Genomic DNA, 70,973 nt, shown 5'->3' with positions numbered 1-70,973 from the left:
AACAACAATCCGGCTCCTCATTTTACCCACCTCGGAAGGATGGAAGGCTGAGTCAACCCTGAGCCGGTGAGATTTGAACAGCCGAACTGCAGAACTGCAGTCAGCTGAAGTAGCCTACAGTGCTGCATTTAACCACTGTGCCAGCTCGGCTCTATGTAGGAGAGAAGGCTGACAAGACGCCTCGGATTAACAGAATTGGAAGGATCCTTGTAGGTCATCTAGTCCAATTCTAACTCTGAAACGTTGCTAAATGAATTAGCTGTAACTTGAGGACAATCAGCAGGTTGTTCCACTGATTCATTGTCCTCACTGTCAGGAAATTTCTCCTCAGTTCTAAGTTGCTTCTCTCCTTGATTAGTTTCCACCCATTGCTTCTTCTCCTGCCTGCCTTGGAGAATAGCTTGACTCCCTCTTCTTTCTGGCAGCCCCTGAGATATTGGAAGACTTCCATCATGTCTCCCCTAGTCCTTCTTTTCATTAAACTAGACATGCCCAGTTCCTGCAACCGTTCTTCATATGTTTTAGCTTCCAGTCCCCTAATCCTCTTTGTTGCTCTTCTCTGCACTCTTTCTAGAGCCTTCTGGTGGCAAGATGTTCCACTGGTTAATTGTTATAATTGTCAGTATGTTTTTCCAGCTTGCTTCTTTCCTTGATTAGTTTTCATCCATTGCTCCTTGTCCTGCCTTCAGGTGCTTTAGAGAATAGCTTGACTCCCTCTTCTTTGGGGCAAGCCCTGAGATATTGGAAGAGTATTCGGCGACTTCAGCTGGTCCAGAATGCAGCCGCGCGAGCGATCGTGGGTGCACCTCGATTCACCCACGTAACACCTATCCTCCGCGAGCTGCACTGGCTGCCTGTTGATCTCTGGGTGCGCTTCAAGGTGCTACTTGTCACCTACAAAGCCCTTCATGGTATTGGATCTGGGTACTTGAGAGACCGCCTACTGCCAATTACCTCCACTAGACCGATAAGATCGCATAGATTAGGCCTCCTCCGAATTCCATCAGCCAGCCAGTGTAGACTGGCAACTACTCGGAGGAGAGCCTTCTTGGTGGCTGCTCCGACCCTCTGGAACGAACTCCCCGTGGAGATCCGGACCCTCACCACCCTCCAGACCTTCCGCGCCGCACTTAAATTCTGGCTATCCCGGCTGGCCTGGGGTTAAAGACTCTAACCCCTACTCGAATTGTATGACTGTTGAGTTCTTAAATGATGTAGTGCTTTTATGTTGTAAATTGTTTGTCCTCCCCCCCCCCCCTTTGAACTGTGAGCCGCCCTGAGTCCCCCCAGGGAAAAGGGCGGCATACAAATAAAGTGAAACTAAACAAACTAAACTAAACAAGACTGCTATCATGTCTCCCCTAGTCCTTCTTTTCATCAAACTAGACCTACCCAGTTCCTGCAACCGTTCTTCATATGTTTTAGCTTCCAGTCCCCTAATCATCTTTGTTGCTCTTCTCTGCACTCTTTCTAGAGTCGCCACATCTTTTCTACATCGTGGCCACCAAAACTGAATGCAGGATCCCAAGTGCAGCCTTACCAAGGCATTATGAAGTGGTAACAGAATAACAGAGTTGGAAGGGACCCTGGAGGTCATCTGGTCCAGTTATAACTCCGAAACGTTGCTAAATGAATTAGCTGTAACTTGAGGACAATCTGCATTATGGTAAGTTTCAAAACTTTACGCTCTCCCTCCGTTCCATCCTGACGTTTACACATCTCCGCTTCGGAAAAGACCGTCCATTAAAAAGCAAACACTTTAAAACAACAATCACCACACAAATATTCTGCTTACATTTGCAAAAAAAAATAAATCAAATGGCAGAAAGTAATGTGTAAAATAGTGAAGGGAGAGAAGGCCGCATTTAAAAAAAAAATAATGAAAAGCTGATGTGGAAGGTGTGAAACTTGAGGCTGAAACTAGAATTTGGTTAAGATCAGAACTCCTCTAAGCAAACGTGGGAATTCACCCCTCGGGAAGGAAGGAGCATTTCTCACAGAGATTGCCCGGCTTATAACAAGGAAGTGAAAAATACCAATTGGGTTTTGAGTCATGTTCCAAATAATAAACTTGAGCTCTCAAGCACGGCACTGAAGTCACGTTGTGTCGTGGCCAGCCAATGGCCAGCAGAGCTGGTGGCATGCTCAGACCGTCAGGAGGTTGGGGAGGAACATGGGCCAGTCCTGGAGTCTGGGGAAGGCTCAGACGAGGGCTCTGTGTCGGAGGCAGAGAGGGGGCCAGAGCCGTATGCCAGTTATCAGCTGCCTTCAGAGTCAAACATCAGTGAGGCAGAAGAACAGCTGGAGCCTGTTCCCAGTGTGCGCACGCACAGATTTGCCGGAAGAAGGGAACAGCTAAAGAACAGGGGTGGACTTGGGAGTAAGGCCACAGCTGGACGATGAATGGCCCCTCCCAGAGGGAATAAAAGAGGAGCGAAAGGGGAGTGGAGTTTGCAGGAGACCATTAGTTTGCTTAACAAGGGGCCTTTGTCTCTTTTGCTACTTCATTGGTGGTGGGTTAATCCTATTGTGTCCTGCCTTTAGAACCCACAGGCTAGGCCTCCTCCGGGTGCCGTCAACCGGACAATGCCAGCTGGCAACCACTCGGGGGAGAGCCTTTTCTGTAGCTGCTCCGGCTCTGTGGAACGAGTTACCAGCAGAGATCCGGACCCTCCCCACTCTCATGGCCTTCCAAAAAGCCACCAAAACCTGGCTGTTCCAGGCCTGGGGTTGCTGATTTTAAATCAGGTCCAAACTCCCAGATAAGCGAAATGTATGTTGTGTTTTTTTAAAACTGTTTTTGTTCTTTCCCCCTATGTGTTATTTTATTTCATTTCATATTTGTAAGCCGCCCGGAGTCCTTCGGGATTGGGTGGCATATAAACTCATTAAATTGCGAAATTTGGGTGTGGGGGGGAGGTGTAAATTTTAATCCCATCAGTTCCAATCTTCTGGGTGTTTTTTTTATGAAAAGATTGGCCCAATCTTTCTTAATGGTCAGAAAATATCCATCTCTAAAAAAAACTTCAGGCATCTGCTGGAGGCTATTAAGAAAGACTCTGCTTTCTGCCTTTAAGAACATGTTTTCTCTACTTCTCCTTTGGGGAAACCTTCTATTCTGCTTCTTTTAATATTTGAGAATAAAGAAGATTTTAATCTGGGGAGGGCAGGGGGAGACTTCCTACATTCCCCCCCCCCCCCCCAAAAAGGCCCATGGCAGGGTTCCAAACCATGCACAGAGAAACAGCATGCAAAGCAGAACACCTTCAAATCGTTAAGGTGATTTTATTTAGAGCAAAAAGAGAGAAGACGGGGGGAAAAATGTTGGCTGGAAAACTATTGGATTCATGCTTTCGGTAATTTTGAGCTGATTGTCCAAATTCTACCATTTGGAAACCGGAAAGTGAACAAATCAAAAACCTAAAAATAATCCTAACTTAATTCACAGCAAAGCTTTCGGTGGAAACGAAAATAGGAAATCCCCATTCTTGCCTACGTACGGGATATAAATTTCAAAACTTTTTAACAGCCGGTTCCTTGACAAATAAAAGTTGCCGAATTCTGCCAAAGGGGCAGGAAGAATTTCAACAATGCTGGCTGGTCGTTAGCATTGCATTATATTAACCCCGGTCATTAAGGTCATAATATTGGCAATTCAGAGGCCCGGAGGAAGAGAGATGTCAGTTTCTGGTGATTTTAACACTGGGGAAAATGGCAGTTTTCCCATTTTAAGTTTTTAAAAGACTAAAGTAAGGTTCTACCTTTAGGCAAGGAAAAACAAATGCATAGGTACAGTATAGGTGGTACCTGGCTCAATAGAAGTAACTGTGAAAAGATCTTGGAGTCCTAGGGGACAGCCATTTAAATAGGAGCCAGCCGTGGGCAGCAGCTGCCAAAAAAGCCAACACAGTTCTAGACTGCATCAACAGAGGGAGAGAATCAAGATCACGTGAAGGGTTGATACCACTTTATAAGGCCTTGGTAAGGCCACACTTGGAATACTGCATTCAGTTTTGGTTGCCACGATGTAGAAAAGATGTGGAGACTCTAGAAAGAGTTCAGAGAAGAGCAACAAAGAGGATTAGGGGACTGGAGGCTAAAACATATGAAGAACGGTTGCAGGAACTGGGAATGGCTAGTTTAATGGAAAGAAGGACTAAGGGAGAGATGAGAGCAGTCTTCCAATATCTCAGGGGTTACCACAAAGAAGAGGGAGTCAAACTATTCTCCAAGGGACCTGAGGGCAGGACAAGAAGCAATGGGTGGAAACTAATCAAGGAGACAAGCAACTTAGAACGGAGGAGAAATTTCCTGACAGTTAGAACAATTAATCAGTGGAACAGAAGTTGCCTCCAGGAGTTGTGAATGCCCCAACACTGCAAGTCTTTAAGAAGATGTTGGATATTTGTCTGAAACAATATAGGGTTTCCTGCCTAGGCAGGGGGCTGGACTAGAAGACCTCCAAGGTCCCTTCCAACTCTGTTATTCTAGTGTATTCGATTGTATTCTCTTCTTCTCTTCTAAATTCTATTCCATTCTAAATCTCTTCTCTTCTCTTCTATTTTATTCTACAGGGCCGCTCTTACTGGAAAGCAATGCAAAACTTTTGCTTTGGCCAGCCCAGTGTTGAAACAATCTCTACAGGCTCAGAGATAAAAGATTTGTTCTTGCTGATTAGGAGAAATGCGGAGGAGGCAGAAGCCGCCCACTGAAACTGATCTTCAGATTAGCGGTCGGCAGTAAATTACCTGGGGATTTTATGAAAGAAAGCATAAATATCCCAATCAGAACAGCCAAATCAGAGAAACGCAGGCCGCCTCTTCAACCTCCCTTCTTCTTGCAGCTGAATTGGGAGCACAGGTGATTCCTCGACTTACGACCGCAACGGGCCCCCGACATTTCTCTCGCTAAGCGAGACGTTTGTTAAGCCAGCTTTTTTTTCTTTTTTTTTGGCGTGCTTTCGAACTGCTAGGTGGGCAGAAGCGGGGACAAGTTACGGGAGCTCGCTCCAGCACGCGGCGCGAGGGATTCGAACCGCCGAACTGCCGAGCTTTCTGATAGACAAGCTCGCCGTCTTAGCCACTGAGCCACAGCACCCCAGAAAGCCAAGAGCATCCCATCATAAACAAGTCCAGAAGAACGCATCTGATGCGTTTGCATTTGTTCATGCCCGCAGGATTGTCTGGAGCACAACCTTTGGCAAAGCAACAGGATTCTTTCTCTTTCTCTCCACACCTGCTCTCTTTCCTTCCCTATCCTGGCAGGGAGGACGTCCCTTGGCTTTTAAACGCTGCAGGGGAAGAGCCTGTCGAATAAAGGACCCCGGAGGGAGAGGCGGGGTCTCAGGGAATCTTCAAGCTGGAACCTGTCTGAGCTGCAGGATGCAACTTGCAAGCAGTTTGCCTAGTTGACATGGTGGGGGCGGGGAACCAACCTTCCGGCTAGCATTGCAATCATTTCTAGTGCCAACTATCTCCAGCCATCCGCCTCTGTCAGTCGAGGAAATAAGCGTGCATCTCACCAAGCTCAACCTCCCAATATATTGGGTTTTTCCAAGCCAAGATGGATCGCCCATTGAGTTGGCAATCATCGAAGAATTCATCCTTCAGAGACTGGACCACCATTTGTCTGAAATGGCACAGGGCAAGGGTCGGCAACCTTAAACACTCAAAGAGTCATTTGGACCCGTTTCCCACCACAAAAGAAATCACCGGGAGCCACAAAAACCTTCCCGTGCCTGGCTATTTCCTGAGGGGCCGCAAAACTAGTATATGTGGTCGAATTAAAACATTGTTTTCTTCTCAAACTTTTCTTGGATTTAACTGTGGTCGGCTTACCGGGATTTAAAAAGCTCAAGTGGGTGACCAACATTGGCGGTTGTGACGCATATTTTGAGCCACAGGGAGCCGCAGCAGAGGGATGAAAGAACCACATGCGGCTCCAGAGCTACACGTTGCTGTCCCCTGGTGTAGGGTGTCCTGCTTCAGAAGACTGGAAGACCTCCATGGTCCCTTTCAACTCTGTTATTCAATTATTCTGTTGCTGGAATTGGGTATGTCTAGGGTTAGGGATAGGATTAGGACTAGGGGGAACATGATAGCAGTGTCCAAATATCTCAGGGGTTGCCACAAAGAAGAGGGAGTCAAGCTATTCTCCAAAGCACCCGAAGGCAGGACAAGAAGCAATAGATTGGAATTAATCAGGGAGATAAGCAACCTAGAACTAAGGAGGAATTTCCTGACGTGAGATCAATTAACCAGTGGGATGACTTGCCTCCAAAATTTATAGGTGCTCCAACCTCAGAAGTCTTTAAGAAGAGACTGGATATCCATTGGTCTGCCTAAGCAGGGGGTTGGACTAGAAGACCCCCAAGGTCCCTTCCAACTCTCTTATGCTGTTATTTTGTTATTCTGTTATAAGTATCATCTTTATTGTCATTGTATTTAAATACAACGAAATTGGTTATTCCTGGGGAGGAGATCAAAGCGGAAGTCATTCAAGATTCCTTCCAAGACTCCTTATACTTGCTTTTCAATCAAAATCAAAAAAGAGGAAAAACTTAACTTCATCTGTTTATGCCCAGATGCTCCAAGACCATTTTTCTCAGCCTCAACAACTTCCAGCTGTGCTTCAACTCCTGGAATTCCCCAGCCAGCATGGGGCAAAATAAAGCAGGAGTTTAGACTTTTGATCACTTAAATTGGCAGTCAATTTTAAGAGCTGATATTCGAGGCAACTCGTGCGCTTTTTGCTCCTCGGTTTCAGAGGTCCTATCTTAGACCAGATTTCTCCAGAAATATGAAGCGATTTCAGATAAGTCAGAATGTGGGCTATGAATCACTGCTTGCTCAAAAGAGAAAAGAATCAGCAATCATCTGGTTAGCAGATAGGAGCTGTTGTGGTTTGAAACCAGGAGAAAATTCAGACATCGTTGGCCTTAGCAAATATTATGAGGAGGAAGAGCCGCTGCACCAGCTCATCCGAAGAATTTACCGTCACTTTAGAAAGAAAGGATTCCGGTTATATAACTCTCTGAGAAATATATATATATATTGTGATAGACTTCCACGGAAGAATAGAGAACTTCAGAGCCACAACAGGAAGTTAAAACAGAATGAATTTTTTTTTAAAAAAAAAACAGGGCCATCCAATAAGCAGAAAATCTTGAAGGTGTTTTAACCTTCCTCAACTTCCTGATTTCATCACAAGTGTAAAGTGTGTGTGATGAAAGAAATGTCCTTCTGGGTTCGGCTCCAAGTGGGGGAAAAGACACTGGAGACACGGAGGCTGCTTGGAAAGATGGTTTATTGGTGGACAGGACCACGTGGCTTGAGCCCTGAACAGAAAAGGGGATCACATGCTTCAATGTTGGTGGAGAAGAAGAGAAGGGCTGAGGGAGGGGCTCGCTGGGCTTTTTATACCCTGTTTCATCCCACTTCTCTGTTTCCTGTTCCTGTGTAAGAAATGTATTCTGATTGGTTGTCAGACTCCCATGGGGCCATGCAGGGGCAACTCTCTAGGCTGCGTTTTGAATCCAGGTTTGGTTGAGTTCTCAGATGCCATGTGGTCAGTTGAGTAAAGGGCCAATATTATCATGCGTTAATCCCATCCCCCTGGAGCTGAAGTGGAGAAGCCTTTATTATGTAAAGAGACTAGCTTGGCCTTCTTAATGGCCCGTTGATAAAGTGGGGATGGGCAGGAAGCTACAGGCAGCTATTCTGTCTTTTAAAACATGTTTTCTTTCTTTTCACATCCAGAGAAATATTCTGCCTTATCAATATTTCCTAGGATATTTCATTTTTCTGGGAAAGGGCTGGGTGATAACTTCCTATATGTCAGAGGTGGGTTCCTATTCGGTAGAACCAGTTCGTCAAATCTACCGAACCGATTAGAAGAGGTTCCACCAGTGGAGCCAGAAAGCAGGCCACACCTACAGAAGAGGTTCCAAAAAATTTTGAAACCCACCACTGCTACATGTGACCAAATCATCATAATACGATTGTTACAGTTATTATTGCATATTATACATATTGTCACCTCTGGTATTATTTCAGGAGATTTTTTAGACAAGGGGAAGGGAACCTCCAACAATGGGCTATTTTTTTTCCCCTGTCTAAAAAGTCTATTAAGATCATACCAGTGGCGAAAATCTGAAAGAATCTGAAATAATAACTGTGACAATTGTATTATTATGGCAAGTCCCACATTCTGACAGCTGTCGAGACCACAACTGGTATTTTGGTCCATCAAATGAATTCTTCCCAAAGGACCCAGGATAGACAAGAAGTCATTGTTTAATAATCTTTAAATAGATCTTTGCCGGATGTAAAGCTGCCTTTTGAAATTGACTGAGGATAATGTTGTTGTCAATGCCAACAGTGTTCAACAGGTGCGCCGATGTTTTGGGATTGCTACATTTATTGGTGCTATATTTAATCTAAATTACTATTATTATCCTTACTGTTTCCTTGATAGTATGCTTATCTATACATGTTGCAGGAACAAAGAAAGGTAAATTCAATAAGAACTGGTTCTACAATTAAACGGAGGAGAGATAAGCTCAACCGCTGCATTATATGGACTCAATAAAATAATTTATTTCTACTTATATGTAAACCCAAGAGTACCTTCAGACCAACTGCCAAGTTTAACTGATTAAGAATTTTTGTAAGAGACAACGCTGTTATTTCGGGAAGGAAGGAAGGAAGGAAGGAAGGAAGGAAGGAAGGAAGGAAGGAAGGAAGGAAGGAAGGGATGAAAGAAATGTCCTTCTGGGTTCAGCTCCAAGTGGGGAAAAAGACACTGGAGACATGGAGGCTGCTTGGAAAGATGGTTTATTGGTGGACAGGGCCACGTGGCTTGAGCCCTGAACAGAAAAGGGGATCACATGCTTCAATGTTGGTGGAGAAGAAGAGAAGGCCTGAGGGAGGGGCTTGCTAGTCTTTTTATAACCTGTTCAGTCCCACCTCTCTGTTTCCTGTTCCTGTGTAAGAAATGTATGCTGATTGGTTGTCAGACTCCCATGGGGCCATGCAGGGGCAACTCTCTAGGCTGTGTTCTGAATCCAGGTTTGGTTGCGTTCTCAGATGCCATGTGGTCAGTTGAGTAAAGGGCCGATATTATCATGCTTTAATCCCCACCCAACTGAAGTGGAGAAGTCTTTATTATGTAAAGTGGACTAGCTTGGCCTTCTTAATGGCCCGTTGACAAAGTGGGGATGGGCAGGAAGCTACGGGCAGCAATTCTGTCTTCTAAAACATGTTTCTTTCTTTTCACATCCAGAGAAATATTCTGCCTTTTCAATATTTCCTAGGATAGTTCATTTTTCTGGGAGAGGGCTGGGTGATAACTTCCTACAGAAGGGAGGCATGTTGATCAAGATGCCTCCCACATTAATTTGGTCCTGATAACCTTTACCAATACTCTAATCCCATATAAATAAACCTATCTATCTATCTATCTATCTATCTATCTATCTATCTATCTATCTATCTATCTAATCCAGTATTTCTCAAGCGTAGAACTTGAAGATGTGTGGACTTCAACTCCAGAATTCCCCAGCCATATCCTCTGGGGAATTCTGGAAGTCCACAGGTCTTCAAGTTGACAAGGTTGGACATTTCCGAACTAGAAGTTGCGCTCTGCGGGGACGCCCGCCGCGGATTGAGACAACCGCTTTCCCCTGTCGCACGTCAGGCGAGCCGAAGATAGGATGCTAAAAAGACCGCAGCGTGAGAATCCTCCGCTCAGCCGCCACCTCTTCTGTAAACTTTTGTTAAAACTCCGGGCTGGGGGGGAATAAAGGCGATATTGGTTTAAAAGAGAAAGGGGGGAAGGCAGGACGGAACATCAACAAGAGGAAAAGGGAGTGCTAAGTTTGATTTGGCAAGCCCAAACAAAGGAATGACAGAATCGCCAGAAGAAACGGAGCCAAGAAATCAAGGTGGGGCAGAGAAGGAGAGTGGATGGACCCATTTCTTTCTCGCCATTCACCCTCCCGCCCCCCGAACAGGAAATACCCAGGTATGAGAAGCTGCAAATTGGACGTGTATATAAGGATGTTCTTTTAAGCCTCCTGACTTACAGAACAACAATGACAAATGTCTTGGGGCTACGAGATCAAAGGGCCATTGTGCTGAACCTCTCAGCAAACTGGGCCTTCTCCTTTGCCCAAACCCACAGGAATGTGAACGGGCCCCCGATATTTTGACAGGGGCCAATCCAACCACAGAACCCAATCCTTTAAATTCAAGGCCAGCCAGAATGTCACCTCCAGCAAATAAGGAAGCAGCCATGGGATGGTGTCCACACCCTGCCTTGAATGAGATCTCCAGTCAGCCCATCAGTCCACCTGCTGTTATTTGAATGATCACAGATTAATGTCACTCTTCCCAGAATCAAGCGACAGAAGGCAGCTCGTAGTATTGGTCAATCACATTAATTTCTTCAGATGTCTATTCACTATAGCAGTGGTCTCCAACCTTGGCAACTTTAAGACTTGTGGACTTCAACTCAACTTCAACTTCAAGCAAAGCTGGCTGAGGAATTCTGGGAGTTGAAGTCCACAAGTCTTAAAGTTGTCAAGGTTGGAGACCATTGCACTACAGAATCAAACCAGTGGTGATATTCTTTTTTTTTTTACTACGGTTCTGTGGGCGTGGCTTGGTGGGTGTGGCTTGGTGGGCGTGGCAGAAGGATCCTGCAAAATCTCCATTCCCACCCCACTCCAGGGGAAGGATACTGTGAATTCTCCATTCCCTCGCCACTCCAGGGGAAGGATACTGCAAAATCCCCATTCCCTCCCCACTCTAGGGGAAGGATATTGCAAAATCTCCATTCCCTTCACACTCCAGGGGAAGGATACTGCAAAATCCCCATTCCCTCCCCATTCCAGGGGAAGGATACTGCAAAATCTCCATTCCCTTCACACTCCAGGGGAAGGATACTGCAAAATCCCCATTCCCTCCCCACTCCAGGGGAAGGATACTGCAAAATCTCCCTTCCCTTCACACTCCAGGGGAAGGATACTGCAAAATCCCCATTCCCTCCCCACTCCAGGGGAAGGATACTGCAAAATCCCCATTCCCTCCCCACTCCAGGGGAAGGATACTGCAAAATCCCCATTCCCTCCCCACACCAGGGGAAGGATACTGTGAATTCTCCATTCCCTCCCCACTCCAGGGGAAGGATACTGTGAATTCTCCATTCCCTCCCCACTCCAGGGGAAGGATACTGTGAATTCTCCATTCCCTCCCCACTCCAGGGGAAGAATACTGCAAAATCCCCATTCCCTCCCCACTCCAGGGGAAGGATACTGCAAAATCCCCATTCCCTCCCCACTCCAGGGGAAGGATACTGCAAAATCTCCATTCCCACCCCATTCCAGGGGAAGGATACTGCAAAATCCCCATTCCCTCCCCACACTGGGGCCAGCCCAGTCAGCGGTGGCATTTGCTAGCTCTCCGAACTACTCAAAATTTCCGCTACCAATTCTCCAAACTATTCCACCTTTCCGCTACCGGTTCTCCAGAACCTGTCAGAACCTGCTGGATTTCACCCCTGAACAAAAACCAACTTTAGAGTGCCCCATTAATATACTATCACGTGCTAAACCGCAATTTTTCAGTCTTAGCAACTTTTAAGATTGCTCATCCATTCTAGAAAGAATGCAGAGAAGAGCCACAAAGATGATTAGGGGACTGAAGGCTTAAATATCAGTAGTGGGATTCAAGTAATTTAACAACCAGTTCTATGCCCTAATGGTTTCTTCCAATAACCAGTTCAGCACACTGCTCAGAAAGTTAACAACCGGTTCTCCCGAAGTGGTGCGAACCGGCTGAATCCCACCACTGCTAAATATATATAAAGAACGGTTGCAGGAACTGGGGATGTCTAGTTTGATGAAAAGAAAGACTAAGGGTGACAAGATAGCAGCCTTCCAATATCTCAGGGGCTGCCCCAAAGAAGAGGGAGTCAAGCTATTCTCCAAAGCGCCAGAAGGCAGGACAAGAAGCAATGGATGGAAACTCAACAAGGAGAGAAGCAGTTTAGAAGTAAGGAGAAATATCCTGGCAATGAGAACAATTAATCAGTGGAATAATTTGTCTCTAGAAGCTGTGGGTGCTCCATCACTGGAGGTTTTAAAGAAGAGATGGGATAACCCTTTCTCTGAAATGGTGTAGGGTTTCCTGCTTGAGCAGGGGGTCAGACTAGAAGACCTCCAAGGCTCCTTCCAATTCTGTTACTCTGTTAAAGTGTGTGTGACTTCAACTTCCAGAATTCCTGTTAGCCAGGGGCGTGCTTAGGGTTCCACCACAAAACCGCGGTAGACAAAAACGCGCTCGACGAAAGCGCGTACGTGACGTCATCACAGCGCGACGAAAACATCGCGCTGTGATCAATAAATGTAAAGATAAAGCGAAAACCTTACCCTAACCCCCCCAAACCTAACCCTAAACCTAACCCTAAACCTAACCCTTAACCTAACCATTAACCTAACGCTAAACCTAACGCTAACCCTTAACCTAACGCTAAACGTAACCTAACGCTCTAAACCTAACCCTAACCCTTAACCTAACCCTAAACCTAAACCTAAACCTAACCCTTACCTTTATGTGAATCGGCTTGCTTTGATTTTATTTTTATTTCAATTTTTATTTTTTTTTGTCGCACTGTGATGACGTCAAAAGCGTGCTTGACGAAAGCTTTCGTCGAGCGCGCTTTTGTGGACCGCGGTTTTGACGGGTCACAGTGCTTAGAATTTCAGAGACGTTTAAGCTGGAGTTTTTCCGGATGCACAATTCTATCTTTGGCTGAACTAGAACACACAAGCGCACTCCGTGGAAACAGGCCTCCGGGGATAAAACTCCGCATGTTGCAAACAGAAGGAAAAAAAAACCAGGTTTAGAGAAAGTTTAAAGCGGGTACTTATCCAGCCAGTTTCACAAGAGAGAGTGCTTGGCCACAACTGGTCTTCAGGGAGTGAAATTGTGAAACCTGGGATGGAAAGCAGATGTTCACCCCGTTGTGACACATCAGGACTCTAAAGACGCTGACGAAATAAGGGTGGCCTTAGATCATTTCCGCTAGCTGTCTGTCTCACCCCCCTCCCCCTCCCCCCGAGTCCAGCTCCAAGCACTGGAATCGATTCCCCAAAAACCTTAGCTCCATTCTGAATTTTATTGATGCTTGTGGCTAAAATTTCTGCTGAGATCCCAGCAACAACCCTCACCACCCTCCAGGCCTTCCGCAAAGCCCTTAAAACCTGGCTGTTCCGACAGGCCTGGGGCTAAAGAGCTTTTGCCCCCCCCCCTCTCGAATGGTATGGTTGTTGTGTGCTTTTAAATTGTGTATTGTTCTGTTCGTCTTTTTTATCCCTTATCTGTATCCCCTTCCCTGACTTGGATTGTGAGCCGCCCTGAGTCCCCTTCGGGGAAAAGGGCGGCATATAAATGCAATAAATTCAATTCAATTCAACAAAGTCCCTGAGCAGAATCTTTTTGGTGATGCCCCCCGCTTCTGAGACATGACACATTGGTCCCAACAACCGCTTCCTTGCCCTTGTCTCAGAGACCAAGAACCTTCGTCATTTAGCTCACGTGTTTGGCCTAGGAAATGTCTGGTCACCTGATTACAGCAAGTCCTCAGTTTTTTGAGTGGTCGTTTAGCAACTGTCCAAAGTTATGGCAGACTATAGTAGAACTGTATAGTCATAAAACAATAACAAAAACCCAGTTTCAAAATCCCAACATCCCACGACCCCAGGTTGGGTGCGTGGCAACTGCCCTGCATTTATAGTCATTTGCAGTGTCCCATGGTATAAGGTTTCCTGCTTGAGCAGGGGTTGGACTAGAAGACCTCCAAGGTCCCTTACAGCTTATTCTATTCTATTCTGAATCCTATTCTATTCCAATCCATTCTACTCTATTCTAATTCTATTCTATTCCATTGTATTCTAATTCTATTCTATTCTGAATCATATTCTAATTCTATTCTATTCTGAATCATATTCTATTCTATTCTATTCTGAAGCCTATTCTAGTCTACTCTACTCTATTCTATTCTGAATCTTATTCTATTCCATTCCATTCTATTCTGAATCCTATTCCATTCCATTCTATTCTGAAGCCTATTCTATTATATTCTGAAGCTTATTCTATTATATTACATTCTGAATCCTATTCTATTCTATTCCATTATATTCTATTCTGAATCCTATTCTATTGTTTGTTTGTTTGTTTGTTTGTTTATTAGATTTATATGCCTTTATATTTATATTCTATTATATTCTATTCCATTCTATTCCATTCTATTCTAATTCTATTCCACTCTATTCTATTCTGAATTCTATTATATTCTATTCCATTCTATTCTAATTCTATTATATTCTAATTCTATTCCACTCTGTTCTATTCTGAATTCTATTCTATTCTATTCCATTCTATTCTAATTCTATTATATTCTAATTCTATTCTATTCTGTTCTATTCTATTCTGAATCCTATTCTATTCTACTGTTTGTGATTTACAATAATTTTGCAGGAAACCAGAGTTTACTTCCAGTTTCTGGCAAAAAAACCAACAACCCAACCCCATCCATAAAGAGGAATGAGTTTTATTTATTTATTTGTATTCCATATTTCTACGATCACTTAAAGACAGTGGCTTTACGGCCGCGACATTCACCTAAGAACCACCACAAGAGATGCCAGAAAACTGGGTGGTTTTCACGGCGACCGGCGTTACAATCGTCACGACTTAAAATTAGGACTTTTAATTGTCGGGGAAAAATAATGATTGTCACCAGAGGAATTAAGTGTACCCTTTGACAGTCGGTCTCCCATTTAGCTCCGTCCTCGTTTGGAACTGAAGAAGGGTTTCCTTTTAACCGTGGGAGTATCTGGAGGTCTCAACTCCCGTTTTTAGGACGGATTTCATTTACGTTGGATGTTCACGAAGGCCCAGAGGGATAGAAAATATTTGAACCCGGTAACCCCAGCCTTCTATTTCGTTCGACGGCGGATTGAATCCAATTCTCAGTTGAATCCTTTCTCTATTCTGTATTATTTTTTTTTAAAGTGGATCCAGATAACAATGAAAAACAGCAGGTGTGGTTGATATCTCCACGTCTGATTTGAACTTGGTCCTTGGAGCCAGCCAACTGGGCGATGGTGTCAGGGAGCCCGGTAAACAAAGACCCAATTAAAAGAAGAAAGAAGCAACTCTAGCAAGTCCCTAAACCTTCCCGTATAAACACCAGCCGGTGCTGGAGAACGTCCAAGCATCAGAGGAGCCGATGGGGGATGCAATTTTCTTGCTTCTGCTCTGCAATTAAAATCCTGTCAAGTTAAGTGGTGAGCCTCGGCCTGCCTCTGGCGGCGGCTCCTTACAGTATCCCTGTTAAAATGACTCCATGACCTCCATGGCTTTGTTGCTTGTGTGTGTGTGTGTGTACAGCGAGAGCTTCTGCACTGGGAGACAAATTCCTTATGAATAAAATCATACTTGGCCCATAAAGAATTCTATTCTGCATTTTCTCTTCTCTTTTGCTGTTCTGTTCTGTTCTACTTTGCTATTCTTACTCTATTTGTAATTCATTCTGTTCTTACTCTACTCTATTTGTAATTTATTTTATTCTATTCTGTTCTATTTGTAATTCATTCTGTTCTATTTGTAATTTATTCTATTCCGTTCTGTTTTATTCTTATTCTATTCTATTTGTAATTCATTCTATTCTTATTCTATTCTATTTGTAATTCATTCTATTCTTATTCTATTCTATTTGTAATTTCATTCTATTCTATTTGTAATTTATTCTATTTTGTTCTGTTTTATTCTTATTCTATTCTATTTGTAATTCATTCTATTCTTATTCTATTCTATTTGTAATTCATTCTATTCTTATTCTATTCTATTTGTAATTTCATTCTATTCTATTTGTAATTTATTCTATTTTGTTCTGTTCTATTCTTATTCTATTCTATTTGTAATTCTATTCTATTCTATTCTATTCTATTTTTTAATTTATTTTGCTCTATTCTACTCTATTTGTAATTTATTCTATTCTATTCTTCCTCTATTTGCAATTTCATTCTATTTGTAATTTCATTCTATTTGTAATTTATTCTATTTTGTTCTGTTCTATTCTTATTCTATTCTATTTGTAATTCTATTCTATTTTTTAATTTATTTTGCTCTATTCTATTCTATTTGTAATTTATTCTGTTCTGTTCTTATTCTATTCTATTTGTAATTTCATTCTATTCTATTTGTAATTTATTCTGTTCTGTTCTTATTCTATTCTATTTGTAATTTCATATTCTATTTGTAATTTATTCTGTTCTGTTCTTATTCTATTTGTAATTTTATTCTATTCTATTTTTTAATTTATTTTGCTCTATTCTACTCTATTTGTAATTTATTCTATTCTATTCTTCATCTATTTGCAATTTCATTCTATTTGTAATTTATTCTATTCTAATACTATTCTAATTCTATTCTATTGTAATTTCATTCTCTTCCATTTGTAATCTGTTCTAATTCTAATTCTAATTCTAATTCTAATTCTATTCTATTCTATTCTACTCCTACTTCTATTCTAATCAGGGAGGTGCTTCAGACCAGATTATCTATCTAATTAATAGATTCTGTTGTTGACAGACAGTCCTCAAGCTAGGAGTACAATTGAGTCCCATATTTCTGTCGCTAAGCAACACACGGTTGTTAAGTGAATTTTATGACCCTTTTTTTTCAAAGGGGGGTCATTGAAATATTGCAGTTGACTCTTCTTTTCAAAAAAAGAAACATCCTTTCTCGACATTTGTTCGGTTGATTCGAGGTAGAGCTAGCAGAAGTCTTGATAGATGGAAGACGTTTCTCAACCTTGACAACTCGTAAGCTGTCTGGACTTCAACTCCCAGAATTCCCCCCCAGATGGCTGGGGAATTCTGGGAGTTGAAGTCCACCCATCTTGAAGTTGCCCCAGGCTGAGAAAGTCTGTTCTAAGGGATTTGCGGCTGATGAAACAGTGAGGGCTGGTTGCCTTTCCTTCTGGGAAATGGGCAGGAGCCGACACCAGGGATGAGCAACCTAATTCCCACAAGGTCAGGAGGCTGGCACCATAGCGTGCCTCTAATTGCCACCCTGCGCCTTGCCAAGCAGTCGATGTACAACTATAATTAACCTGAATACAGGTCTCGGCTTCCTTCTCTGGTAGCGCTTTGAAGGAGAAGCACAAGTGGGAAATTTGTTCTAGGAAAGCAACTTGTGAAACTCAGGAGTCTTCCAACCTGTCGGTTTCTCTCTCCGTGGCCAAGCAGATCGCTCTGGGTCATTCCCAGACAGGACGGAACCCAACCCTTCTTCCAACTGTTCTTCTCCAGAAATCTAGCCCCCGACAAGGAGCTAACAAGGAATCCTCAGGAGCGCCTGGCCCTTAAGGCAGGTAGTCCCCGACTTATGATCACAATCGAGCCCCACATTTCCATTAGTCAGGTAATGAGGATTTGAGAGACCGCCTACTGCCAATTACCTCCACTCGACCAATTAGATCACATAGATTAGGCCTCCTCCGACTTCCATCAGCCGGTCAATGTCGACTGGCAACTACGTGGAGGAGAGCCTTCTCGGTGGCAACTCCGACCCTATGGAACGAACTCCCCGTGGAGATTCGTACCCTCACCACCCTCCAGACCTTCCGCACAGCCCTTAAAACCTGGCTGTCCCGACAGGCCTGGGGTTAAAGATATTGACCCCACCCAAATTGTATGAATGTTGTGCTTTTAACGATGTATTGTTTTATGTGTTTAACATGGTTTGTCCTCCCTCCCCTTGAACTGTGAGCCGCCCTGAGTCCCCCCAGGGAAAAGGGCGGCATACAAATAAAATATCTATCTATCTATCTATCTATCTATCTATCTATCTATCTATCTATCTATCTATCTATCTATCTATCTAATAGCTGCCAGCTGGTGTAAGGTTGTAAGCTGATGCAAGGATTCAGCAATACAGGCATAGCCTCTTTAAGACTGGTGAGGTGTCTATATATAGGTGGCCATTAGAGGTTTCTCTCTCTCGTCGTGTATGTCATTTCTTTCCTTGTGTCCATTGCTGAGTGTTAAGGGATTTATCTACCATGTGTATGTCTGTATATATTTGTATATAAACCACTATTGTCTAAAGGCTCTGTGCCTTGCTCTTGGGTTCATCTCATCATAATAGTCACGCTGCCAAAACTCTGACATTGTTGCTAAGCGAGACAGCTGTTAGGTGAATTTTGCCCCACTTTCTGGCCACGGTTGTTAAGTGAATCCCTGCAGCTGTTAACTTTGTGACACGGTTGGGGGGATGTGAATCTGGATTTCCCGTTGACTTCGCTTGTCGGAAGGTGGCAAAAGGGCATCACGTGACCCTGAGGGATCCTGCAACCGTCATAAATATGAGTCAGCTGCCAAGTGCCTGGATATCGATCGTGCAGCCATGGAATTGCCGCCACGGTGTGAGAGGCGGTCATAATAAGTCACTTTTTTTCCGCGCCGTTTTAAGTTTAGACTCGTCCCTAAATGAATGGTTGTTAAGTTGAGCAATAGCAATAGCAGTTAGACTTATATACCGCTTCATAGGGCTTTCAGCCCTCTCTAAGCGGTTTACAGAGTCAGCATATTGCCCCCAACAACAATCCGGGTCCTCATTTTACCCACCTCGGAAGGATGGAAGGCTGAGTCAACCCTGAGCCGGTGAGATTTGAGCAGCCGAACTGCAGAACTGCAGTCAGCTGAAGTAGCCTGCAGTGCTGCACTCTAACCATTGCGCCACCTCGGCTCGTGAGGACTGCCCGTAGAGAGGACTCCTCCCTGAATTCATCCAACCTCTCCTTGAAGTCACCCAAACTCACCAAACTCACCGAGGTGATGCAGTGGTTAAAGTGCAGCACTGCAGGCTACTTCAGCTGACTGCAGTTCATCAGTTCGGCAGTTCGAATCTCACCGGCTCAGGGTTGACTCAGCCTTCCATCCTTCCGAGGTGGGTAAAATGAGGACCCGGATTGTTGTTGGGGGCGATATGCCGACTCTGTAAACCGCTTAGGGAGGGCTGAAAGCCCTATGAAGCGTTATATGTCTAACTATTGCTATTGCTACTATTGCTACCTCCGTGCACCATGGAATAAATTTCACGGGTTTAATGATATGCCGTGGGAAAAGTTCTACCTCGACTGCATTGATGGGATAGATAATGCCTCCCAATCGAACAGCCTGTACTTTCAAACAAGATGCAAAACCTTATGAAGACTCTGCCCACCTAACTAATCTGTATATCTACCCACAGTACGGTAGCCCATGTACCCATTAAGACAAGGATACCTCTGGTGCAAGGAAAAGGGGAAAGTTTAACTTATGTTTTTCAGGGGAATCGGAGAGAACGGTGGCAGGGGATTATTATTTCTGCAAAATATAGACTCCCGGGTTTAAAACATTGGACCACTGTTGGCCCAGGAAGGACTTCTTGCCTTGAGCAAGGAGTTGGACTAAAAGACCTCCAAGGTCCCTTTCCAGACCTAGGAGTCTAATATTTACATTTCTGGCAGCCAGAGGCCTGAGAACATCTGAAACAGGGAAACTAACAAACATTCCTCAAGATCGAGTCACAGGGTGACAGACAAAGGAAATAGGTGGAACAGAAGTTGCCTCCAGAAGTTATGAATGCACCAACACTGCAAGTCTTTAAGAAGATGTTGGATAGCCATTTGTCTGAAACGGTGTAGGGTTTCCTGCCTAGGCAGGGGGTTGGACTAGAAGACCTCCAAGGTCCCTTCCAACTCTGCTATTGTATTGTATTGTATTAAGAATGAGTTACCAAGGCACATAGCTCAGAAGGTTAATGACTAGATACTCTAATGTCTCCTGATGGTGGAGAAATGGTTAGAAGATGTTCAAGAGACATCCATCCATATCTATATCTCTGTATCTATTATCTGTTTTTTCAGGAAGGGAGAGAGGGAGGGAGGAAGGAATGGAGGAAGGAAGGAAGGGAGGGAGGGAGGGAGGGAGGGAGGGAGGGAGGGAAGGAGGAAGGAAGGAACAAATAAAGAAAGGAACAAATGAAGGAAGGAAGGAAAGTAGGTAGGAAGGGAAGGAGGAAGGAAAGAAGGAAGGAAGCAATAGCAGTAGACTTAGCAATAGCAGTAGACTTATATACCGCTTCATAGGCCTTTCAGGCCTCTCTAAGCGGTTTACAGAGAGTCAGCATATTGCCCCCAACAATCTGGGTCCTCATTTTACCCACCTCAGAAGGATGGAAGGATGAGTCAACCCTGAGCCGGTGAGATTTGAACCGCTGAACTGCTGATCTAGCAGTAGCCTGCAGTGCTGCATTTAACCACTGCGCCACCTTGGGATGGGAGGGATATGTTAGAATAGTGCTTTGAATAAGAGAAAAAATGGTGTAATTAGGATATATAACATCATGTATATTTTAAAAAGTGCTGATACAACCAGTATGTAAGCGATGCAGTGGCTCAGTGGCTAAGACGCTGAGCTTGTCGATCGGAAAGGTCGGCAGTTCGGCGGTTCGACTCCCTAGCGCCACGTGACGGAGTGAGCTCCCGTGACTTGTCCCAGCTTTTGCCAACCTATCAGTTCAAAAGCACGTACAAAAATGCAAGTAGAAAAATAGGAACTACCTTCGGTGGGAAGGGAACAGCGTTTTCCGTGCGGCATCGACATTTAGTCATGCCGGCCACATGACCATAGCTGGCTGGAGAATTCTGGGAGTTGAAGTCCACAAGTCTTAAAGTTGCCAAGTTTGGGGACCCCTGACTTAAAGCGAGGGGGGGAGGTTGAAAAATGATCTAGAGAGCCCCAGGTCCCAGGCTCTTAAGTCAAACTCTTAAACTACACGCATTTTCAGCCTTGTGGCCCAGCTCCTAACTGCCATCTGCTGGGGAGACAAACACAGTTTTCTGCAACCAGGATGATCCTGACGGCGTGAAGATTGACCTCGGCGCTCTCCATCAAGTACAGGTAGCCCCAAAACTTCTGTTCTTAAGCGAGACATTTCTGAAGTGCCCCGTGTCCCGTTTTCCGACCTTTCTTGCCTCGGTTGTTAAGCGAATCACTGCAGCTGATAAAACTAGTCAGCCCATTTGTTGAGTGAATCTGGCTTCCCTTTTAACTTTTGCTGGTCGCAAAAGGGGATCAGCAATGGTCGTAAGGATGAACCAGTTGCCAAGCGCATGAATTTCGATCGCGTGGCCGAGGGGAGGATGCCACGGCCGTTGAGTGTGAAAAAAGGGTCGTGCCACTTTTTTTCAGTGCCGTTGTAAACTTCGATCACCAAATGAACAGTTGTAACGCAAGGACAACAAAGCACATTCGATTGTCTACTTGGCTGTTTTTCTCAGATAGGATCAGGGGTAGAAGGTCAACCCCAACGGATTCTTTCATGTTGACCGCTGCCAGCCTGCTCTGTGGCTTTACAAAACCAGATCTTCTGTACGTCATCTTTATTTATTTTATTGATCGATTGGTTTAGTTTGTCAAACATGTGCAAGATAACAGGTATAAGTATAAACATGGACATGAATAAAGGAAATGAATACGAATAAATGGTGCCAGTAAGACAGGGACGGTGGGCACGCTGGTGAGCTTATGCATGCCCCCTTTACGGACCTCTTAGGAATGGGGTGAGGTCCACGGTGGACAGTTTAAGGCTGAAGCTGTGGGGGTTTGGGGATGTAACAACAGAGTCAGGTAGAGCATTCCAAGCGTTGATCCCTCTGTTGCGGAAGTCGTATTTTCTGCAATCGACTTTGTAACTTTTAACTTTTAACTTTAATAAGATTTTATGCCGCCCACTCCCTTGGGACTCTGGGCGGCTCACAACAAAAGTAAAAACATATAAAAAAAATTAAAAATACAATTGTTAAAATTAATCTATCATCCATACAATCCAATCAAATGGGGCTGGATATTCATCAACAGCCCCATGCCTGCCGGAACAGCCAGGTCTTGATTGCTTCACGGAAGGCCGGGAGAGTGGTGAGGGTCCGGATCTCGGCGGGTAGCTCATTCCACAAGGCCGGTGCTGCTACAGAAAAGGCCCTCCCTCAGGGAGCCGCCAGCCAGCATTGTCCGGTCGACGGCACCCGGAGGAGGCCCAACCTGTGTGATCTTATTGGTTGTTGGGAGGTGAATGGCAGGAGGCGGTCTCTCAGGTACCGCCTCCTGCCATTCAACCATTTGGAGCGGTTGACCTTGAGTTTGTATCAATTGCTTGCCCGTGAATTATTGAGGTTGAAGCTGAAGTAATCGTTGATAGGTAGGATGTTGTAGCAGACAATTTTGTGTACTACACTTAGGTAAGACCTTAATCAGCGTACTTCTAGATTGTCCAAGGCCAAAATTTCAAGTGGCATAAGGTATTCCGTGGTGAGCAGAGGAGAGGAGAGGACTCTTCTCGTGAAATACCTCTGGACTTACTCATGTATTAATGTCCGATAGACGGTGTGGATTCCAGGCAGACGAGCTGTATTCGAGGACTGGTCTGGCAAAGGTTTTGTATCAGTACAATGTAACAGGAGAAGAAGCTTTGCAAGATTAGGTTAACAACTCTTAGCGCCTTTTAGGCAATGCTGTTAAGGTGGGTTCTGGGGCTTTGATCGTTTGAGATGAGTCCTCCTAGGTCAGTTAGGCAAGCAGATAAAAGTAGGATCTGCTCTGCCGCCTCCTACTTCTATCTGTTTGCACAACTGGATAGACAAACAGCCGTCAATATTGATGAACACTCAACCCCGAAGGCTGCCCTGTCGCAAGGCCACTTGGCACCCGGCTGCAATGGTGTTACCCAACATGACCTGCTTTTACCTTCAAGCTTTGGACCGCAACTTTTCACAACAGCTATAAAAACGCTCTTCCCTCTCGGGAGGCCGGAGACACCAAGTGCCACGCAGCAGCGAAAAGGCCAAGCAAGATGTGAAGTGGCAGATCAGGGCAACATCTGTTGGGTGGCCAAAGATCTCCAGCTGCCTCCTGAGGGTTTGGAGTGATGGCCTCCTCTAAGATACTTGGCTCACTTGCTTACCTGGTGGCTATGGAGATTCTCCGTTCCTCCAAGTCCTGGTTCTCCCCAAGGTGCTGTTTCCCAAGAGGCAACTGGGAGTTTCTGGGTTGATTTTTTTCTTTTCTTTCGAAGATGTATAGCTTCTTATCCGAGAAGCTTCTTCAGCTCTGACTGGATAGTGAGGAATGGAAGGACTGATATTCCTTGCAGACAGCTGGTCATTTGCATCCTTTTAGGGGGTCATTGAGGCCACTTGGAGGTTTATCTATGTCCTCAGGGCCACCTGAGTGACGCTCCTGGTTCCCGTAGTCTGCAATTTTCCACCACCGCCCTCTGAAAATCCATTCCTATTCCCACACCGTTCCAAGGGTGCCCATCCCAAATTGTACAGCTAAAAGTCTGTAGAGATTCTCAGTCATCAAAGGTCATCATTGCCCCAAAGATGCTTTTTTCAAGAGGCCTTTTGGGGTTTTTCTTTTCTTTTGAAGACATTTCGCTTCTCCTCCAAGAAGCTTCTTCCGCTCTGACTGGAGGGTGGAGAATGGACTGGCTATCTAATCGTTTTTTTAAAAAATAGATTTTTATTCTTTTTAAACAAAACAACACATAGAAAACAAAGCAAGAAAAAAACCACAACTTTCCTCCATTTCATCAAGCATGTCGTTTGGTTACAAGTTTTTGTGCATCAATTCTTAAGATTAAGAATAACATCACTGGTTTTGCAGTAAACATAACTGAATATTTCGCTGTCATTGAGAATTATGTGTTCAAATTACCATTAGTATTCTTTCATTCATCCTTATTTCCTTGAATTCATAATTATCTGTCAAATGACAATGGGTCTTTAAAGTATTATAACATCACCTATCTCCAAGGAGAAAAAGCGGAGATTAGCAATAGCAATAGCAGTAGACTTATATACCGCTTCATAGGGCTTTCAGCCCTCTCTAAGCGGTTTACAGAGAGTCAGCATATTGCCCCCAACAATCTGGGTCCTCATTTTACCCACCTCGGAAGGATGGAAGGCTGAGTCAACCCTGAGCCGGTGAGATTTGAACCGCTGAACTGCTGATCTAGCAGTAGCCTGCAGTGCTGCATTTAACCACTGCGTCACCTTGGCTCTTAGAACAAAGAATTCCCATTAATTGATAATATGCATTCATATTTTCAATTGACCATAATGTCACCAATCATCCAGAGGTGCGAGGTATATATATATTTAGTGTCACAACCCCTGGTATGCCCCAATTATGGGAGGAAGCTAACTGCTTCCATTCTCTGTCCATCGGCTCGTCACAAGAGACCATCACGACAGAAACCCAATATTTTTACTGTTGCCTTTGTTACACATTTGTGTTGTATTTGTGCTGATAAATAAATAAAGGGAGACTAGTATAGATCTATTTCAAGCTATTTAGCTCTCATCAGCTAGCCATACCCTTACTGTGTATATATATATATATACACATACATTATCTATCTATCTATCTATCTATCTATCTATCTATCTATCTATCTATCTATCTATCTATCATCTATCTATCTATCTATCATCTATCTATCATCTATCTATCTATCTATCTCTATCTATCTCTCTCTCTATCTATCTCTACATATCTATTTATCTATCTATCTCTACATATCTACATATCTATCTATCTATCTATCTCTACATATCTATCTATCTATCTCTACATATCTATCTATCATCTATCTATCTATCTATCTATCTATCTATCTATCATCTATCTATCTATCTATCATCTATCTATCTATCTATCTATCTATCTATCTATCTATCTATCTATCTATCTATCTATCTATCTATCATTAACTGTATCCCTTATCCTTATCATTCCATTGATAAGGATAAGGGATACAGTAACCCCTTTACGGTTACAACTTCACATTGTTGTTAAGCGACTGAGTGTAAGTGGAGAACCACCTGGCATTGAGGGTTAAAATGAAAAGGTCTGTGATGTTTTTTATTTATATATTTATTTATAAAATTTATAGACCGCCCATCTTACCACAGAGGGTGAACTCTTTGAGAGCAGTTGTCCTGTTTCGGAGGGGAAGAGTTCTCGGGTTCTTTAAAAAAATATATTTTTAATGTACTCAGGGACACGGGAATAAACTCTGTGTCAACATAAGCGCCCCTTTCTTTCATTCCTGACACTCCGATTTTAACCGACAGGTCCCTGACCCATCCATGGACGCAGATCAAAAAGAAAATAAGGTAAACCTGACTCCCTTTTTTTCTAATCAATCCCCTTTTCCCGGTACTCCCCGTAACAAGTGATTGATTGTTGAGTGTTTTCACATGATTGATCTTCTTTCTTGGTAAAGGAATTCCTGGGCATCTCCGCCCCTATTCACCACCCCACAAAAACAGCCCCAAATCAACACGGTAAGAACATCCTGTGTTCTGGCCGATGAACTACAGAGGCCTGGCTTGCGTCTCCGCATGCCACACATCCCTGAGCGCATCAGAGCAAAGTTCAGAGAGCCAAGGTGGCGCAGTGGTTAAATGCAGCACTGCAGGCTACTTCAGCTGACTGCAGTTCTGCAGTTCGGCTGTTCAAATCTCACCGGCTCAGGGTTGACTCAGCCTTCCATCCTTCCGAGGTGGGTAAAATGAGGACCCGGATTGTTGTTGGGGGCCATATGCTGACTCTGTAAACCGCTTAGAGAGGGCTGAAAGCCCTATGAAGCGGTATATAAGTCTAACTGCTATTGCTAAAAAAAAAAAAAAGTTCAATATGGCATTTGAGCCTACATATAATTGTGGCCGCAAGAATAACCTATGCACAACTTTGGAAATCCACTACCATACCGTCGGAAGATGCTATAATTAAAAAGATCTATGAATGTGCAGAAATGGATAGAATGACGGGTTGGCTGAGGGACAAAGGAGAAACGGAACATTACCTTAGCTGGAACTTATGGCATATGTGGGCGACAAGGAGAACAGCAGGGACTTAAAACGGGGAAAGTTAAAAGTGAACATGGGTATTGTAATAGATCCCTGAACTTTGCAATGAGAAGAGGTGGCTTAGAGACCTAACAATGAGGAAGGAAAGAAAAAAGTTGGGCTGTGAATGACTGTCACCGCGGGGGGGGGGGAGGGGAGGGGGGGTTGTATGTTTAAAATCGTATTTGTATCTGTATGTTTTACGCTTAAAAAAAATGTATAACTAATGAATGCCGATACAAAAGGCTGTATATTTACTTTATATTGTTATGTATGTTTTGTCTTTTCTTATGTTGTTGTAATTTTTCTTTCTGTTTTTAAAGGTAATAATGTTTAATAAAAACTATTTAAAAAAAAAAAGAGCAAAGGGCGAGGGAGATGCCTGAGGGTCACTTCTCCAGACAATCTTGGGGGACCTGGGGTTCCCCAAACATCGGGAGCCTCGTCCGAAAGGATTGGGGGGATGAGAGGGTCTCTTGATTGCAGCAGCGGATTGGAGAAAGACACCTGGCAAGGCAGAGGTAGGTCAAAGGTACCTGTGGCGAGCTGCCAGTTCAGGAGGCGAGTGTGACATGAGGTTTACAGAGAGGATCCCGCCTGAATCCGTGGCACGACAAAACCGCGCTCGACTAAGCCGCGCCCGATTAAACCGCGTCACTGATGTCATCAACAGGGCGACAACAGCGAGCGCGGAGAAAGGAGGGCGCTTTAAATAGCGCTTTGAAAGCAAGCCGATTCAACTTAAAGTAAGGGTTAGGTTTAGGGTTACGTTAAGGGTTAGGGTTAGGTTTAAGGTTAGGTTTAGGGTTAGGATTAGGTTTAGGGTTAGGTTTAGGGTTAGGTTTAGGGTTAGGTTTAGGGTTAGGTTTAGGAATAGGTTTAAGGTTAGGTTAAGGGTTAGGGTTAGGTTTAGGGTTAGGTTTAGGGTTAGGTTTAGGGTTAGGTTTAAGGTTAGGTTAAGGGTTAGGGTTAGGTTTAGGGTTAGGTTTAGGGTTAGGATTAGGTTTAGGGTTAGGTTTAGGGTTAGGTTTAGGGTTAGGTTAAGGGTTAGGTTTAGGGTTAGGTTTAGGGTTAGGTTTAGGATTAGGTTTAAGGTTAGGTTAAGGGTTAGGGTTAGGTTTAGGTTTAGGTTTAGGGTTAGGATTAGGTTTAGGGTTAGGGTTAGGTTTAGGGTTAGGTTTAAGGTTAGGTTTAGGGTTAGGTTTAGGGTTAGGTTTAGGATTAGGTTTAGGGGTGTTAGGTTTAGGTTTAGGGGTTAATTTTAGGTTTAGCGTTTACAGCGTGCTTCTGTCTCCGCGCTGTTGTTGCCCTGTTGATGATGTCAGCTACGCGGTTTCGTCGAGCGCGCTTTAGTCGAACGTGGTTTTGTGGTGGAACCGCCTGAATCCATCCATCCCGAGCCCCGCTCTTCTCAAAGGATTTCATACACACACGCATACAAAAAAAAACAAACCTCTAGAAGCCAGACATCTAGACGAAGCCCAGCCTGGTAGGAGTGTAGATGAGGTGCCAAATCTCAGGCTGAAACCAGAATGGAGGTTGTCAAGAAGAAGCAACTCATTGGGGGTGCATCGTAAGAGGACTTAAATGCCTCGAGTTTGTGGAAACATACAATGGCAAAAAAACGGAGTCAAGTCGAGTGGGGGACGCGGTGGCTCAATGGCTAAGAAGCTGAGCTTGTCGATCAGAAAGGTCGGCGGTTCGAATCCCTAGCGCCGCGTAACGGAGTGAGCTCCCGTGACTCGTCCCGGCTTCTGCCAACCTAGCAGTTCGAAAGCAGGTAAAAAATGCAAGTAGAAAAATAGGAGCCACCTTTGGTGGGAAGGGAACAGTGTTCCATGCGCCTTCGGTGTTGAGTCATGCCGGCCACATGACCACGGAGATGTCTTCGGACGGCGCTGGCTCTTCGGCTTTGAAACGGAGATGAACACCACCCCCTAGAGTCGGGAAGGACTAGCACATATGTGCAAGGGGAACCTTTACCTAGAGTAGAGTAGAGTAGGGTAGGGTAGGGTAGGGTAGAGCACAGCAGAGCAGAGCATAGAGAGTAGAACAGAATAGAACAGAACAGAACGGAATAGAATAGAATGAATAAGCTGGAAAGGAACTTGTGGGTGTTCTAGTCCAGCCCCCTGCTCAGACAAGAAAACCTACAATACCTATTAAAATACCTATAACCTATAAGAGGAGCCGAGGTGGCGCAGTGGTTAAATGCAGCACTGCAGGCTACTTCAGCTGACTGCAGTTCAGCAGTTCGGCTGTTCAAATCTCACCGGCTCAGGGTTGACTCAGCCTTCCATCCTTCCGAGGCGGGTAAAATGAGGACCCAGACTGTGGGGGAGAGATGCTGACTCTGTAAACTGCTTAGAGAGGGCTGAAAGCCCTATGAAGCGGTATATAAGTCTAACTGCTATTGCTATTGCTATTGCTATAAGACCCAGTAAGCCATTGAGTCTGCCCTTTGAGAAGGCTTTTAGTTTCCCTTTTAATTTGTTTATTTACATTTTTATTTACTTATTTGTTTATCGTTTCACTAATGTACTTTTTAAATTTCAGCCCGATGATGGACATGTGTTTATTCCAAGCGTGTTTAAATTCCGTTACTGAGGAATGACCCACTACCTTCCCCGGGAAGTTGATTCTGCGCTTCCTCTACCCTTTCTGTAAAACAAGAGCCGAAAACCGGCTTCTTACGAGCTTTCCTTTTTCTGATCCCGCCCTTCCCACCAGCTTCACGGAGTCAAAATGCCACAAAAAGCGGGACAGTACCTGCAAGTTTCAGAATCGGTGAGGCTTCAGCAGGCCCCGTTCCAACAGCACAGCCTCTGTTTTCCCCACAATGGTTGAAACTTCTGCCATGGCCCCTCGGCCTGTGTGACCAGAGAGCACGGAGGTCAATGGTGGTTGAGGTTAAGGTGAGGTCTAATTGTTGCTGTAGCTCGCTGGCGGCCAGTGGAGCTGACAGCAGAGTCGGACAGCGAGGAGGGTGGGGAGGAACATGGGCCAGTCCTGGGGGCTGAGGGAAGCTCAGACGAGGGCTCTGCATTGGAGGCAGAGAGGGAACTAAACAGCAGTGAGGCAGAGGAACAGCTGGAGCCTGTTCCCAGTGTGCGCCTGCGCAGAGCTGCCAGAAGACAAGAACAACTAAGAAAGCAGAGTTAACTCAGGAGTAAAGCCACACCTGGGAGGTGATTGGCCCCTCCCAGAGGAAACAAAAGAGGAGCGAACAGGGAGGGGGATTCTGGAGGAAAAAAATTGTTCACTCAGTTGTTTCAAGAGTGGAAAGTTCTGTAAAAGACTCTGTGCCAAATACCACCTTTCCCTGCGTTTGGAAACGAGTTATCTGGCAGCGCTCCAAACGAGATAAGGTTCGTGTGGATAAATATTCCTTGGAAAGACTGTTTGCTAAGCCTGGCTGACTGTGAATGAAAGGAATTCACAGTCATGTAAATAAAAGAGGTTTTGCCAGGATCAAGACTCCAGAGTTCCTTGACCCAGCTTCTGCCAACCTAGCAGTTCGAAAGCACGTAAAAATGCAAGTAGAAAAATAGGGACCCCCTTTGGTGGGAAGGTAACAGTGTTCTGTGCCCCTTCGGCATTGAGTCATGCCGACCACATGACCACGGAGAAGACTTTGGACAGTGTTGGCTCTTCAGCTTTCAAACAGAGATGAGCACCGCCCCCTAGAGTCGGGAACGACTGGCACAGATGTGCAAAGGGAACCTTTACCTTTACCTTACCTTTTAATTTACTTTTCTGACTCGGATTCTATTTGGGCATGACACACCAGGCTTAGGAGTAAAGCCACACCTTGGAAGTGATTGGCCCCACCCATAGGAAAGAGGAGCGAATGGGGAGGGGGCTTTTGCAGGAAACAATTCATTCATTCGGTCGTTTCAAGAGTGGAAAGTTCTGTTTGTGACTGTAAGAGATTCTGTGCCAAGTGTGGCCTTGCCCTGTGTTTGGAAACTAGTTATCTGGCAGCTCTCCAAACGAGATAAGGTTCGTGTGGATAAACATTCCTCTGGAAGACTGTTTGCCAAGCCTGGCTGACTGTGAATGAAAGGAATTCACAGCCGTGTAAATAAAAGAGGTATTGCCAGGACCAGGACTTGGCTTCATGCTTGTTAAGGGAGCCTGGGTCAGAAACAACTGTAACGTATCTTTTCACCTCGCGCTAATGGGATTGGACGGAGAGGCCCACCACCGACCTTCGTCTCCGCAAACCAGCTTCTTCACGACGCAAGGGATCTCGACGTAGCCGAGTTCTTTCAGCTGCCCCACTTGCCGAGCCGTGATGGGGTGCTCCCACATGAGGGTGTTCATGGCAGGGCAGAAGAGCAAAGGTTTGCTCACGTCCCAGGCACGGATGACGCAGGTCTGCACAGAAAGAGCAAAGCCTTGGGAGGAAATGGCCACCGATGGGGACCTGACCACAAGGGGAATGCAGCCAGAACCTTGAACAGAGGAACGGAGGTGGAGGCCGGTTCATTTATAAAATAAGCCAAGACGTAGAGAGATTGGGAGGTGCTCCACTAACGGCCTTGTAGTCTCAAGAGGTCTAGAGGGGAGATGGCAGGGGTGGGGGTGGGGGTGGGAACGGCAGACGAATGATGGGATGTGCATCATCAACCACAATCACTCCACCCACAGGTGGAAATGTGTGACTAGTTTTTTCTTTTTCTTCCTTTTTTCTTTTTGTCCTAATTACTTGCATAGGGATTATTCTTTATGCTATTTATGTTGTTTGTATTTGTTGACATGGATTGCACCAGTGAGGCTAAAACCAATTTTGTTATATACATCAGGGGTCTCCAACCTTGGCCATTTGAAGACTGGTGGACTTCAACTCCCAGAATTCAATTCAATTCTGGGAATTGAAGTCCACAAGTCTTCAAGTGGCCAAGGTTGGAGACCCCTGGTATACATGATGTACAATGACAATAATACTCTATTCTACTTTACTTTACTCTACTCTACTCTACTCTACTCTACTCTACTCTACTCTACTCTACTCTACTCTACTCTACTCTACTCTACTCTACTCTACTCTACTCTACTCTACCAGAGTCTCAAGGGAGTGGGCGACATACAAATGTCAATAAATTCAAATTCAAATTCCAGTAACTCACCAGTAAGTTGTCACAAATGCCATTTGCAATTTTGGCAAGGGTGTTTGCATCCAGAGGAGCCACCAGCATGAGGTCAGCCCAACGCCTCAACTCAATGTGTAGCACAGGGTCGGTGCGTTTTTTCCACAGCTGAGGACAAGACACTGCTTCAATTAATGTAACTCACCCAGCCTGCTTAACCGCATTCTACATAAATACAGTCCAAGTTACTTCGCTTTCTTACTCATCTTCCTAGGCTCAGTAAAACAAACTGAGAACTAACCAAGCTATCACAATTCAAACGGTGCAAGATATATAAAAACATAAGATGGTTTGCCGCTCCAAAGACAACAAAAATGCCTGTAGTTAGAACATATGAAGCCCATTCTACACAATTTGTAGAATGAGGAATGTGGGGTGGCTCAGTGGCTAAGACGCTGAGCTTGTCGATCAGAAAGTTCGGCGGTTCGAACCCCTTGCGCCGCATAATGGAGTTAGCTCCCCTTACTTGTCCCAGCTTCTGCTAACCTAGAAGTTCGAAAGCATGTAAAAATGCAAGTAGAAAAATAGGAACCACCTTTGGTGGGAAGGGAGCAGTATTCCGTGAGCCTTCGGCGTTGAGTCATGCCGGCCACATGACCACAGAGACATCTTCGGACATTGCTGGCTCTTTGGCTTTGAAACGGAGATGAGCACCGCCCCCTAGAGTCGGGAACGACTAGCACATATGTGCGAGGGGAAACTTTACCTTTACCTTACAGAATTTGTGAACCAGGGTGCAAATAAAACCTCCTTAGCCATAAAGGAAAAGCTAAACCTGTTTGAACAATGCTGACCTGCCATTCATCAGAGTCACTGTAGATTGTTACAGGAAGCTCTTCGGGTTTATAGAAGTGTTTGGCATTTTCTGTTGTCACCACCCGAACTTCCAGCTAAAAAGAGAAGAACAGAGGTATGAATGAGGGGTCTGTAAAGTTGACAAATAAATAAAGACAATGAAAAACTGCTCACTCCAGGTATCTTCAGAAGCTCTGCCACCAAAAGAGGCAACTTTAGTGCAGCCACACTCCCAGTTACCCCGACCAGGATATGGGCATTTTTCTCCGAAGCCATGGAGCAGATTGGTGGCGGAGGAGACGCTGTAGCCTCCATGATCAGGCCCAGACAGCGATCCTTCTTCACCTGCAAAACAAAAAAAAACCCATGAGGACTACTGCTCCAGATTAAATGCCTCTGAACTGCATTTGGTCAATTGCAGGACTTACTGGTTAGTTTTATGCTCGAAAGGTATGTTTCACCTAGAGACGCCTTATGGGGGAGATCGGCAGTATATTTGTGTGTGTGTGTGTGTGTGTGTGTGTATAAAACATAGCTCTAGATATATAGAGATCATTTCAGATAGATTAGATGATAGGTAGGTAGGTAGGTAGGTAGGTAGGTAGGTAGGTAGGTAGGTAGGTAGGTAGATAGATAAGATGATATGATAGATAGATAGATAGATAGATAGATAGATGGATGGATGGATGGATGGATGGATGGATGGATGGATGGATGGATGGATGGATGGATGGATGGATGGATGGATGGATGGATGGATGGATGGATGGATGGATGGATGGATGGATAGATGGATAGATGGATAGATGGATAGATGGATAGATGGATAGATAGATGATAGGTAGGTAGGTAGGTAGGTAGGTAGGTAGATGATATGATAGATAGATAGATAGATAGATAGATAGATAGATAGATAGATAGATAGATAGAGCTAGATAGATGATATAATTGAGAGAGAGAGAGAGATGATATAATGGATGGATGGATGGATGGATGGATGGATGGATGGATGGATGGATGGATGGATGGATGGATAGATAGATAGATAGATAGATAGATAGATAGATAGATAGATAGATAGATAGATAGATAGAATGATATAATTGATAGAGAGAGAGAGAGATGATATAATTGATAGATGGAGAGAGATAGAGAGAGAGAGGGAGGGAGGGAGAGAGAGAGAGATGATATAATTGTAATAGATAGATATGATATAATTGTGAGATAGACAGACAGACACAGATAAAACGCTCCTCCAACTCAGCAATAAACTCAGCTGTTTTTCAAGTGCCACATAGGGATTTTCTGGGGCAAAACCCACCCAGCCCGTATTTTTATTAGGCCAAGCATAGAATCAGAAAAGCCACGCGGATTGCGAAAAAACCCCAAGTAAGAGCCACGTCTGAAAAGGCTCAATCTTTGGCCAGCCGCGGAACTTCACTGGGGGAAGCAATCGCTCGTGCTTGCAGGTTGGCCTACCTTACAGGGAGGGTTTGGAGCGGATGGGGGGAAGAGAGGTGTGAACTTGCCTTCAGCTTTTCCTTCAGAGTCTGATATAAAAATAACTAACGAAGGCGAACATGCGTGTCCCAGGATAACGTTGCAGGATCCAATCCGGGTCGGTCTAACGTATAAAATTACATATGAAAACTATATGTAAAAAAGGAAAGGGGGAAAACCAATAAGGGTACACAACCCCACGGATCAAAAAGTTCCGGCCGTCGGATGTCAATAAAGACAGTACCTTCCGGTTCTTTCTGGGAGCATAAAGAGCACGCCCACTTTAAACGGACTCAACTTCCGTTTCCTTTCCGAAGGAGAGCGAAGTGGTTGACGATAGAGTCTAACGGCTGACTGCACTTCCGGATAGGATGACCATAGATTGGATTCCTAGACTCATACGCAACTGGCTTCTCCCTCTCTCCCTCCCTCTTCAGAAGCATCATGGCTCATAGCAAGCGATGTCCAAACGCAGAATTTTAGTTTTTTAAGTTTTAGATTAGAATGTAGACAGCAGAGCAAACACACACTTTGACAGCTAAGATAAGAGACTCTGATTTTTAAGAGAAATCCTATATTTCTTCCATGGCTCTCCTGATGCCAAATTTGCTGGAAACCCACTTCATATTACACAATTTTACAACTTGGAAACTCCAGGACATGGGGGAGATTTTATGATTGGTTAGAAAAGAGATACAAATAGAAAGAGAAAGGAATGGATGGATGATAGATAGATAGATAGATAGATAGATAGATAGATAGATAGATAGATAGATAGATAGATAGATAGATAGATAGATAGATAGATAGATAGATAGATAGATAGATAGATAGATAGATAGATAGATAGATAGATAGATAGATAGATAGATAGATAGATAGATAGATAGATAGATAGATAGATAGATAGATAGATTGATTGATTCAGTGACTCCATCCAGCCACATCATTCTCTGCCGTCCCCTTCTTCTTCTTTTGCCTTCCATCGTTCCCAGCATGAGGCTCTTCTCCAGTGAATCCTTCCTTCTCCTTAGGTGGCCAAAGTCTTTGAGTTTCCTCTTCAGGATCTGGCCTTCTAAAGAGCAGTCAGGGTTGATCTCCTCTAGGACTGACCGGTTGGATGGCCTTGCAGTCCAAGGGACTCAATGCAGGAGTCTTCTCCAGCACCAGAGTTCAAAGGCCTCCATTCTTTGGCTCTCAGTCTTCCTTATGGTCCAACTTTCACAGCCGTCCATTGCAACTGGGGAAACCATCGCCTTGACTATACGCACTTTTGTTGGCAGGGTGATGTCTCTGCTTTTTAGTCTGCTGTCTAGGTTTGCCATCTAAATGTAGTTTTAACTGTGGTTTATATAAACGAAGTTCCCCTTCACCCTCAACTACCTCAACATCCTTTCTAGCCTCTTCACCCAATTCCCTCACAGTTTTCATCCGAGCTTCCCGCCATCGCTACCATGCGCCATCCTGCCGGTTGACATCCCCGTTTCAAGGTCTAACGGTCTGCCGCAGAAAAAGAGGGGAAAGACATTTTATCGATACAGTTTATTTTATTCATTAATTTCCAGGTTGACACCGTTTCATCAGGGACAGACACGGAACAATTGCATAATCACATGTGGTTCGGATGTTTTAAAATCTCCCCCCCCTCCTTTTTTCCCATTGAGATATCTATTTAAAAAAAGAAAATAGATCGCACGGTGAATTAGATACAGCGTTAGGGATCGTGATGGCCACGGCTATTCTGTGGCACAAATCTTCTCCACCAAAGGAGATTAGACCGCTATAGTGCTAGAATAAAAGGAATTGATGCAAATATACAGACCTCCCGTCTCTTCTTTAGAATTATGACAACATTCTCAGCTTCTGCTATCAAGACTGTTGCCGATCAGAACAGGCCAACAGATAAAAGCAATCTACGAATCGAAAAATGTACAGGAATCGTTGAGGTGTGTGGATTTCAACTTCCAGAATTCCAGTGAAGTTGTTTTCTTGCAGACGTTCCGTCGCTGGGTAACGCCGTCACTTCTTGACGTTTGCCATCCCCGTCTGAGCCATCCCCATCAACACCCTCAGAGCACTGATGACGTTACCTAGTTGGGTCAGGAGACGTCTGCAAGAAAACGTCATCAAGCCCAGAGAGCACCAAGGTGACCCCCACAATGCTACTTTGTTTGAAGTGCGTTGGAGAGGTGGTGTTTTTTTTTACAGATTAACAGAGTTGGATGGGACCTTGTAAGTCATCTAGTCCAACCCCCTGCCCAAACAGGAGACCCTACACCATTTCTGACAAATGGCAGTCCGGTCTCTTCTTCAAAGCTTCCAGTGATGAAGCTCCCACAACCTCTGGTGGCCAGTTATTCCATGGGTTGATTGTTCTCACTGTCAGAAAATTCCTCCTTATTTCTAGGTTGAATTTCTTCTTGATCAACTTCCATCCATTATTCCTCGTCTGGCCTTGGGGTGCCTTGGAAAATAGCTTGACTCCCCTCTCCTCTCTGTGGCAGCCCCTCAAATGCTGAGGGGAGGAAGTCAAGCTATTTTCCAAGGCACCCGAAGGCCAGACAAGGAATAATGGATGGAAACAGAACAAGGAGAGATTCAACCTGGAAATAAGGAGGGATTTTCTGACAGGGAGAACAACCAACCCATGGTACAGCTTCGGAAGTGGTGGGAGTTTCATCCCTGGAAGCTTTCAAGAAGAGATTGGGGCCTGAGATCAACACGGCTGCTTAAAACAAGACAGCTTAACTGCACCTGAATAATCCCCTTCTCAACATTACATTACAGTTTGGTACCCTTGATTGATCCCAGAAAGAAGTGGGATCACACAAGCAGAAAAGTCCGCAAGTGAGGGGGGAAAAAACAGAAACCAAGAGGCAATATAGGATAAAAGGGGCTGCAACTTGGCCAGTTTATTTGCAAAGTTGCTTGGATTTATTTTATTTTTATTTTTTTAACTACCTCCCTGTGCAGATACTCTTGAAAGGAGAGGAGCTAACATTTTGCAAGGAAGTCGGAGCAAAGAGTTAGCTGCTCAGCTGCTCCCAAAGCAAAATGAATCTTCTTTTAAAACCTAGAAAAAGTAGACTGGATCAATTCGGAAAGCAAAAGATACGTTGTCTAGCTGTTTTTCCTAACCACGTATGTGTTAGGCCTGCAGTTATATCCCTTTTGGGATCTTTGGCCTGCCACACACTCTCTTATTTCATTATGCTGTTTCACTAGTGTAGTAAGTTGGGAGGGGGGAATAGAAAGGAGTAGAATGGTGGAATGTGTTGTTGTCATTCTTTTCTAGAAGCCCAAGGTCATCTTTTGTCTCCGCACCTCTGCACCTGACCGGAACCAGCTGGGCGGAGATACCAGCGTGGAAGAAGAAGATTGGACCATGTGATGGATTTGTGGGTGTGGGGACAAGATCATGAACTTTCAACTGGGTGGGAATCCTAGGTAACTCCCAGAATTGGGATTCCACAGATGTGCCAAGATGTCCGACATATTAAATTGGAACTTTAAGGATCGTTTTGCCTTGGACTCTGATTTAATTCTGCATGATACTTGGAACGCTGACAGTACGAATGTGTAAGCAAAATTTCTTTGCTTTTTCTTTTTTAACAGGGCCACCACATGTGGTGGTTTGTGCCTGGTGCTTGTTTACGTTTCCAACGGGTCAACAAACATTCCCAACGTGTAGCAACATGTCCCCAAAGTGTTGGAAAGGGAAACAAAACACAGAGCCAAAGAGGCAGCCAGGTCCTCGCGGAAGGAAGAGTCGGGCTGGAAACCTACCCTCAAATCCACACCGTGTGTTGATTTAGTCTCTCCAGATGTTTTCAAAGGAAGGCTTGCTTTTCGTTACATTGCTAACTCGGATCGATCGAGGAAGCGTAGACTTCGTAAAACGGGGATTTGTTCAAGCTGAAAGGGAGAGACCTAAGAAATGGAACTGGATAGAGACGATGAAAATTTCCAAGACAGAGTAAACCAGGGATGGCGAATCCTTTCGGCGGCAATTGGCCAAACCGCAAGGCACATCCACGTGTGCTGGAGTGCTGGAAACCCAAAAAACCAGCTGGCCGGCATGCACGCATGTGCTGGCCAGCTGATCTTTGAGCTTCCAGCATGCAGCTGATCTTTGTGTGCGCCAGAGCACTAGAATTCGGAAGACCAGCAGGCTAGTTTTTGCTTCGTTTTTGGTCATTTCTGGTGCCATTTTCAGGCCGTTTTTCGCTGCTCCGGCGGCCACAAAAGCCGGCTGGCGATGGCGCAGGTGCCCAAAGAAAGGGCTCCACAATGCCATAGGTTTGCCATCACGGGAGTAAGCCATCTTGGCTTCTATCTCGATAAACACAGCCTTCCTGGGAATGTGAAACAAAGCCCATGTTTAGCCAGGTTTCCAGCTGCCGGGGTTATTGCTGTGGCTTTTGAGAGAGAGAGAAAGAAAGAGGAGGAATGACGGATGACGAAGCCGGCAATCCACTTCTGGATTGCCGCAGGGAGAATCGCCTGCAGTCAGGAATGGGGTTTTAAACGCTCAGGGCTCACACCTCCCCTAGAGGGGAAGACCTCTTCCCTCCGGTGCTCCGATGCGGCTAGAAAAATCATGATCACCACAAGAACGTCGAAAAACACCACCGTACACAGTTTCACCAAAAAAAAAAAAAAAAGAGGGAGAAATGAGCACACACGCACACGCACACACACAGGCACAACAGCACAACACAACTGTCCTGCAGGGCAATGCGTTCCTTCTCCGGAGGAGGAGGAGGAAGAAGAAGAAGAGGAGGGGAAAGAAGACACCGCAGGAGGCCCAAGGATGGGGACCCAGGAAGAGGAAGAAGAATCAAATGCAGAGATTTTTCTCCCGGACAACGTCTCTCCCGCCATCTGGCCGCCTCCCTCTTCCCCTCCCCAACCGCGGCAACAAGATGATGGAATTCATCCCTTGGAAACTACACAAGATACCCGCACCCACAACGCACGGCCTTCTTCGTTCCTTCCTTGCCCACCTAAAGCCAACGTCTTCTGGGATCGCCTCGGACCGGGGTGGGTTGGGGTGGGGTGTGTGTGTGCGTTTCCTGACTCCTCACATGTCGCTTGGCGTAGTTGTAGTTAGGGGTGGCCGAATACTGCTTGCGGTGCTGCATCATGGCCGTTGTTTGCGGCGCCCACGGCCACGTTTTGTGCCGCCTGCTGGACCTGAGGGTTTTTTCCAGGCCCGGTGGTCCACTCCTCCTGAGCTTTGCTGAATGCTGCCGCCGGCTCCCTCGGTAAAATTTGTGCACCTGCGGAGGAAGAAGAGGAGAAAGAAGAAGATACATCAGGCTGCCTCTGCAGCACGAAGAGTAGAGTAGAGTCGGAATGGGAATGGGAATGGGGTTAGGAATAGAAATAGAATAGATATTAGGATTAGGAATAGGATAGAATGAATAGGAATAGGAATAGGAATAGGAATAGGAATAGAATAGAATAGAATAGAATAGAATAGAATAGAATAGAGAGGAGAGAAGGGAAGGGAAGCAGAGAAGAGAAAAAAGGAGAAGTGAAGAGAGGAAAAGAGAAGAGGAAAAAAGGAGAATGGAGAGAGAGAAAAAGGGAGAAGAGAGAAAAGAAGAAAGAAGAGAAAAAAGGAGAGGGGAGGAGAAGAGAAGGAAGGAAGAGAAAAAGGAGAAGTGAAGAGAAAAAAGGAGATGAAGAGAAGGAGAAGAGGAAAAAGGGAGACTGGAGAGGAGAAGAGAAGGAAAGAGAAGAGAAAAAGGAGAAGTGAAGAGAGGGGAAGGGAAGAGAAGATAAAAAAGGAGAGGGGAAGGGAAGGGAAGTATTGGAGGTCTTCTAGTCCAAACCCCTGCTCAAGCAGGAGACCCTGGCCTACACCATTTCAGACAAATGCCTCTCCAGTCTCTTCTTAAGAACCTCTAGTGATGAACCATCCACAGTTGTTCAATTAGTTTAATTGTCTTCACTGTTAGGAAGTTTCTTCTTCATTCAGGTTGTTTCTCTCCTTGATTAGTTTCCATCCATAGCTTCTTGCCCTGCCTTCCAGTCCTTTGGAGAAATAGCTTGACCCCCTTCCTCCTCTCTGTGGCAGCCCCTCAAATATTGGAAGATATTTCCTGTCCTGTCACCCCTGGTCCTTCTTTTCTCTAGACTAGCCAAACCCAGATCCTGCAACCGTAGCAGCTAATCAGCCCCCAGCTTTGTTGCACCATAAAAGGACTTCATAGTCGGAGTGCATTTGTGGATGTTTGAATGGTTGGCTGTCTCGTTATTGGAAACAGGAAGGCCTGCATGGCAACTATGAAGATTTAAAACCAGGTGCGAGGGTTTCAGAGGGCGTGAGACAATGCCATAACCCTCCTAAAAATTGGAACTTCATCGCTAAGTGAGGGGATTGTTAAGCAAGCCGTCACTTGACCACTCCTGATTTTGTGAGGAGCAGCTGCGTCCAGTACCTGACGCACGGATGTGCAAAAGGCAGAGGAGAGGAGAGCAGTGGAAATCTATGGGCCGGCCCTTGGGAAGGAAGAGCCACCGCTACTAGCGAAGCCCCACCCTAGCTCTGGGGATAAAAGGGATCAGAGATGAATAGATGTGGCAGACAACTATTCATCTCCCTCAGGGGTGGGATTCAAATAATTTAACAACCGGCTCTCTGCCCTAATGATTTCTTCCAACAGCCAGTTCACCAAACTGCTCAGAAAGTTACCAACCGGTTCTCCCGAAGTAGTGCGAACCGGCTGAATCCCACCACTGATCTCCCTGCTGGACAAACTTGTTAGCCTGCGAGATAAATCTTTTGCCCGGGGTGCCGACATTCCTAGATCTGACTGCAGTAAGGTCTTGCCAGAATGGTGCTCCTAATAAGTGACTTTTGAAACTTGGCTTGAGACTCATGAATCAATTAGGGGATCTTTCAGAAACCCAACAAAGGGATTTTTGAGTTCACCTCAGAGGGTTCGTCGCCTTTGAGGAGCTGGGTGAGAATATTATCCTTCTTGTGGATCACTCGCTTCTTCAAAAAGTATAAAAGTGGATAAATCAGTTCTCTTACCATACTGAGAGCAATGAAGGAGAAGACCGACATGGCTGTGAAGAGAACGGTAGGGATGAGCATCACGACAGCCGAGCCCACGTTGGTCCCAAAGAAAGAGATCGCTGCAATCCAGCCACTGAAGCGAAAGAAAAGTGGGGGGGGGAAATGCATTTTAGAGAATTTGGGGACCTTCCCCCCCCATCGTTCAAAGGTGGTATATTCCGTCTGGGTTCTGTTTAAGCATCCTGAGATGCTCAAGGCCTTATCGAAATGAAGGAAATTTCAAAGCAGGCGAAAGAAACGATGCTCCTTTAAAATCCAAGATTTTAGGTGTTCCTTACAAAGATTTCTTTTTTAAAAAAAAAAATCCTGCCTTTATTATTTTTATAAATAACTATAAAGGCAGAAAATCTCCCTAATGCTGCTTCCTCCTCCTATTTTCCCCCTAACGACAGTCCTGCGAGGTGGGTTGGGCTGAGAGAGAGGAGGACTGGCCCAAAGTCACCCAGTTGGCTTTCAGGTGTAAGGCAGGACTAGAACTCCAAGCCTCCTGGTGATTGGGCCAAAAATCACCCAGCCGGCTTTTAATTTCTAAACAGGACTAGTACTCCTAGCCTCCTAGTTACTGACCCGAAGTCACCCAGCTGGCTTTCAGGTGTAAGGCAGGACTAGAACTCCCAGCCTCCTGATGATTGGCCTAAAAATCACCCAGCCGGCTTTTAATTTCTAAACAGGACTAGTACTCCCAGCCTCCTAGTTACTGACCCGAAGTCACCCAGCTGGCTTTCAGGTGTAAGGCAGGACTAGAACTCCAAGCCTCCTGATGATTGGGCCAAAAATCACCCAGCTGGCTTTTAATTCCTAAGTGGGACTAGAACTCCCAGCCTCCTGGTTGCTGACTCGAAGTCACCCAGGTGGCTTTCGGGTGTAAGGCAGGACTAGAACTCCCAGCCTCCTGATGATTGGCCTAAAAATCACCCAGATGGCTTTTAATTCCTAAGCGGGACTAGAACTCCCAGCCTCCTGGTTACTGACCCGAAGTCACCCAGGTGGCTTTCGGGTGTAAGGCAGGACTAGAACTCCCAGCCTCCTGGTGATTGGCCTAAAAATCACCCAGCCAGCTTGAATTCCTAAGACAGGACTAGAACTCCCAGCCTCCTGGTTACTAACCCCAAGTCACCCAGATGGCTTTCGGGTGTAAGGCAGCACTAGAACTCCCAGCCTCCTGGTGATTGGGCCAAAGTCACCCAGTCAGCTTTCATTGGTTAGGCAGGACTAGAACTCCCAGCCTCCCGGTTTCTAGCCTGGTGCCTTCACCCTAGATCACCAGCCTTGCAAATAAAAAATAAAAACACAAAAAAACTGGCATCGTTTTACCAAACCCATCTGAAAGTTTTCTGCCCACCTTTTCCAACCAGGAATCTGCAGCCTGTGCTGGATCCTAAATGCCCACGAATGCTGCTAACCTCCTGCCCTCCCACCCTACCCCTCCACCCGGAAGGGTGAAATGAGCGAACCCACGAAGGAGCCACCATCGCCCGCTTACCAAACTCCCCAGCCGGGGATGCCGACGGCTTGAATGATGCTGATCACCAGCTGCGCCATGAAGGTGAAAAAGAAAGCCATGAAGCTGAAGGAGCTGTCAGTCCTGCAGAAAAACAGAAGGGACCGTCTACTCAAACCCCAGCAGCTTCCAGAGGAAGAGACTTCAACTCCCAGGATTCCCGGAGAGGCAGAGACACTTGCTGGTTGCAGACATCCAGTAGAGATTTGTTTATTGGTGTTGTTGTTATATATTTTGTTCATTAAACACGAAACTCAGTCAAACGAACATTCAAAAATGCATACAAATACCAGTGACTGGTGCTAATGGTTGATACAGTTTGCAGCCAGCATCCTAGGTATCAACCAAGAACCTTCTTAAGATGTATCAATGTATCTTCTTCTTCTTCTTCTTCTTCTTCTTCTTCTTCTTCTTCTTCTTCTTCTTCTTCTTCTTCTTTTTCTCCTCCTCCTCCTCCTCCTCCTCCTCCTCCTCCTCCTCTTCCTCCACCTTCATATTAATTATTATACTTTATTCATGAAACATGAAACTCAGCCAACTGAACATTTAAAAATGCATCACAAATACCAGTGACTGGTGCTAATGGTTGATACGGTTTGCTGCCAGCGTCCTAGGTATCAACCAAGGACCTTCTTAAAATATACGATGTTCCGAGTAGCACAGTTTTTTTGCAGTTCCGCTGGTGTTATTGCAGGAAGCTGCAATTTCTCGATGTGTTCTATAAAATTCTTGGACATGGTACCAAGTGCCCTGATGACAATGGGTATCACTAGTTTTTTTATTATTATTATTATTCTTTATTCATTGAACATGAAACTCAGCCAATGAGCATTCAAAAATGTTTTTGTTGTTTGTGTTGTTGTTGTTGTTGTGATTCCTTTATTCATTAAACATGAAACTCGGTCAACTGAACATTTAAAGATGCATCGCAAATACCATTGACTGGTGCTAATGGTTGATATGGGTTGCTGCCAGCGTCCTAGGTATCAACCAAGGACCTTCTTAAATGTACGATGTTCTGAGTAGCGCAGTTTTTTGCAGTTCCGCTGGTGTTATTTATTGCAGGAAGCTGCAATTTGGTTGATGTATCTTATAAAAATTCTAGGGCATGGTACCAAGTGCCCTGATGACAATGGGTATCACTGTTTACATGCTCCATTATTATTATTATTATTATTATTATTATACAATTGTATCACAGCGGCCAGTTGTTTTGCCGGATTTGGCATTGGTTACTAGTCGGGCCCCACCCAGGGGCCTAGACGTCGTAACGTATTTTCGTAATATGCGTGCAGATCCAAGCAGTGCGGCTTTTTGCATTTGACTGATGGTGATTTTGTCAATTTTTAACTGTTTTCAAATGTATTCCAGTGCTTTTGGAATAGCACCCAGTGTGCCGATTACCACTGGAATTACCACTGCTGGTTTGTGCCATAGTCGTTGAATTTCGATTTTTAAGTCCTGGTATCTTGCGATTTTTTCATGTTCCTTCTCGGCGACCCTGCTATCACCTGGTATTGCAATGTCTATGATTGTAACCTTGTTTTTCTCAACCAGTGTGATGTCTGGTGTATTATGCGCCAGTATTTTGTCCGTTTGTATACGGAATCCCACAAGATCTTGACCATCTGATTTTCGGTGACTTTTTCAGGCTGATGTTCCCACCAGTTTGTTGCTGTTTTAATATTATAATTTTTGCACAAATTCCAATGGATCATTTGTGCTACTGAATTGTGCCGCAATTTATAATCAGTCTGTGCGATTTTTTTACAGCAGCTGAGTATGTGATCAACAGTTTCATCAGCTTCGTTGCAAAGTCTGCATTTGGCATCATCAGAGGATTTTTCGATTTGGCCTTAATGGCATTTGTGCGGATAGCTTGTTCTTGCGCAGCCAGGATTAGTGACTCTGTTTCTTTCTTTAATGTACCTGTTGTTAACCATAACCAAGTTTGTTCACTGTCCACTTTATCTTTTATTTTTTCCAGAAATTGCCATGCAGTGCTTTGTTCTGCCAACTCTCCATTCTTGATTTTATCACATCTTTTCTGTATTCTTGTTTTGTCTGTTGGCCTTCAGTAGATTTTTGTTCTTTACTTCGATTAATAGAATGTTCTTGACTTTCTTTTAAATAATCAGCCAGTGCATGTTTTTCTTCTTCAACTGTTTGCTTCACTTGTAATAATCCTCTGCCACCTGATTTTCGGGGCAGGTACAGTCTATCAGTATCACCACGTGGATGTAAACTGTAGTGCATTGTCATTAGTTTCCTGGTTTTTCGGTCCAAAAGGTCCAAATCAGCTTGTGTCCAGTTAACTATGCCAGCTGTGTATCTTATAACTGGTATTGCCCAGGTATTTATGGCTTTGATTGTATTTCCACCATTCAATTTAGATTTCAAATTTTCCTAACTCTGTTGGTGTACTCTCGCCTGACAATAGTTTTTACTTCTCCATGCTTGATGTTATCCAACTGCAGAATGCCTAAGTATTTGTAGGCTTCATTTTCTTTGCATTTAATTAGTTGGCCATTGGGGCATTTCAATTCCCTCACATGCAGTGATTTTGGGCATTTCAATTCCACTCACATGCAGTGATTTTGCCCTTTTTTATGGAGTACAGTGGCGCATTTTTCCATGCCAAACTGCATTGAAATATCAGTGCTGAATACTCGGACTGTGTTTGTCAATGATTGGATTTCTATTTCTGACTTTCCATAGAGTTTCAAATCATCCATATATAGTAAATGCGAAATTTTTTCAGCTTCTTGACTGTTTGGTAGCCTAATTTCATTTTTTTTTAAATTACTGATTATTATTATTATTATTATTACAATTATTATTTCTCTACCCCCTTGCAAGGCAGAGAGGTTGCTCAAACCAGCCACCTTTTCCTAAGCCGACGTTCTCCCCAAGTAGCAGGGCTCTTAAACAAATGCCAAGGACGATTTAACAAGCTCTGTGACCTTAATTAGTTGTTTAGATCTCTTAGGTCAGCTTCCAACTCCTGCCTGAAACTGACCAGGCCGTAATCAGTTTCTTACCAAAAGCTTTTGTTGCCAGGCTGCAGTCAGTTTTGTGGTCCATGCACACCCATAAATGGATTTTTTAAAAAAATAATAATTACAGTTTATCATTGCTGTGTTGTGAGTGGGGACTAGCCCAGATAATGACTAAGAGAAAGGAGGAGCTTCTGGGGGGAGGGGAGCAGATGCATCATGCAGGAAAAAAGAAGGGAGGAAGGGAAGGGAAGACCCCGCCCTATCACTTACTTGAAAGCTTTGTAAATTGGCCTTAAACCAGCACACGTAGGAGCAGGGTGTAAAGAGAATAAGCCAAAAGGATTGCCAGTCCAAAGTTAACGGCTCCACCGCCTCCAATCAGCCATGCAAGGCAACCGATCAGATTGACAGCCAAGGTGATGCTATTCACTGCAGACAGAATTGTACAGAGAGAGAGAGAGAAGAGGAGAGGAGGAAAGAGAGAAAGAGGGAGAAAGTGAGAGAGAGAAGAGAAAGAGACAGAAACACAGAGAGAGGGAGGAAGAGAGAGAAAGTGAGAGAGAGAGAGAAAGAGGGAGAAAATAGAGAGGAGAAAGAAAGTGAGAGAGAGAGAAGAGAGGAGAGAAGAGAGAGAGAGGAAGTGTGTTTGAGACAGACAAAATAAGAGAGAGAGTGAGAGAGAGAAGAGAGAGGAGGAAGAGAGAGAAAGAGAGAGGGAAGAGGAAAGAGAGACAGAGAGAGAGGAGCGAATGGAGGAAGAGAGAATGTGAGAGGGAGAAAGAGGGAGAAAAGAGAGAGAGAAGAGAAAAAGAGAGAAGAGAGAAAGTGAGTGAGAGAGAGGAGAAAGTGAGTGAGAGAGAGAGAGAGAAAAGAGAGAGAGGGAAAGAGAGAGGAGAGGGAGAAAGAGAGGAGAGAAGAGAGAGAGAAAGAGAGGAGAGGGGAAGTGTGTTTGAGAGAGACAAAATGAGAGAGAGAGAAGAGAGAGAGAAAGTGAGAGAGAGAGGAGAGAAAGAAAGTGAGTGAGAGAGAAAGTAGAGAGCGAAAGAGAAGAGAGAGAGAGAGATAAAAAAACAAGAAAGATGGGGAGAAAGCGAGAAGGAGCAAAGAGCAGATCACACAGTGGGAGATCACAGAGCTTCACCAAAGATCCCAGTGGGGCCGCATTCAGAAACTGGATGGAGGATCCTTTCCCATTTCTAAGCTACAGAAGTAGTCCTCGACTTACGACCATGACTAACCTCCAAAAATTTAGATTGCTAAGTGAAACATTCATTAAGTGAGTTTTATGACCTTTCTTGCCACATTGGTTAATTGAATCACTGCAGTTCTTCAGCTAGTAACCCAGTTGTTAAGTTGAATCTGGCTTCCCCATTGACTCTGCTTGTCAGAGGGGTCACAAAAGGGGAATCATGTTACCCCCCCACCCACCCCCGGACACTGCAACCATCATAAATACGAGCCAGTTGCCAGGAGTGCGAATTCTGCTGGCCCTGGAGATGTTGCAACGGTCGTAAGTGTGAAAAAACGGTCATCGCTTGCTTTTTCAGTGCCGTCGCAACTTCGACTAAATGAACTGTTGTAAGTCAGGGACTTACCCGTACAGTCGTTAAGTCGTGACGGTTCTTAAGCGGGTCCCCACCTGATTTTACAACCTCATTTTTGTTGTGGTCATTATGCGAGCACAGTGGTCATAAACGGAACACGGTGGTCCTTAAGCGAACTCATTGTTCCCTAAGGGAGGGCTTTATTTTCAGGAAGGACTTATTTTCAGGGGAGGGCTTATTATTTTTGAGGTGCAGGAGGCGGTGAGCATGGTTGCCTCATGGCTGCTGCTGTGTTGCAATATTTTATAGGGAGGCTTATTTTAGCGCATGAGCTCAAAAGCTCAATTGGGCTTATTATCCGAGGTCGTCTTATTTTTTGAGGAAACAGGGTACAATACAATATAATAGCAGAGTTGGAAGGGACCTTGGAGGTCTTCTAGTCCAACCTAGGCAGGAAAGCCTATACCGTTTCAGACAAATGGCTATCCAACATCGTCTTAAAGACTTCCAGTTTTGGGGAATTCACAACTTCTGGGGGGCAAGTTGTTCACTGATTAATTGTTCTAACTGTCAGGAAATTCCTCCTTAGTTCTAAGTTGCTTCTCTCCTTGATGAGTTTCCACCCATTGCTTCTTTTTCTACCCTCGGGTGCTTTGGAGAATAGCTTGACTCCCTCTTCTTTGTGGCAACCCCTGAGATACTGGAACACTGCTATCATGTCTCTCCTAGTCCTTCTTTTCATTAAAGTAGACATATATATAGGGTATATATATATATATATGTATATAAGTTTCAGTTAGACGAATACAGTATATTCTCTATTTTTTCCCTACACTTTTGTTGGGTTAATTTATTGCCCGTCCCACCCGCAGACCCTCAACTCACACATCCAGAGGTAGTAAAGACGCTTGACTGTGGTTCTGTGGAGTGGGGGAATTTCCTCGTCGAAATCCTGGTAAAAACATGGTTTCAGGGGAATGATCTGGGCAGAGGGGGAAATTGTTCACTCTTTCTGCAAGAAAGCCAAAAGTCATTTTTTTTGGGGGTGGATGAGGTTGCCTCTTCCCAAAGCAAGAGAGGATCCTGACCATGTAAGGCTCCAAATAGCATGCGAAAGTAAATCAGAGTCCGATGCAAAGTATTGCTCAAACTTCCAATTGATGAAGAGAGCCATGTTGGCACATCTGGGAAAACCCAAATCTGAAAGCTCCCTGGTTTTCCCCACCCAGTTGAAAGTTCAAGATCTTGCCCCCCACGCCCACAAGTCCATCCCATGGTCCAATCTTCCACTGCCACGCTGGCAGTTCCTCCCATCCTGATCAGGCGCAGAGGTGCAGAGACAGAGGATGACCTTGGCTTTCTAGAAAGAACGTTGTTATGGCTACTTATCATCTAACTCCTTACAATCCTCCCCTCCCATTTTCCCACCATAGAAAATGCATAGTAGAATAATAGAAAGCGTGGCAGGCCAAAGAGCCAAATGAAAAGATGGCTGCGGGCCTGACAGAGCAGTTATCTAAGACTGCCATAGAGGTATTCCTCCACTTATGACCATGTCCGAGCTCAAAATGTCCGTTGCTGAGTAAGGCATTGGTTTAATCATGTGAAATAAAGCCTTGACGTTCCCAAATTTTGCTCAAAAGCATCAGTCCTTCACACAGCGTTTGCCTTAATTGTTTTTAGATTTCTTTTAAAATCCTTCTTTTATTATTTTTTATAAATAACTCCGGGCAGCAGACAGACAAGCAACCCTCCTTCCTCTTCCTTATTTCCCCATAACGTTACAAGATTACCGTACAAGGACATTTATCATTCACTTACCTCCCATGGTGTTTCCTTGTCTTGAAAGTTATTGCGTAGAAGAATTCTCAGCTCACCACCAAAGCTGAAGTAGAAACAAAAGGGTGGATAGTGTCGTTATAACATTGGGCCACTAGAGGGCACTAGTTCTGTTTGCACCCCCTGAATATTTTTATGGTCTCTTAGAGAAAGAAGGCCTGGTAAGAAGACCACACCTGGAATACTTAGATCGCACAGATTAGGCCTCCTCCGAGTTCCATCCGCCAGTCAGTGTCGACTGGCAACTACACGGAGGAGAGCCTTTTCAGTAGTAGCTCCGACCCTTTGGAACGATCTCCCCGTGGAGATTCGTACCCTCACCACCGTCCAGACCTTCCGCACAGCCCTCAAGACCTGGCTATCCCGTCAGGCCTGGGGATAAAGATCGTAATCCGTCCCCACCCGAATGATGAATGTTGTGTACTATTTTTTACTTATGTATTGTTTTATGTCTTACTGTCTTGTACTCCCCTCCCTATATATTGTAAGCCGCCCTGAGTCCCCTCAGGGAAAAGGGTGGCCTATAAATAATAAAACCATAAACCATAAACCATACTGCATCCAGTTTTGGTCACCCCGTTACAAAAAAGATGTTGAGATTTTGGGGGAAAGTGCAGAGAAGAGCAGCTAAGACGATTAAAGGACTGGAGACTAAAACATGTGAAGAACGGTTGCGGGAATTGGGTATGGCTAGTCGAGAGAAAGGAAGGACTAGGGGGGACATGATAGCAGCATTCCAGTATTTGAGGGGCTGCCAGAAAGAAGAAGGGAGGTCAACCTATTCTCCAAACCATCAGACGGCCGGACGAGAAGCAATGGATGGAAACTAATCAAGGGAGAGAAGCAATCTGGAATTAAGGAGAAACTTCATAACAGTGAGGACAATTAATCATTGGAACAGCTTGCCACCCACAGGTTTTGGGTGTGCTTCATCACTGGAGGCTTTTAAGAAGACATTGGACATTGTCTCAAATTGTATAGGGTCTCCTGCTTGAGCAGGGGGTTCGACTAGAAGACCTCCAAGGTCCCTTCCCAGCTCTATTCCGATTGATCTTGGTTAGACAAAGCCATTGGACGGATGGCAACCTGCTGTATTATTGCAACCCGCTGAATTAACCTATTGCAGTTCTCCGGTGCCATATTGTGGTGGTTTTATTATGGTTTTAATTTTATATTTTATCTTACATATTCTATTGTCCACATGCAACTCCGAGAGAAGGACAGATTCTCCGCCAAGGTTTTAAATGTAGATTTGGGGGGATTAGATCACACAACTTGAGTCACAGCTCATCACAGTGGAGGAAATGGGTTATGTCTCTGAGTAAAGCTATTCCAGGCCTTTGGTGAGTCTGCTTATCCCAACTCTGGATTAGGCCGTAAGATGGTCAGCGCAGATCAGAAGTGGCCTATTTCAAGATTCATTCTCTCTCTCTCGCCCTCCCTCTCTCTCTCCTTCCCTCCCTCACTCCTTTCTATCCCTTTCTCTGTCCCTTTCCCTCCCTCCCTCTGTCCCTCCCTCTCTCTCTGCCCTCTTCTCTCCCTCTCTCCCTCTCCCTCCCTCTCCCTCCCTCCTCCTCTTTCTATCCCTTTCTCTGTCCCTCTTTCCCTCCCTCCCTCTGTCCCTCTGTTCCTCCCTCTCTCTCTGCCCCTCTTTCTCCCCCCTCTCTCTCCCTCTCTCCCTCCCTCTCTCTGACTCTCTCTCCCTCCCTCTCTCCCCTCCCTCTCTCTCTCACTCTCCCTCCTTCCCTCTCTCTCTATCCCTCCCCCTCTCTCTCCCTCTCTCCCTCCCTCTATATGCCTCCCTCTCTCTCACCCTCCCTCCTTCCCTCTCTCTCTATCCCTCCCCCTCTCTCTCCCTCTCTCCCTCCCTCTATATCCCTCCCTCTCTCTGTCCCTCTCTCTCTCCCTCCCTCCCTCTCTCTTTCTATCCCTTTCTCTGTCCCTTTCCCTCCATCCCTCCCTCCCTCTCTCTCTGCCCCTCTTTCTCTCCCTCCCTCTCTCGCTCTCCCTCCCTTCCTCCCTCTCTCTTTCTATCCCTTTCTCTGTCCCTCTTTCCCTCCATCCCTCTGTCCCTCCCTCACTCTCTGCCCCTCTTTCTCCCCCCCTCTCCCTCACTCCTTCCCTCTATATCCCTCCCTCCCTCTCTCTGTCTCTCTCTCCTCCCTCCCTCTCTCCCTCCCCTCTCTCTCACCCTCCCTCCTTCCCTCTCTCTCTATCCCCTCCCCCTCTCTCCCTCTCCCCCTCCCTCTATATCCCTCCCTCTCTGTCCCTCTCTCTCCCTCCCTCCCTCTCTCTCCCTCCCTCCCTCTCTCTCCCTCCCTCTCTCACCCTCCCTCTTTCCCTCGCTCTCTATCCCTTCTTCTTTCTCTCCTTCTCTCTTCCTCCCTTCCTCTTGTCCCCCCTCTCTTTCTCTCTCTCCCTGTCCCTCTCTCTCTCCTGCCCTCTCTCTCTGACCCTCTCTCCTACATTGCAAAAATATTTTCTTTATTTATTTTTTCACTTCTCCTGAGGCCAGTTGTTTCATTGACATAAGCCTGAAGTCTCCAGCGATGACGTGAATGAACTAACCCAAGGAGATCTTGACCCCTTCTGAAGGAAAAGAGGCAAGAGAGTTGGAGCCAATGAACCAACCTCCAGCCCCACCACCAGCCTGATCAGTGGTAACACTGGGAGCTGTAGAATTCTGGGAGTCGAAAGTCCACCCGTCTTAAAAGAGACCAAGGTTGAGAAATGCTGGCTCAGAACAAGGTGTGATCCCAGTTAATGTGCTTGTCTATTAGCAGCTCAAGCAAACCCTGGGAACTGTGGCTTATTTCAAATCAAACTTTGGCTACAGTCCTAAATCGTGGCTTATTTAACGCTCCCTTTTTACAAACCTGTAGTCCTTTCATTTGGTTATGGAGTCAGGGCAACTGGCTTGGAGATACTCCGTGGCTTAGGATCATTTCTTAAACTGAGCCAAAGGCAGTTTAGGCGGCAACTTCCCCCCCCCCCCAAACGGGATCCTGTCACCATGGTTAATTTTCAACTATGTTCTGCACACTGTTTTGAAGGTCAGAGTCCCTATTCCCCTGGAGAACATCTAACAGGAGAGTCTCTGCACTTTTAAAACACCGTGCAATAATACAGGAGCACACAAACAGATACAGATACAAACTCAAAGTAAACGGCTCCAAATTCGATTGCAGAAAATACGACTTCAGCAACAGAGTGGGCAACGCCTGGAATGCTTTACCTGACTCTGTGGTTTCTTCCCCACAAAACTTTAACCTTAGACTGTCTATTGTTGACCTCAACCCATTCCTAAGAGGTCCGTAAAGGAGGCGTGCATAAGCGCACCAGCGTGCCCACCGTCCCTGTCCTACTGGCCCCAATTATTTGTACCCATCTCCTGTGTTCTTATTCATGTTTATTCTTATTCCTGTTATCCTGTACATGAATGACAAACTCTTTCTCTATAGATAGATAGAGAGAGATAGAGATAGATAGATAGATAGATATAGATAGATAGATAATAGATAGATAGATAGATAGATAGATAGATAGATAGATAGATAGATAGATGGATGATGGATGAATGGATGGATGGATAGATAGATAGATAGATAGATAGATAGATAGATGACAGATAGATGACAGATAGATGATAGATAGATAGATAGATAGATGATAGATAGATAGATTAGATGATTGATAGATAGATAAATAGATAGATGATAGATAGATAGATAGATAGATAGATAGACAGATGATAGATAGATAGATAGATGATAGATAGATAGATAGATAGATAGATAGATAGATAGATAGATAGATAGATGATAGCTAGCTAGCTAGATGATAGATAGATGATAGATAGATAGATTAGATGATTGATAGATAAATAGATAGATAGATAGATGATAGATAGATAGATAGATAGACAGATGATAGATAGATTAGATGATAGATAGATAGATAGATAGATAGATAGATAGATGATAGATAGATAGATAGATAGACAGATGATAGATAGCTAGATAGCTAGCTAGCTAAGCTAGCTAGCTAGATAGCTAGCTAGCTAGATAGATAGAGATAGATAGACAGACAGACAGACAGATAATTTATGCCCATTCTTCTATTTGAGAAAGGCCTTTTCACCAACACTCTAAATTTAAATGCACACATCACAGAATTAGAATTACACCCCAAACGTTTACTAAATGCAGGTGATAAAATACATCATTGCCTCTGAGTAAAAGGCCAATGTCAGCCAAGAGTGGAGATCAACAGTACCTCCTGGCTTGGTGCCCAATTTTACTCAAGCGTCCAAGGTGGGTTTGTGAGCATCCTAGGTCAGGGGTCTCCAACCTTGGCAACTTTAAAGATCTGTGGACTTCAACTCCCAGAATTCCTCCACCAACTTCGCTGGTTCGCTGGCTTGAGGAATTCTGGGAGTTGAAGTCCACAAGCCTTAAAGTTGCCAAGGTTGGAGACCTCTACCCTAGGTGTAACCAGGCCTCCCTGGAGGAAATTAATTGATCCTTGGCTCTCTTCCGGCAGAGCCCACTTAACCCCGATTGGGGGGGGGGCGTCTTTAGCAAGACGTGAGATCCTGGTGCTTTTTTCTTCTTCATTTAAGCATCTTTGCATCCTCCAGCGGGGAAAATGGCAGAGAAGGAAGAGAGAAAGAGTGAGATCTTCCCTTAATCCCGCTAGCTAGCCAAATCTTCTGCTTGCTGGCCTCTGACGCTTCTGAATAAACCAATGAATGAATGACCTTAGATCCTATCAGGGCCAAGAACTGCAGAGAGGAGGAGGAGGAGGAGGAGGAGGGAGCCCTCATCAACAATTTGCGATTGTCGAGGAAGACAATCCCAGGTTTCCTAGGGAAGATGAGCCGATCTGCCGATCCGCTGAGCCACTGGATCACTTCTGCTGGGGAGGGGGGGGAGGCTGCGGGGAGGGTGGGGGTGAAAGAGGGAGGGAAAGACCCCATTCCAAAGGACGCTTCTTCCAAAGGCCTCTCTCCCCCAGCAAAACCACCAAAGGCTCCGCGATCCTCCCATCCTCCCCAGCCGCCTCCCACTCCCCAATGCGGAGGAGGGTCGCTCTTCCTTGCCCTCCCCCCCCCCCGCTCCTCCAGCCGGCCTTATAAAAGACTCACCGCCGATGCAAAGCTCTTGGGGGCCCCTCCCGGATCCCGGTCTTCGCAGCCCTGTCCCGTCGGCCCGCCCGCCGGCGCCCGCCCGCTACTGCAGCGCCGTGGCTCTCGCGAGGATCGGCCGTTTTGTTTCCCCGCGCCGGCGGGCGGCTGTCTCCGGCGGCGGGGCGAGCGCAGGCGGAGCGGAGCGGAGCGGCGCTATCGTCGCTGTCCAGGGTGCTGACGCGCTCGGGAGGGTCGGAGGGGAGGGGCTTGCCGGGGGAAAGAGGCGGGGCTTGTGGGTCTGTTTACCGGATTTCCAATAACAAGGACAGGATAGCAATAGCAATAGCAATAGCAGTAGACTTATATACCGCTTCATAGGGCTTTCAGCCCTCTCTAAGCGGTTTACAGAGAGTCAGCATATTGCCCCCAACAATCTGGGTCCTCATTTTACCCACCTCGGAAGGATGGAAGGCTGAGTCAACCCTGAGCCGGTGGGATTTGAACCACTGAACTGCTGATCTAGCAGTAGCCTGCAGTGCTGCATTTAACCACTGCGCCACCTCGGCTCAGGAGCAGGGTTGGGGGGGTTGAAGGAGGGGGGGGGGTCTTCAAGTAGTAAGTGTGAGGCGGGGAGGGGGAATAAACTATCTATTTCCCACCCTCCTGATTTTCCCCTGCAAGAGCTTGAAGTCTTGGCTCTGCCAGTTGGCTTAGGTCCCTAATGGGGGGAATGTCACCCCGGAGGTAAGCTATGCGATTTTGGGGTGAACACCCATTCCAATGGTGTGGGAGTATGGAAGGATTTCCAGTGGTGGGTGGGGGATTGTACACGATAGGTACCCTTAGGACGACTCAGGCGACTCTGAGGAGGCAAATGAACTTCCAAGGGGCCTCAACGGCTCTCCAAAAGGATGCAAATGACCAGCTGTCTGTAAGGAGTATAAAATCCGTAGATTCCCCACCATCCAGTCAGAGCTGAAGAAGCTTCTTGGATGAGAAGCGAAACATCTTCAAAAGAAAAACAAAGTCCGGTTGCCTCCTGAAGACGCACCTTTGGAACACACCTGAGGTGCTTGGTTGACTGCTCCCTCCAAGAAAGAAAGAAAGAAAGAAAGAAAGAAAGAAAGAAAGAAAGAAAGAAAGAAAGAAAGAAAGAAAGAAAGAAAGAAAGAAAGAAAGAAAGAAAGAAAGAAAGAAGAAAGAAAGAAAGAAAGAAAGAAGAAAGAGAAAGAAAGAAAGAAAGAAAGAAAGAAGAAAGAGAAAGAAAGAAAGAAAGAGACTGACAGACAGAAAGAATAGTGAGATAGATAGATAGATAGATGATAGATAGATACATAGATACATAGATTCATAGATTCATAGATAGACAGATAAACAGACAGACAGACAGATAGGTAGATGATGGATGGATGGATGGATGGATGGATGGATAGATAGATAGATAGATAGATAGATATAGATAGGCAGACAGATAGACAGATAGACAGACAGACAGGTAGATGATAGATAGATAGATAGATAGATAGATAGATAGATAGATAGATAGATACATACATACATACATACATACATACATACATACATACATACATACATACATACATAGATACATAGATTCATAGATAGACAGATAAACAGACAGACAGACAGATAGGTAGATGATGGATGGATGGATGGATGGATGGATGGATGGATAGATAGATAGATAGATAGATAGATAGATAGATAGAGATAGGCAGACAGATAGACAGATAGACAGACAGACAGACAGACAGACGTATAAATTATAGATATGTTTATTGTACTGTCATAAGCAGCCCAGAGTCGCCTGGTGAAGATCTCCTTGTGACCACTAGGTGGCAGACGTTACTTTCTGCATTCACTTTCTTACTCTGCATTAGCTACTCAAAATTATTGATTCAAGAGGGAGAACATGTAGTCCTCGGCTTAGGACGACAATGGGGCCAGAATTTCCATGGCTAAGCCAGGCGATGGGTTGCACTCATTTTCACAACCCTTTTTTTTTTGCCACCGTTGTTAAGCGAATCACACAATCGTAAGCCAATCCAGGTGTCCCCCCATGGACTGGATGGAAACTAGCGGGGAAAATTGGAAAATGGGGATCACGTGGAAACCCCACCCCCACCCCCACCCCCACCCCCGGATGCTGCAACCATCACCAATACATGCTAGTTGCCAAACGCTTGAATTTTGATCGTGTGAAACGGTTATGAGTCACTTTTTAAAGTGCCGTTACAACTTCGGTCACTTTTAACAGATAGTTGGAAGTCAAGGAGTTGCCTGTATACCTTATGATGGATGCACGTGTTGTATGAACCTTCCCCAACTTAGAACCTTTCCGGTATTGGGATTCTCTCCTCCCACCACCACAGAAATGGCATGGACTCCACAATTGATAGGGCTTTCGTTTACGAACAGTTGGAGAAAAAGGATGCCGCACTAGGAGGAGACTCTATGGTGGGGGAACCGGGCTTCTGGTCAGCAGAGGAAAAAGGACCCCGTGCTAGGAGGAGACTCTATGGTCGTGCAGGAGGAACCAGACTTCCGGTCAGCTCCAGAATTGAATAGGGGGCCTCCGGTTAGGACCTTTGAGTGTTTAAGGTTGCTGACCCCTGGTATAGGGCTTCCTGTTTGAGCAGGGAGTTGGACTAGAAGACCTCTGAGGTCCCTTCCAACTCTGTTGTTCTGTTATTCTGCACAAGAGGGCTTCCAACTGCACCATCTGGGACTCAGCAAGAGCCTATTCAACCGCCTCTCCGCTGCAATGCAACCTTACACAGAGGCCCAAGAGTTGATGCCAGGCACAGATAGAAAGGCAGGAAGTGCCCGGTGTCTGTATCGGATGCTCCAACTTTCCATTTTGCCCTGATAAAGGACAGGAGGGATGGCGGGAAACTGGGAGGTTCCAGGGGATCTGGTTACAGTATACTGCTCTTTTTGGTCTAGGTTTTCAACTGATAATATCTCATCTTGAGTCTTGCATGCATCTTAATTATTATAGCCGGCATGACTCAACGCCGAAAGGCGCAGGGAACGCTGTTCCCTTCCCACCAAAGGTGGTCCCTATTTTTCTATTTGCATTTTTTTTTACGTGCTTTCAAACTGCTAGGTTGGCAGAAGCTGGGACAAGTAAAGCCCTATGTGGCCTAGGACCCGGATACCTGCGAGACCGTCTTCTGCCACATACCTCCCTTAGTCCAATAAGGTCGCACAGGATGGGCCTTCTCCGGGTGCCTTCAGCGGGACAATGCCGGCTGGCGACACCTCGGAGCAGGGCCTTCTCTGTTGCCGCTCCGGCCCTATGGAATGAGCTACCCTCAGAGATCCGGGCCCTACCCACTCTCATGGCCTTCTGTAAAGCTATTAAAACCTGGCTTTTCCGACAGGCCTGGGGCTGTTGACCTCTGGATTGAGGTCCAGCCCCCCTTTGATTGGGTGCATGTTGTGTTTTCTTCTTAATCTTGTTGTATCTTATTGTTTTAATCCTTTTTTTTTAACATTTTTCATTTCTGTAAGCCGCCCGGAGTCCTCCGGGATTGGGCAGCCTATAAATTCAATAAATGAAATGAAGTAAAGGGAGCTCACTCCGCGGCACTAGGGATTCGAACTGCCGAACTGCCGGACTTTCTGATTGACAAGCTCAGAGTCTTTAGCCACTGAGCCACCTTTTGTTTCTTTGTTGTTGTTCGTTCGGTTTCTCCTTTAGGGAAACACAATATTCTGCCTTTTAAAATATTTCCCAAAAAACATTTCATCCTTTTTAGAGAGGGGTGAGTGCTAACTTTCTACAGTGCCATCCAGCTTTTGCATTTTCTTTTCAAGCAAAGCTAGGCCGGGCCAGGATGGAAGCTGTTGGATAGCCTGCTCACTGAACCATTGAACCCCCCAAAAAATATTTCCCCTCCATCCTCCATTTTAATCCCCTTTTCCCCCGTTTTCTCCAGCCTCTCCTCCTTTAAACCAATCGAGCAATTCTCTCAATTTCCTTTACTCCTCTGTCTGCCAGTTTGCCTTGCCCCAAATCCATCCCATTCCCCAATCTTCTCTAAGGGGTTTATTTTATTTTATTTGTGTTTGAGCTCATTTCAGCCTCTCTCTCTCTCTCTCTCTCTTTTTTTTAATGCCTACCATCTCGGATAAGGGAGCCCCGGCTGTTGTCCTCCATCCAATAAGCTGACAGAGTAATGAATGGCTTTGGATGGCAATTAGAGGATGGAGATGCTAATAATGAAATTCATTTACATTTTAAGCGCTGCTGCGGAGAGATAGAAGGGGAAGTCGACTGGAAAGCAAGGCTGGGAGTCATTAGCAGCCCCCCCCCCCTCTCCACTCCTCCTCCTCTTCCCCAAATTGCTCGCCTTATGGAGGGGAAAAGGGCCCCTTCCAATGGGCTTCAGCGAGGTGGAAACTGTTTTAACATGATTGCAGACGGTTGTCCTTGTTTAGAAAAAAAGAGAGTTTGTTAAAAACCAGGTGATGAAATGCCAGCGTTGCCCGTGGATTTCTATAGCCAATCAAGCCACCTTCTGGAGTGGGAGAGTGGGTGGGAATTGCCATCCTGAGGGAGGGGGACAACACGGGGATGAGAGTGAATGGGTTTGCACCTGGCGGTGGTGGTGGACGGAGGTTTAGCCCCCCCCCCCCCCCCCGGCCAACGTTTTGCTCGCCAATGCTAGAATCGGGGAAAAATATTTCTCTGTGTCCTATAAGATATGTGGGTATGTGCATAATGTTGTGTTTGTTTATTTTGTCAGGGTTATGTGGTGGCTATTGGAAGGGATGAGCCCTTGAGAGCTGTATGCAAGGAAATTTCATTTTAATGTATGCTGAATAGGGTACATTGAAAGTGACAATAGTTATTCTATCTATTTGTCTCTCTGTCTGTCTATCTACATCCATCTATATCTATCTAACTATATCTATCTATCTACATCTCTATCTATCTACATCCATCTATATCTATCTATCTATCTATCTATCTATCTATCTATCTATCTATCTATCTATCTTTGTATCTATCTAATTCTATCTTCATCCATCTCAATCTCTACATCTATCTATCTATCTATCTATCTATCTATCTATCTATCTCTACCCACCTACCTACCTACCTACCTACCTACCTACCTACCTACCTACCTACCTATCTATCATCTATCTATCTATCTATCTATCTATCTATCTATCTATCTATCTCTACATATCTATCTACATCCATATCTATCTGTCTATCTATCTCTCTATCTATCTATCTGTCTATCTATCTCTACATATCTATTTATCTATCTATCTCTACATATCTATCTATCTATCTCTACATGTCTATCTATCTATCTATCTATCTATCTATCTATCTATCTATCTATCTATCTTTGTATCTATCTAATTCTATCTTCATCCATCTCAATCTCTACATCTATCTATCTATCTATCTATCTATCTATCTATCTATCTATCTATCTCTACCCACCTACCTACCTACCTACCTACCTACCTACCTACCTACCTATCTATCTATCTATCTATCTATCTATCTATCTATCTATCTATCTATTATCTATATCTATCCATCTATCTATCTATCTATCTCTACATATCTATCTACATCCATATCTATCTGTCTATCTATCTCTCTATCTATCTATCTATCTGTCTATCTATCTCTACATATCTATTTATCTATCTATCTCTACATATCTATCTATCTATCTCTACATGTCTATCTATCTATCTATCTATCTATCTATCTATCTATCTCTATCTATCTATCTATCTATCTATCTATCTATCTATCTATCTATCTATCCTATCTCTACATATCTATCTATCTATCTCCAGGGTTGAAGCACCCACAACTTCTAAAGCCCAGTTTTCCCACTGAATAATTGTGCTCTCCATTGGGAAATTCCTCGCAGGTCTAGGTTGCTTCTCCCCTTGATTAGTTTCCACCCATTGCTTCTTGTTCTACTCTCAGGTGCCTTAGAGAATAGTTTGACTCCCTCTTCTTTGTGGTAGCCCCTGAGATACTGGAACATTGCTATCATGTCTCCCCTGGTCCTTCTTTTCATTAAACTAGATCTACCCAGTTCCTGCAACCGTTCTTTATATGTTTTAGCCTCCAGTCCCCTAATCCTCTTTGTTGCTCTTCTCTGCACTCTTTCTAGAATCTCAACATCTCCCTCTCTCTTTTTTTTTCATATTATGGTAGCCAAAACCAGATGCAATATTCCAAATATTTTATAAGAGCTTGTTCAGTTTGTCCTTGAGACATACATACAGCGTGGTGAGTTAGTCTGCCCCCCCTCAAGAGCTTTGCTTTTCAGCATTTTACACGATGTGTTTACAACTCAAAACATGCCTGTTTCAAACAACTAAGAATTCTTTTCAACTGCAGGAGACACAAAGTCAGCCGAGGCCATTGACGTGCCTGTTTTAAGAGAAATAACTTGGAGATTACTTTTTCTTTCAGAAGCAATTGCTTTATTCAATTCCTTTCTGCTATCACCCACCTAGCAATTTATTTCCACCACCGGCACGGATTGAAATCACTTTACATTTCTTATTTAAGCTGACAGCTTCACGCTCCCTTTCCTTCCTTCCTTCCTCCCTTCCTTCCTTGATCACGGTGTATTAATAAGTCATTGAATTAGTTTCTGGTGTAATCACAAGATTATGATCTTCCTTTTATGTCATCCCTGAATAGAATAGAATAGAATAGAATTTAGGGTAGAGTAGAGTGGAGTAGGATGAGGAACAGGAAGAGGAATTAGAATATAGGAGAGGATAGGATAGGATAGAATAGAATAGAATATAGGGTAGGGTAGAGTAGAGTAGAGTAGGAAGAGGAAGAGGAAGAGGAAGAGGAAGAGGAATTAGAGTAGAGTAGAATAGAATATAGGGTAGGGTAGAGTAGAGTAGAGTAGGAAGAGGAACAGGAAGAGGAATTAGAATATAGAATAGAATAGAACAGAATAGAATATAGGGTAGAGTAGAGTAGGAAGAGGAACAGGAAGAGGAATTAGAATATAGAATAGAATAGAATAGAATAGAATAGAATTTAGAGTAGAGTGGAGTAGGATGAGGAACAGGAAGAGGAATTAGAATATAGGATAGGATAGGATAGGATAGAATAGAATAGAATATAGAGTAGGGTAGGGTAGAGTAGAGTAGAGTAGAGTAGAGTAGAGTAGAGTAGAGTAGAGTAGAGTAGAGTAGAGTAGGAAGAGGAATTAGAATAGAGTAGAATAGAATAGAATAGAATAGAAAATAGGGTAGGGTAGGGTAGAGTAGAGTAGAGTAGAAAGAGGAACAGGAAGAGGAATTAGAATATAGAATAGAATAGAACAGAATAGAATATAGGGTAGAGTAGAGTAGGAAGAGGAACAGGAAGAGGAATTAGAATAGAATTGAATTGAATTGAATTGAATTGAATTCATTATTGGCCAAGTGTGATTGGACACACGAGGAATTTGTCTTTGGTGCCGATGCTCTCAGTGTACATAAAAGGACAAGATACTTTCATCAAGAATCCTAAGGAACAAAACTTCATGATAGTGTTGAGGGAATTATTTGTTTAGCAGAGTAATGGCATTCGGGGGAAAACTGTCCTTGTGTCTAGTTGTCTTGGTGTGCAGTGCCCTATAGCGTCATTCTGAGGGTGGGAGTTGAAACAATTTATTTCCAGGATGTGTGGGGTGTGTAGATACTTTCACAGCCCTCTTTTTGACTCCTGCAGTGTGCAGGTCAGAGGTGGGTTCCTACCAGTTTGCGCCTATTCGGTAGAACCGGTTCGTCAAATCTACCGAACCGGTTAGAAGAGGTTCCACCAGTGGACCCGGAAATCAGGCCACACCTACAGAAGAGGTTCCAAAAAATTTTCAAACCCACCATTGCCACAGAGAGAGAGACAGACAGACAGACAGACTGACTGACAGAGAGAGAGAGAGAAAGAGAAAGGAAGAAAGAAATAAATAAAAAAGGAAAAAAGAAAGAAAAAGTGTGAGAGAGATGAAAGAAACAAAGAAAAAAGGGACAGAGAGACAAAAGGAAAGAGAGAGAGAGAAAGAGAAAACACATGGCCGACAAGCCACTCCCACTAGGTCACATGGCCAGCAAGCCACTCCCACAAAGGAGACCACACCCACAGAGTAGGTTCCAAAAATTTTTGAAACCCACCACTGGTGCAGGTCCTCAACGGAAGGCAGGTTGGCAATAATTGTTGTTTTTTCCCCCCTGCATTTCTGATTCTCCTCTGAAGTCCGTGTCTGTCTTGTTGGGTTGCAGAGCCAAACCAGACAGTTATGGAGGCGCAGATGACAGACTCAATCATTCCCCTGTAGAACTTGGGCAGTTTGAGTTCCCCGAGTTGGCGCATAAATTATTTATTTAGCAAATTTGGAGAGCTGCCCTTTCACAAGAAGAGATGCCTGGTGACTGGCCAGCCCCATAACAATTAAAACCAGAGAGCAATCAAGAAGCATCCAACATCAAAGCCATCTATATTATTACAGCTTCTCTCTTGCTCATGATCTCAACACGGACCGAAGGAGCATCTTTAAGGAAGAAGGCACTAGCAATGCATCAATCCAGCTCGGCTCGGCTTAGCAGCTGGGGAGCTGAGCCAATTTGCTGGCAACTATACAAGAGGACGGTATTGGCTGGTCTTAAAAACGGGGATTAGCAGCGGCGTTAGTAGTAGTAGTAGTAAAATTTAGCGGCATCCCAAACAGACAGCTTAGAACAGTGTTTCTCAACCTTGGCAACTTGAAGATGTCCGGATTTCAACTCCCAGAATTCCCCAGCCAGCATTCGCTGGCTGGGGAATTCTGGGAGTTGAAATCCGGACATCTTCAAGTTGCCAAGGTTGAGAAACACTGGCTTAGAATATGCACATTCATAAGAGACCGACTGGAGATGTTTAGTAAACAGCAATTCAGAAGGGAAGCCAGATATTCAGCTGCTAACTGAAAAATATAGGTCAAGCATGCTATGTAATTGCTTTCGCAAAGCAATATGTCATTTTTATTTATTTGGATTTCCGACGCCTCGCGTTGAGAGCTGTTTCCGTTGCAATTCCCTTTTGCTCTTTTTGATGGCGTCGTATATTTTCGTTTGCTCTCTAATAATCCATGTGCGATGCCTACTGGGGTATAAATGGATTTGTTTCTTCAAATGATTGGGGGAAAAAACCTGCCCCAAGGGTATGATTGGATAATCACAAGTCTAGGCCATGTTCAGAATAGCAGTGTTTTTTAGTATTTGAGAGGCAGCCACAGAGAAGAAGGGGTCAAATTATGCTCCAAAGCACCAGAGGGCAGAACAAGAAATAATGGATGGAAACTAATCAAGGAGGGAACTAATCAACTGGAATTAAGGAGAACCTTCCGAACGGGGAGGACAATTAAGCAGTGGGACAGCTTGCCATCCACAGAAACTGTGGGTGCATCACTGGAGGTTTTTAAGAAGAGACTGGACAACTGCTTGTCTGAGATGGTACAGGTTCTCCTGCTTGAGCAGGGGGCTGGACTAGAAGATCTCCAAGGTCCCTTCCAACTCTATCCTATCCTATCCTAAGTCTATTCTATTCCATTCTATTCCATTGCCAATTACCTCCACTAGACCAATTAGATCCCACAGACTAGGCCTCCTCCGAATTCCATCCGCCGGCCAGTGTCGACTGGCGACTACCCGGAGGAGAGCCTTCTCTGTGGCTGCTCCGACCCTCTGGAACGAACTCCCCGTGGAGATTCGAACCCTCACCACCCTCCAGGCCTTCCGCATAGCCCTTAAAACCTGGCTGTTCCGACAGGCCTGGGGCTAAAGATTCGCTGCCCCCTATCTCGAATGGTATGATTGTTGCGCTTTTTAACTATGTATTGTTTTGTGTTGTTGTTAAACTGTCTGTATCCCCCCTTCCCTTGTTTGAGTTGTGAGCCGCCCTGAGTCCCCTTAGGGAAAAGGGCGGCATACAAATGAAATAAAACTCTAAACTCTAAACTCTAAACATTCTCTATGCTATGCAATGCTATGCTATTCCATTCCATTCTCTATTCTATGCTATGCTATGCCATGCCATTCTCTCTTCTCTTTTCTCTTCTCTTTTCTTCCATTCCATTCTCTATACTATGCTATGCTATGCTATTCCATTCCATTATCTATTCTATTCTATTCCATTCCATTCTCTATGCTATGCTATGCTATACTATTCCATTCCATTCCATTATCTATTCTATTCTATGCTATGCTATGCCATGCCATTCTCTCTTCTCTTTTCTCTTCTCTTCCATTCCATTCTCTGTACTATGCTATGCTATTCCATTCCATTCTCTATTCTATTCTATTCTATTCTATTCTCAGTTGTGCTTGCTATATACAATGGGAGTTATGACCCGGCGTATCTCTTAAGCATCAGATTGGAGAAAGCCATGGATAACAGAATAACAGAGTCGGAAGGGATCTTAGAGGTCTTCTAGTCCAACCCCCTCCTCAAGCAGGAGACCCTGTACCATTTCAGACAAATGGTTGCCCAATCTGTTTTCTTCAAAACTTCCAGTGTTGGAGCATTCACAACTTCTGGAGGCAAGTTGTTCCACTGGTTAATTGTTCTAACTGTTGGGAAATTTCTCCTTAGTTCTAGGTTGCTCCTCTCCTTGATTAGTTGTGGTTAACCATGATTTATTGAATCAATCAGAACTGGTTGGGTTCACACGAACTGAAGCCAATGGCTTGCAAGGAATGTTGGCTGAAAAGGCAGAAAAATGCTAACCCAAACCAACCACTAAACCAAAACACTTATTTAAATAAAGTTTTTTATTTTTTCATTTTCATAACAAATAACCACATGTACAGTATATTATTAAGTAACCAACATTATATTATATCGTTAAATGTTTACATCAATTCGCCTTACCATCAACTCCCCAAAACAATTATTGGCTTTTCTGCTCTCCATACACCATATTTGTACCTTATCCATCACTTTCTTCTCCCTCTCTCCTCTTCTTCCTCCCTACCTCCTTTCTTCCCTCTGTTGTCCTTCTCTTCTCTACTTCCCCTTCCTCTCTCCTTCTCCTCTCTCTACTTTCCATTCCTACTTTCTCTCCTCCAAGGTGGCGCAGTGGTTAAATGCAGCACTGCAGGCTACTGCTAGATCAGCAGGTCAGCGGTTCAAATCTCACCGGCTCAGGGTTGACTCAGCCTTCCATCCTTCCGAGGTGGGTAAAATGAGGACCCAGATTGTTGGGGGCAATATGCTGACTCTCTGTAAACCGCTTAGAGAGGCCTGAAAGGCCTATGAAGCGGTATATAAGTCCACTGCTATTGCTCCTCTTCACTACCTTCCTTTCTTCCCTCTGTCCTCCTTCCCTTCTCTACTTCCCCTTCCTCTCTCCTTCTCCTCTCTCCCCTTTCCACTCCTCCTTTCTCTCCTCCTCTTCCCTATCTCCTTTCTTCCCTCTGTCCTCCTTCCCTACTCCATTTCCCCTTCTTCTCTCCTTCTCCTCTCTCCTCATTCCACTCCTTTCTCTCCTCCTCCTCCCTGCCTCCTTTCTTCCCTCTGTCATCCTTCTCTTCTCTATTTCCCCTTCCTCTCTCCTTCTCCTCTCTCCCCTTTCCACTCCTTCTTTCTCTCCTCCTCTTCCCTACCTCCTTTCTTCCCTCTGTCGTCCTTCTCTTCTCTATTTCCCCTTCCTCTCTCCTTCTCCTCTCTCCCCTTTCCACTCCTCCTTTCTCTCCTCCTCTTCCCTACCTCCTTTCTTCCCTCTGTTGTCCTTCTCTTCTCTATTTCCCCTTCCTCTCTCCTTCTCCTCTCTCCCCTTTCCACTCCTTCTTTCTCTAAACCAAATCCCTTTGTGGAGATGGGGGGGGAAAGCACTGGGTTGCTTTGACGCTTATGTGAAAATACCCGAATTTCATCCAGGTTCTTGGCAGTCAAAGGGGAGAGATTTACAATCACCAAGAGGCATAAAAACAACCCTGAGGGTTCAGTGCAGCTGATATCTCAATTGCAAATCAATAATCCTGCACAGTTTATCCATCGTTCAACTGTTTCTTCTTAGCCTGGAGTGCAGCAAGTCCAGTCAAGGAGCCTTCGATAAAATTAAGTCGCAGGAATGAATGTTGTTTCTCTCTTCTGGGATAGGAGCAATGATGATAACCTTGGACAGGTCATTTTGTTGCCCCAGGAGAAGACACCTTTGACAAAAAGGCATATCACAATTTAGGGACACAGTGGCTCAGTGGCTAAGATGCTGAGCTTGTCAATCAGAAAGGTCGGCAGTTCGGCGGTTCGAATCCCTAGCGCCACGTAACGGAGTGCGCTCCCGTGCATTGTCCCAGCTTCTGCCAACCTAGCAGTTCGAAAGCATGTAAAAATGCAAGTAGAAAAATAGGAACCACCTTTGGTGGGAAGGGAACAGCGTTTTGTGCACCTTCAGCATTGAGTCATGCGGGCCACATGACTACGGAGATGTCTTTGGACAGCGCTGGCTCTTCGGCTCTGAAACGGAGATGAGCAACGCCCCCTAGAGCCAGGAACGACTAGCACATATGTGCGAGGGGAACATCTACCTTTGTCTTTACATCACAATTTGCCTGGAACCTCACCATTACTATTTGTTCTTACTATCCAACTTTCTGATTAAAAAATATTTGTAGCTCAGGACTGAACTGTGGGGGAGGGGGGTCCTGCATGCTTTGTGAGCTGGGTTGTTAACATTTCATGACCCAGCTGGCTAACCTCATCCATGCTAGAAGGGAAAGGGGTTTGCAGAGGGGAGGGGGAGGAGGAGAAGGAGTGAAAAAAGGAGGCAGAGGGGTACTGAAAAGGCTGAAAAGAGCGGTGGAGAAGGAATGAAGAGGAGAAGAAGAAGAAGGAGAAGGAGAAGAAGGAGCCGAGGTGGCGCAGAGATTAGGGTGCAGTACTGCAGGCCACTTTAGTTGACTGCGATCTGCAGTTCAGCGGTTCAAATCTCACTGGCTCAAGGTCGACTCAGCCTTCCATCCTTCCGAGGTGGGTGAAATGAGGACCCGGACTGTGGGGGCAAGTTGCTGACTCAATTTGCTAAAAAAAAATTGTAAACCGCTTAGAGAGGGCTGAAAGCCCTATGAAGTGGTATATAAGTCTAATAAATAAATAAATAAATAAGAAGGAGTGAAGAGGAGGAGGAGAAAGAGGAGGAGAAGGGGAGGAAAATGAGGTGGAGGGGTGGTGAAAAGGCAGAAAGAGCGGTAGAGAAGGAGAAGGGAGTGAAGAGGAGAAGGAGAAGAAGGAGCGAAGAGGAGGAGGAGAAAGAGGAGAAGGGGAGGAGAAGGAGACAGAGGGCTGGTGAAAAGGCAGAAAGAGCGGTGGAGAAGGAGATGAAGAGGAGAAAGAGAAGGAGGAGTGAAGAGGAGGAGGAGAAAGGGAGAGAAAGGAAGCAGAGGGGTGGTGAAAAGGCAGAAAGAGCGGTGGAGAAGGAGAAGGAATGAAGAGGAGAAGGAGAAGAAGAAGAAGAAGAAGAAGAAGAAGAAGAAGAAGAAGAAGAAGAAGAAGAAGAAGAAGAAGAAGAAGAAGAAGAAGAAGGAGTGAAGAGGAGGAGGAGAAAGGGAGAAGAAGGAGGCGGAGGGCTGGTGAAAAGGCAGAAAGAGCGGTGGAGAAGGAGAAGGAATGAAGAGGAGGAGAAAAAGAAGAAGAAGAAGAAGAAGAAGAAGAAGAAGAAGAAGAAGAAGAAGAAGAAGAAGAAGGAGTGAAGAGGAGGAGGAGAAAGGGAGAAGAAGGAGGCGGAGGGCTGGTGAAAAGGCAGAAAGAGAAGGAGAAGGAATGAAGAGGAGAAGGAGAAGAAGGAGAAGGAGTGAAGAGGAGGAGAAAGAGGAGGAGAAAGGGAGAAAAAGGAAGCAGAGGGCTGGTGAAAAGGCAGAAAGAGCAGTGGAGAAGGAGAAGGAATGAAGAGGAGAAAGAGAAGAAAGAGAAGAAGGAGTGAAGAGGAGGAGGAGAAAGGGAGAAAAAGGAGGTGGAGGGCTGGTGAAAAGGCAGAAAGAGCGGTGGAGAAGGAGAAGGAATGAAGAGGAGAAGGAGAAGAAGGAGTGAAGAGGAGGAGGAGAAAGGGAGAAAAAGGAGGCGGAGGGATGGTGAAAAGGCGGAAAGAGCGGTGGAGAAGGAGAAGGAATGAAGAGGAGGAGAGGGAATATAGGAAGAAGAATTTCCCGTCCTCAGTAGGTGAGTAGCTCTTCCTCTTCCAGGGAACGCAAGTCTTGGAGAGCCACCAAGAACAGAAGACAAGTCCCACCTCCAAGCCCGACACAGAAGGACTTCTCCTAAGGGCAGAAGATCGGACTTTCCAGACTTGGCAGGGAGGGGCTCCACAACGTGGGTGTGCGGGGTCCCTAAGTCACACCCTCGCCAAGCCCATGTAGCCCCTCTCCCTAAATAGCCAGACGCTTTCTGTTACGCAGACCATTCCCACCCCCGGCCCTCCATCCCGCGACCCTCGTCCTACCCTGCCGGGCCGTCCGCTGGTTGGGAAGGTGCCTTTCTGGAGCGCTCACCCCCCACTCCCACCCCCAGGCAGAGGGCTCTCTCTCTCTCTCTCTCCCGGGAGAGGCGGGGAGAGCGCGGCGGCGACGCCTCGGAGGCAGGGACCGCGGCCGCCTGCACTTTGCTGACACGGGCGATTCCCAGTTGCGCACACAGCTCGCCCGCACCCAGCGCGGCTCGTCCTTGAGCCGCTGAAAGACTCGGGCGCCGCCGAGCGAAGCGGCGAGAGCGCGCCGGGACTGTTGCAAGGCACCGGGCACCGCGGAAGAGAGGGAAGGAAGGAAGGAAGGAAGGAAGGAAGGAAGGAAGGAAGGAAGGAAGGAAGGAAGGAAGGAAGGAAGGAAGGAAGGAAGGAAGGAAGGAAGGAAGGAAGGAAGGAAGGAAGGGGAAGGGGAAGGGGAAGGGGAAGGGGAAGGGGAAGGGGAAGGGGAAGGGGAAGGGGAAAGGGAGGGAGGGAGGGAAGGGAAGGAAGGAAGGAAGGAAGGAAGGAAGGAAGGAAGGAAGGAAGGAAGGAAGGAAGGAAGGAAGGAAGGGGGCAAAGGGAAGGGGAAGGGAGGGAAGGAGGAAAGAAGGGGAAGGGAAGGAAGGGAAGAAAGGAAGGGAAGGGAAGAAAGGAAGGAAGGGAAGGAAGGAAGGAAGGAAGGAAGGAAGGAAGGAAGGAAGGAAGGAAGGAAGGAAGGAAGGAAGGAAGGAAGGAAGGGAAGGTCTGCCCGAGACCCCCATCCTGCCTCTCAGCCGCGCCTCGACTGAGGCACCGAAGTCGGAGGGACGGTCGGACGGGCTCTGCCCACCCGCGGTCAGGAAAAGCCGAGCGGGACGCTGGAAGAGGCGGCGGGCTGGCTCCTGACATCGCGCGCTCCCCCCGCTTGAAGCCGCGGTACCTGCTGCTTCCCATCGCCGTCGGAGCGGTTGGAGGAACCGAAGTCGGTCCAGGATGAAGGCGAGGCGGCCGCGGGAGGCGCCACCGGCCGGGGAGACGCCGCGGGCGGAGAGTCGGGCTCCCCACCGCCTTCCAGCCGGAGGAAACCCACGGAGAGCGCCAGAGCTTCGGGACAATTCCCGGTGAGTCTTTTCCCTCACCGTCCGGGGCGTTGGGTTGGATCCTCAGCGGGACTCTCTTCTCCTCGACGTCTGAGATGCAGCTGGGAGACCCCGAGCCGTGGGGAGCCTCGTCCCTGACCGAGGGTCCTCCTCAGGCGACCCGGAGGACGAATTCTGGACCAGCCGGGCCCGCCGCTGCCCTCCTCCCCGCTGGACCCCCAGCCGTCCAGCCCAGGATGGAAAACTTCAGGAAGGTGAAGACTTCCGAGCAAGGCAGCCCGCTGCCCTTCTCCGAATTGCATCCCCACGTGGTGGAGATGAAAGTCAAGGAAGGCAGCAAGATCCGCAACCTGATGGGCTTCGCCATGGCCAGGATGGAGAAGGAGGAGACCCGGCAGATCGTCTTCAGCGGCTGCGGACGGGCGGTCACCAAGACCATCACCTGCGTGGAGATCATGAAGAGGAAGCTGGGAAGTCTCCATCAGGTGACCAAGCTCCAATACCGGACCTTGGTGGAAGTGTGGGAGAACCAAGGACCCAAATCGGAAGGGCCTCCTGAACGTCTCACTGTCCAAAAGAACGTGCCCTCCATCTACATCCTCCTGTCCAAGGACTTGGTGGACCCCAACCAAATGGGCTACCAAGCTCCCAGTCCTCATGGCAGCCTCTGTCCTGAGAGCAAGATCTCCCCGAAGGCCACCAAGAGAAGGTTGCTTGCGCCCTGCGAAGGGGACTAGCCCAACCAAACATCCCCAAGACCCTCTGGGAGGACATGACTTGTGGATTTTGACTTGGTTGTACGCCCATGTGTGCCTTCAGGAAATGTGGGGAATAATAATAATAATAACAATAATAATAATAATAACAACAACAACTCAGCTGCTGTAAAAAAAATTGTGCAGACTGATTATAAATTGCGACACAATTCAGTAGCACCAATGACCCATTGGAATTTGTGCAAAAAATTACAATATTAAAACAGCAACAAACTGGTGGGAACATCAGCCTGAAAAAGTCACCGAAAATCAGATGGTCAGAAGATCTTGTGGGATTTCCGTATACAAACCGACAAAATACTAGTGCAGAATACACCAGACATCACACTGGTTGAAAAAAAACAAGGTTACAATCATAGACATCGCAATATAGCAGGGTCGACAAGAAGGAACATGAAAAAAATCGCGAAATACCAGGATTTAAAAATCGAAATCCAACTATTATGGCACAAACCAGCAGTGGTAATTCCAGTGGTAATTGGCACAGTGGGTGCTATTCCAAAAGCACTGGAATTGCATTTGAAACAGTTAAAAATTGACAAAATCACCACCAGTCAAATGCAAAAAGCCGCACTGCTTGGATCCGCACGCATATTACGAAAATACGTTCTGACGTCCTAGGTCCCTGGGTGGGGCCCGACTAGTTACCAATGCCAAATCCGGCGAAACAACTGGCTGCTGTGATACAATTGTATAATAATAATAATAATACAAGCCATATGCCAGCCTTACCAGGACAACTGGTTGAGTGAGTCTGCAGTTTGCATTGAGAGATGCTTTCCGAAGAGACGGTGGGTGGGTTCCAGGAGAGTTGACGTCCCTTGTGCTTAACCGCCTTAGCTTGCATTGAATTCATGAACCGAGTTGGAAAGGTGACCTAAGAGGTCTTCTAGCCCAACCCCAAGCTCAAGCATGGGTACAAGGAAAACATAGCTTGAGCCAACTGTTTTCCCCGGTGTTGACTTAGGGGTCTGAGTGACTGAGGAGCGTGTGGGACTTATGCTACTTTGATTTGGATGGTGAAGAAAGCCAATTGTAGGTGG

General features: G+C 45.4%; 3 protein-coding genes across 4 annotated transcripts; 1 reads left to right on the top strand and 2 right to left on the bottom strand.

The window, feature by feature from the left end:
* Window positions 1–27,647: 27,647 nt before the first annotated feature.
* On the bottom strand, window positions 27,648–33,895 carry PPCDC (phosphopantothenoylcysteine decarboxylase). 2 transcript variants are annotated; one of them, XM_087704062.1, is made up of 7 exons: window positions 33,506–33,895; window positions 32,151–32,321; window positions 31,976–32,071; window positions 31,161–31,289; window positions 30,200–30,408; window positions 28,798–28,898; window positions 27,648–28,011 (listed from the first exon to the last, which is right to left on the bottom strand). In XM_087704062.1, exons 2-7 carry the CDS (start codon window positions 32,289–32,291, stop codon window positions 27,791–27,793), a joined length of 897 nt encoding a protein of 298 aa, XP_087560188.1. In that variant the 5' UTR covers window positions 32,292–32,321; window positions 33,506–33,895; the 3' UTR covers window positions 27,648–27,790. The 2 variants fall into 2 exon arrangements, with proteins under 2 accessions (XP_087560188.1, XP_087560189.1); XM_087704063.1 differs by having other exon boundaries at window positions 27,876–28,011; window positions 30,240–30,408; window positions 33,506–33,816.
* Window positions 33,896–37,772: 3,877 nt separating this feature from the next.
* SCAMP5 (secretory carrier membrane protein 5) lies at window positions 37,773–51,402 on the bottom strand. Its single transcript, XM_087704061.1, is given in 8 exon segments — window positions 37,773–38,626; window positions 38,628–38,732; window positions 38,735–38,758; window positions 40,525–40,642; window positions 42,053–42,154; window positions 47,499–47,625; window positions 48,435–48,498; window positions 51,329–51,402. Coding segments are annotated over 7 exon segments (627 nt in total). The 5' UTR covers window positions 48,442–48,498; window positions 51,329–51,402; the 3' UTR covers window positions 37,773–38,482.
* A 17,416-nt stretch (window positions 51,403–68,818) lies between these two features.
* Window positions 68,819–70,020, top strand: RPP25 (ribonuclease P/MRP subunit p25). Its single transcript, XM_014067158.2, has one exon. It carries the CDS (start codon window positions 69,250–69,252, stop codon window positions 69,889–69,891), a length of 642 nt encoding a protein of 213 aa, XP_013922633.2. The 5' UTR covers window positions 68,819–69,249; the 3' UTR covers window positions 69,892–70,020.
* Window positions 70,021–70,973: the final 953 nt, after the last annotated feature.

This window comes from Thamnophis sirtalis, unplaced genomic scaffold, assembly GCF_051295495.1.
Source record: "Thamnophis sirtalis isolate CommonGarterSnake01/CBP01778 unplaced genomic scaffold, rThaSir2_p1.2 scaffold_2, whole genome shotgun sequence".
In the NCBI taxonomy this organism is placed as follows: Eukaryota; Metazoa; Chordata; class Lepidosauria; order Squamata; family Natricidae; genus Thamnophis; species Thamnophis sirtalis.
Note: the sequence above shows the minus strand (reverse complement) of the source record. Positions and strands in the feature narration are given on the sequence as shown.

Excerpts from the sequence above, each read along its gene's own strand:
- PPCDC (XM_087704062.1), bottom strand. The coding sequence starts at position 32,291 with ATGGAGGCTACAGCGTCTCCTCCGCCACCAATCTGCTCCATGGCTTCG. Across the intron at positions 30,409-31,160 it reads GCATTTGTGACAACTTACTG|ACCTGCGTCATCCGTGCCTG; the intron begins GTGAGTTACTGG and ends CTTTCTGTGCAG. Across the intron at positions 28,012-28,797 it reads ACCGATTCTGAAACTTGCAG|GTAAAGGTTCCCCTTGCACA; the intron begins GTACTGTCCCGC and ends ACTCTACTCTAG.
- RPP25 (XM_014067158.2), top strand. The coding sequence starts at position 69,250 with ATGCAGCTGGGAGACCCCGAGCCGTGGGGAGCCTCGTCCCTGACCGAG.